The 72089-nt window shown below is 36.7% G+C and overlaps 1 protein-coding gene, 1 long non-coding RNA gene and 1 other non-coding gene across 8 annotated transcripts; 1 reads left to right on the top strand and 2 right to left on the bottom strand.

Annotated features, from left to right (window-relative positions):
* Nucleotides 1-9002: 9002 nt before the first annotated feature.
* On the bottom strand, nt 9003-33008 carry LOC150032236 (uncharacterized). Of its 6 annotated transcripts, none has more exons than XR_016525215.1 (5): nt 32510-33008; nt 30422-30561; nt 30185-30302; nt 23650-23840; nt 9003-9258 (listed from the first exon to the last, which is right to left on the bottom strand). It is a non-coding gene; the product is annotated as an uncharacterized LOC150032236 (long non-coding RNA). The 6 variants fall into 6 exon arrangements; XR_016525210.1 differs by having other exon boundaries at nt 32535-33007; XR_016525214.1 differs by lacking the exon at nt 9003-9258 and adding an exon at nt 9276-9572 and having other exon boundaries at nt 32535-33007.
* A 7375-nt stretch (nt 33009-40383) lies between these two features.
* LOC150032237 (uncharacterized) lies at nt 40384-40695 on the bottom strand. The gene has a single exon (XM_090308450.1). The coding sequence runs from the start codon at nt 40693-40695 to the stop codon at nt 40384-40386; it is 312 nt and encodes a 103-aa protein (XP_090164576.1).
* A 28195-nt stretch (nt 40696-68890) lies between these two features.
* On the top strand, nt 68891-68997 carry LOC120068600 (small nucleolar RNA R71). The gene has a single exon (XR_005479238.2). It is a non-coding gene; the product is annotated as a small nucleolar RNA R71 (small nucleolar RNA).
* The last annotated feature ends 3092 nt before the right edge of the window (nt 68998-72089 follow it).

Consider the following 72089-nt stretch of genomic DNA (forward strand, 5'->3'; position numbering starts at 1 on the left):
CCTTTCCTCCTTTCTTTATTATCTTTATTATTATTATCATTTATTTCATTTTTTTTTTTGGTAGCTGAAAGTAGGCGCAGTATTCAAAGAGTTATTAAGATGCTAAGTTAATGGATTAAAACGGAAGTGTCATGGGTTTAGTAATCAAATTAGCCCTACCCCTGTGGGATACAGAAGATGAAGATTGACATTGTAATTTTGAAAAAATAGAACACCTTTTACCCGTATAGATAAGATAGATTTCTCTTGGTATTGACAATAAAATATGAAAAATAATTCAAAATAATTCTTAGGCTTGGAAGTGCAGAAGAAACTTCAGAACATCATAATTCCTCCATTTAATTACATAAGACAAAAGACCGTATAGAAACTCCTCGACTCGTTGACACATCTAAGAATCAATTATTCTGATGTGTACCTGGCAGACAGCCCGTCTATGCATTCCATCAAGATGTATAGGCCATAGTCTGGACCGCTCTTGTTACATTAAAAGAAAAGCCACAAGCTATCTCTATATATCTTCCTCATCTATTGGAAATTCCAACTAACTCGGGAAGTATTTCAAGTACTATACAAGGTTATACTTCTGTCACACTCTTTTAAGAGTACAAGGGACTATACAAGACAATACTTCTGTGACACCCTTTTAAAAGTACGAGGGACCTGGGACCCACAAGTATTCAAAGAACATGAATATAGTATTTCTTATAGCACTAATCATTTTTCATTTTTAGAGAGAGTTATGATCATTAAGTTTATTATCTCGGTCGGACCTTGGTGGCTGAGATCATTTATATTTACCAATTAGGCATACTCTTTTGGATTAGTGCCTTCTTTTATAGTTATTTGATTCCCTTGTTGGGCTGTTTTTTCTCTGTCCTTATTTCACATCTCTCAATTAGAACTTTATTTTTTTTTTTATTTTGTTCGACCTCTCATATTGTATCCTTCTCACACAAAAATTCATAATTCATGCTTAATGCTTGGATAATACAATAAGGACAGTTCACCCTCTTAAATACAATACAACCAAAAAATAAAATCAAACTAATCAGATGGTTAGGTGAGAGAAGAGATTGAGTTACCTACTGCAACATTAGCAACAAATGTCAGGGAAAAGTCATGACTTAATAGCCCCCTCAAATGAGGCAATGGAGACAAACACAAGACAATACTTCTGTCACACCCTTTTAAAAGTACGAGGGACCCACAAGCATTCAAAAGAACATGAGTATAGTATTTCCTATAGCATTAAACATTTTTCATTTTTAAAGGGAGTTATGGTCATTGAGTTTATTATCTCGGTCGGGCCTTGGTGGCTCATTTATATTTACCAATTAGGCATGCTCTTTTAGATTAGAGCCTTCTTTTGTAGTTATTTGATTCTCTTGTTAGGCTGATTTCCTCTGTCCTTTCACATATCTCAATTAGAGCTTTATTTTTATTTTATTTTATTTTGTTCGAACTTTTAGATTGTACCATTCTCACACGAAAATTCATAATTTATAATTTTCGAGTAAAGACTCTCAACTGTCTTCTTTATCGCTTAATGCTTGAATAATACAATAAGGAGAGTTCATCATCTTAAATACGATACAACCAAAAAATAAAATCAAATTAATCAGATGGTTAGGTGAGAGAAGAGATTGAGTTACTAATGCAACATTAGCAGTGAAAAGTCATGTCTTAATAGTCCCCTCAAAGGAGGCAATGGAGAGTAATGAAGATTGAGTTTGTTGCGAAGGCCCTGAAACTGATAAGGTGGTAATTGTTTGGTTAGACAATCAACGATTTGATCGTGAAAACGAATATGACGAAGAACAAGTTGATGAGAAAGAACTTGATCACGTATAAAATGAGCATCAATTTCAATGTGTTTGGTGCAATCGTGAAAACAGGATTGCGGGCAAAAGTAGTAGCGGAGAGATTGTCACACAAAATAGTGGGTGAAGACGAAAGAGGAGCTTGTAGGTCTGCCAAAAAAGTGCAAAGCCACATTAATTCACAAGCCACGCGGGGGAGAGCACAATACTCAGATTCAGTACTCGAATGAGCGATGACCCTGTGCTTCTTAAAACTCCAGGATACAAGGGAGATGCCAAGAAAAAATGCAAATAACCGCCAACAGATTTGCGATTATTGGGGGAAGAAACCCATCGCAATAGCTCGAAAAGGTAGAAGTAGGATGAAGAGTACCTTATAGATACCGTAATGCACATTTGAGGGCACACTAACGAAGCTATAAAGGAAACCGAATTGGCTCAATTTATTGATGGCAAACGCAATGTTAAAAGAAATTGGGCTAAGGGGTTGCGTTGGGTTGGGCTGGGTTGGGGTGGGCTTAATATAGAAATAAAAAATGTGGGTTAGGTTGGGGATAAAAACATAAAATCGCACATATAAATAGACCCCTCTGTTCGGTTCGATTTTTAGAAACTTTTTAACCATGTGAACCGGGGACCGAACCGAAGTGATCGGTTTTATACCTTAGTGAATCGAGAGTTCCATTTTTAAAAAAAGAAATTAGATTGAACCACCCGGTTTGGTTCGTTAGTTTTGTCCAACTTTTGCACACCCCTATGTGTGAGATAAAGAAATCTAGTAGAGTGGCAGTAAAACCTATTAAGATAAAATCACCAATATAAATAAGTAAGAATAGAGTACCTTTAGAGGAGTGATGCATAAATAATGAGAGATCTGCCTTGGATTTAGTGAAATGACCACGAATAAGAAAGGACTTTAACTCTTTCATACCAAGCCCGAAAGGATTGCTTGAGGCTATAGAGAACCTTGCGAAGGGATGAGGGTACTTAGGATGAATATACCCTCGAGGTTGAGGCTGACATGTTATAATATGTATTTATATTGTAATCATAATTAGTTGTCCTTTATTGTAATTTTATATCTCCTAGATTAAGTTTTCTTAGTTGCCTATATATATATATATGTATCTTTAGCATGATTAATAGAATGAGATCATTATTCTCTCTAAAACTATTAAGAACATGGTATCAGAGCAGTCTAGGGTTTAGAATTTTCGTTCGACAGTTACATTAGGGTTTACACTTCTCACAAGGTTAGGGTTTGAGTGGTCGTTTGTCTATACCACCCATCCCAGGAGAAGCGTCGTCACTGTCCGATCAAGTCTGCCATCGTTAGTTGCCGGAAACGTTTACGCGTGAAGCTCATGCGCCACCACTTTGATTCTGCTTCGTCACCACATGCCAGCGTGTAGGACCACTTTTCCATGTTCCGCCAGTTGCCTTCTTCTCGGTTCATCTTTTCTGATTGTTCTGTACATTAGGTTCCATCGAAATCTACTTGGTTGTAAGTTATTTGAAAAAAAAAACACCCTTTTGTGCTTAGGACTTGTTGCTATTTTATTCAATTTGGAGTTGTTTTATTCTTTTGGTTCACCTTTGATTTCGATTTTGGTTTGTTCTTTCCGCTCTTGAGATCTACAAACTGCTTATTAGCTCATAATGGATGAAGTGAAGCATATGGTAGTATCTAAAGTAATTTTCCTAACATCGAAGATAACTTAACACAAGTTAAGTGGATCAATTACTATGATTGGCGTTGGACGATTCAATTTTATTTTCTTAATACAAATATGGATGATCATATGACTGAGGAGCCATCAAAAGATGAAAAGAAAAAGGCTTGGCTTTGTGATGATATTCATCTTCAGATTAAGAATTCTATTGAAAGTGAGGTTGTTGGTTTAGTAGATCATTGTGATTCTGTGAAAGAAATCTTAGAATTCTTAGAATTTCTATACTCTGGAAAAGAACACGTTCATAGAATGTTTGATGTGTACATGCAATTCTTTCAAACTAAATAGAAAGCAGAATCTGTTACAAGTTACTTTATGAGACTTAAGAAGACAGCTGTTGAACTTACTTTACTATTGTCGTTTAGTCTTGATATCAAAGTTCAACAAGCTTAGTGAGAAAAGATGGTTGTTACGATATTTTTTTAATGGACTTTTACCTGAGTTTGGAATGACTAAAACACAGATTTTTTCTGATTCTGAAATTCTATCATTAGAAGAACCTTTCAATCGTGTTCTTCGTATTGAGAGTTCTTAATCCAGTTCTCCTGTTTCTCAACCTAACAGTGCTCTTATGAGTAAGAATAATAATAACTCCCGCGGTACTTTAGGGATGACTAACAATTTTCAGAAGCCTAGTTATGATAATCGAAGATAAGATTCTCAAGTGATCATCTGTCACTATTGTCGTAAGCCAGGACATATAAAACGTGATTGTCGAAAGTTGTTGTATAAGACTCAACGATCTCAACATGCTTAAATAGCTTCCACCAATGATATGGTTGAGAAGCCTGTTACCATCTCTGCTGAGGACTTTACTAAATTTCAAGTATTCTAGGAATCCTTACAGGCTTCTTCTTCATTAAATCATATTATCACCATTGTCGAGACAAGTAATACGAAACGTCTTCTTATATCATCTACCAAATGGGTCATAGACTCTGGTGCCACCGTTCATATGACAGGTAATTTTAACTAATTTTCTATGCCTTTGTCTCCTTTCTCATCTCCGTTTGTCACTTTGACAGATGAATTAACCTCCTCTATTCTTGGATCCGACACCATCTCTCACTTCATCACTTTATTTGTCCTTTGTATTACATTTGCCTCAATTGTCTTTTAATTTAATTTCTATTAGCTACCTTACTCGTGACCTTAATTGTTTTGTCTTTTTTTCCTGGTCATTGCTTGTTTCAGGATTATATGACGAAGAAGGTTATTGGTAAAGGACATGAATCGGGGGTCTTTACATTTTTTTACCATAAGATATCGAAAGTTATGGCTTGCTCTGGAGTTACATCCCTGTTTGAAGTCCATTGTCGTTTGGGTCATCTATCGTTGTTGAAGAAACTTTATCCAAAATTCGTTCCTTATCGTCTTTGAATTGTGATTCGTGTCCATTTTCTAAATTTCATTGTCTTAGTTCTAGTCCCATAAATGAGCTAGTGCTCCTTTTGAGTTAGTCCATTCTGATATTTGGGATCCTTGTCCAGTTGTGTCCAAAACAAAAAAATCGTTCTGAATTATTGTCTCATTTTTTTTGCTTTTCATGTCGAGATTTGAAATCAATTTAATGTCTCTATCAAAACCTTGCAAACTGATAATACTAGTGAATATTTCTCTCACGTACTTGGATCTTACTTATATGGTCATGACATCATTCATCAATCCTCTTGCACAGACACCCCATCTCAAAATAGAGTTGTTGAAGGAAAGAATAGACACCTTCTTGAAATAGCCCGCGCCTAATCCTTTCAAATGCATGTTCCAAAGCAATTTTGGGTTGATGTTGTGTATATTGCTTGCTTCTTGATTAATAGAATGCCTTCCTCTATCCTCAATGGAGAAATTTCTTATCGTACTCTTTTTCCTACGAAATCTTTGTTTCCTGTTGCTCCTAAGATCTTTGGTTGTGTTTGTTTTATTCGGGATTTCGCCCAAATCGTACCTAATTAGATTTGAAATCTTTGAAATGCATTTTCTTAGGCTATTCTCGTGTTCAAAAGGGTTATCGTTGTTATTGTCCTACTCTGAACAAGTTTCTCGTATCTCTTGATGTTACATTTTTCGAAGATATACCCTTTAGTCCATCACCGTTAAGTCCGTGTCAGAGGGAGGATGAAGATCTTTTTATCTGTGAGATTACATCTTTTACATCATCCTTTCCTCCACCTTCCTCTGTGTCTCTTCCTTTTGACCCTTCGGTTACTCGAGTCTAGTCCAGACGTCCTCCACAGCCACCTTCAGACCCATGTTCTCCACCAGGCTTCTTCGACATCATCCTCTCCTCCACCTTCCTCTGTGTCTCTTCCTTCTGACCCTCTGGTTACTCGAGTCTAGTCTAGGTTTCCTCATAGCCACCTTTAGACCCATGTCCTTCACCATTGGCTTCTTCAACATCTGATCCTGGACCGAGTGATGATCTTCCCATTGCCCTTCGAAAAGGTAAACGCACTTGTACTTATCCTATTTTTTCGTTTGTTTCATATAACCAATTGTCTTCTCCCACTTATTCCTTTATTACTGGTAGCTTGTAGAGATACAAGCTATTATAACATTTTATTTAGAATTATGAGGGCTAATAAGCAGACTATACATCAATAATACCAAGAATTCATATGGAAAAGTGAGCTTGCGTCGACCAACACCGAAATCTTCACTAACTCTATATCATGCGTTATTATGCATCAAAGTGTCTATTTTTGCAGCTATTGCAGGAATTAATCGCATACGTTGGTCCTAGACCGCCGCAAGGCTGACTGCATGTGTTGATCGTCATGAAGACTAGTTCATCACATGGAATGTTGTGTCTACAGAATGATAATCGTGATAGAAGGCTGATCGCGAGGTGGGTGGAATGCGTTGACACTTCAGGAGAAACAAGCATGAACGTATACCTTGGGAGTATCAACAAGATAAGGTGATGTTGATATTTCCCATACCGTGACATAAGTAGCAGTGAGTCAGAATGGAGTATCAGAGCTGTTGGCATTTGAACTCTATAAATAGAGCCTTGGAGCTTAACTTCAATCCATCCGAGTTTCTGCCTTAGGCAGATCCTTGTGATCACAGCTGAGAGCATGAGCAAGACACTCTTTGAGGATTTTTCACCTCCACAACCCCTTCCGAGTGACGATTGGAGTTTCGCTGGAGATAGAACTCGAGAGAGACTTCTCCACCACCCATCCATGACACCACCAGTAGCCTTGACGCATTTCGGATGAAAAGCAAGAGATTGCTTACATCTAGCCCTCTACCTCTTCTCTTCTCTTTGTATTGTATTACATTTTGGCTTAAGACATTAACACATTTTGTAATCAATGCAATTCTCAATTCCTTCAGCACCATCTTCATCATCTTCTTCTTATCTTTCATTGTTTACATTCATTGTTTAGTCAAGTATCGAAGACTGCTAAAAACCATTATTCTTTTCTCTTATTAATCTTAGGAGGAAAGAGTTTCTTAAATAGAAGAAATATCCAATTACAAATAAGAAAATAATAAAATAATTACAAATAAGCAGCAAATATAATACAATAAGTACAATATAAAATATCACAATAAAGGAAATAATCAACACTCCCCCTCAAGCTGGTTTGAAGATATCATTCATAGCCAGCTTGTCAATCAACTTGCTGAATTGCCACTTTGGAAGACCTTTGGTTAACACATTTGTGATTTGCTCTGCTGTCGGGAGAAAGGAAATGCATATTATTCCTGCATCAATCTTTTCCTTTATGGAGTGTTTATCAACTTCAATATGTTTGGTCCTATCATGAAGAACTGGATTGTGGGCAATGGAAATTGTTGACTTAATCATAATAGATGCGTATGGGCATTGTCTGAGAGAAATTCAATTCTTCCAATAGTCTTCTTATCCATATGCCCTCACAAATACCATGGGCTAATGCCCTAAATTCTGCTTCAGTACTACTTCTTGCAACCACACTTTGTTTTTTACTTCGCCAAGTAACCAGATTTCCTCCAACAAAAGAGCAATACCTCGAAGTAGATCTTCTATCAGTCGTGCTTCCTGCCCAATCAGCATCAGTGTAAACCTCAATGTTTAGGTGGTCATGCTTCGTGAATAATATACCTTTTCGTGGAGTACCTTTCAAATATCTCAAAATTCTATAAACTGCTTCAAAGTGAACTGACCCGGGAGCATGGATGAACTAACTTACTACACTAACTGTGAAAGTAATGTCAAGACGTGTGTGAGAGAGGTATATGAGTCTCCCTACAAGTCTCCCTACAAGCCTCTGGTACTTTTCCTTTTCTTTTACTTCTTTTTTAGTTGCAGCAACCAATTTTAAATTTTGCTCAATAGGAGTTTTTGCTATCTTGCAACCAAGTAAACTTGTCTCATTCAATAGGTAGAATATACTTCCTATGGTTGACAAGAATGCCATTTTTAGATCTGGCAAACTCCATTCCTAGGAAATACTTTAAGGTTCCCAGGTCCTATTTGAAAATCAGTAGCAAGGTTTTTCTTCAAGATAAGATATTCAGTCATGTCTCATCATTACCTGTAAGAATGATATCATCAACATACACTACCAAAACGACCAACTTGCCACTTCCAGTATGTCTATAGAACATAGTATGATCAGCTTGACTTTGACTAATCCCGCCTTTCCAAATCGTTGAAACCATGCTCTGGGAGATTGTTTAAGCCCATATAATGATTTCTTTAACTTGCATACTTTGTTAATCCTGAGATCTACCTCAAAACTAGGTGGCAAGTCCATAAAAAACCTCTTCTTCAAGAGCTCCATTGAGAAAGACATTATTCACATTAAGTTGATAAAGAGGCCAATCAAAATTAACTGTTACAGACAACAAGATTCTAATAGAATTAATTTTAGCTACTAGAGCAAATGTTTCTTGATAATCAATGCTATAGGTCTGAATGAACCCCTTGGCAACCAATCTAGCCTTATACCTTTCAATACTACCATCAACTTTACATTTTACAGTGAACACCCATGTGCATCCCACCGTCTTCTTATCTTTTGGTAGTTCGACTATGTCCCATGTGCAATTTTATTTCAGTGCATTGAACTCTTCCATCACTGCTAAGTGTCTATTCTTTCGCTCAACAATGTCATTCTGCTGAGACGTGTCACGACACGTAGCTTGATGAAAAATGCCCTTTTCTTGCAAAAAATTGGTTAATTGTTCACTGACGTTATCAGAGTGAAGAATTCGAATTTTAGTTTGAAATTGAGTCTCTCATATTGTAAAACCAAACAAAAACCTCTTTTACCTCTGACTTTTTTGTTAATAAATAAAGCCAAGTTATACGAGTGTGGTCATCTATAAAGGTAACAAACCAACGCTTACCACTATGAGTTAAGACTTTAGACGGACCCCAAACATCAGTATGAATTAAGGAAAAAAGTGATGATGCCTTGTATGGTTTAGGCAAATAGGTGGATCGATGATGTTTGGCAAAAATGCAACTTTCACATTGAAAAACTGAACAATCAAATCCTTTAAATAAATCGGGAAACAGATGCTTTAAATAAAAGAAATTTGCATGCCCTAATCTATGATGCCAAAACATGATAACTTCTTTAACAGAAGGAGAACAAACACTACTCAAGCCCTGAACTTTTTTATGACTAGCAAAAATGTCATCAATGTAATAGAGACTATCAATCATCCTAGCACGTCCAATCGTCCCCTCCCGATTCCTGATCCTGAAAGATGCAATGAGTTTCACAAAAGATAATACGACAGTTAGCATCCTTAGAGAGTTCACTAACAGATAACAAGTTACAAGCTAATTTTGGAACATGAAGGACATAACATAATATAAGTTTTGTAGTCAAAGGAATAGTTCCTTTTCCTACAATAGAGGTGAAGTTGCCATCGGCAATGCGAATTTTTTCATTGCAATACACAGGAGAATATGATTCAAATAAACAAGAGGAACTGGTCATATGATCAGAAGCTTCAGAGTCTATAATCCATGGAGATGAATTACTGCATGAGAATGTCTTAGGATAATTACCTATTTAAGTCAAGGAAACACATGAATTATTAGATGACAAATTGGTAGGTAGCAATTTTAGGGTTTGATAAATTTGCTCTTGCAACATGGTAGTAATTAATAATGGAAAATAGTAAATCTACCAAACCAAGTAAGCCGAACCAAACCAGAATTGTTGAACCAACAATGAGTAGTGAACCGAATCAGTGACCACTCCCAAATAGTGAACCAAACCAAGTAATGAGCTGAACCAGCTAAGTCGACCAAGTTGGAAAAAAAATCAGACCAGACCGGTTGAAACAAAACCGAACCAGTTTACACTGATTTTATATGGCTTCTACGAACATGAAACAACAGAACTCCACGATGCAAACTCATGAAGAGGAACGTTGAACAAAGAAGAGGGGGTTAGTCGATTTCGTTGAGATTAAGAGGATTCCACCGATGGTTCCATTGGAACAATCACCATTCACCGGATCAATAAAGGTGTGGGAACTCTTCTGAGGTACGCAAGCTCTTCCTAAGGTGGGGTTGAAGCTGCAACACTTAAAAACAAAATCCAAAAGATAGCGACAATGTGATGGCGTCATGCAACTATGGCTTGCCTCGTCGATTTGTGCTTGTTCAAGCCAGATCAGAATTCCCAACTTGAGAAGACGACCTGCGATCGGAAGTAAGGTGTGCTATTTAAGACAGCAGCTAGGGTTTCGACAATGATAGGCTAGGATTCTGGCTATGGCGGCTAGGTTTTTAGGATTTTAGACATAACTATGATTTTCCAGCTTTGATACCATGCTAAAAAAACATTATTTTTTCTCTTATTAATCTTAGGAAAGAGAGTTTCTTAAATAGAAGAAATACCCAATTACAAATAAGGAAATAATAAAATAATTACAAATAAGGAAATACAGCAAATATAATACAATAAGTACAATATAAAATTTCACAATAAAGGAAATATTCAACAGATAGATTTTCTTTTGTTGCTAAATTAACTTCCATTTGACTATTTATATCGATGACTACTACTCACAATTAGCCTTTGTATTAAATCGACATTAAGAATGCTTTTTTTCATGGTGATCTTCAAGAGGAAGTCTAGATGGAGCAATCACCTGGGTTTGTTGCTCAGGGGGAGAATGATAAGGTGTGTCGCCTTCAAAAATCTTTGTATGGACTGAAACAAAGTCCTCGTGCATGGTTTGTTAAGTTTAGTCAAGCATTCGAATGTTTTGAAGAAAAGTACTTCCGATCATTTTGTTTTCTATCGATGATCTGACAATAGTATTACTTTGCTTGTTGTATATGTTGATGATATCGTTACCATTGGAAATGATGTATCAGGTATCCTCTCTCAAGGCTTTTCTCCAGGGTCAATTTCATACCAAAGATTTTGGGCCATTGAAGTATTTCTTGGGTATTGAAGTAATGAGAAGCAAAAAGGTATTTACCTGTCCCAACGAAAATACGTACTTGATTTGTTGTCTGAGACAGGTAAATTAGGAGTCAAACCATGCAGTACTCCGATGATACCAAATTTGCAACTTGCTAAGGAAGGAGAATTGTTTAAAGATCCTAAGAGATATAGAAGATTAGTTGGAAAGTTGAACTATTTAACAATGACATGACCTTACATTGCTTATTCTGTGAGTATTGTGAGTCAATTTATGTCTTCCCCAACTGTGGATCATTGGGCTGCAGTTGACCAAATCTATGTTATCTAAAAGTTGTACCTGGACATAGGATCTTATATAAAGATCATGGTCATATAAGGGTTGAATGTTTTTCAGATGCTGACTGGGCCGACGAGAAGATAGGAAATTGACCTTTGGATATTGTGTTTTGTAGGAGGAAACTTGGTGCCGTGGAAAAGTAAGAAACAAAATATAGTTTTCTATTCGAGTGCTGAGTCAGAATATAGATCTATGGCACAATCTGTATGTGAAATAGTGTGGATACATCAATTTTTGTCTGAGATTGGCTTGAGTGTTACTGTGCTAGCTAAACTATGGTGTGATAATCAAGTTGCTCTCCATATTGTATCCAACCTAGTATTTCATAAACGAATTAAATATATTGAAGTGGATTGTCATTTTATTCACGAGAAAATACAAGGTCGATATCTACAATATATGTGAAGAGTGGAGAACAATTGGGAGATATCCTTACTAAAACAGTAAACGGAGCAAGAATAAGCTATCTGTGCAACAAGAAGGGCATGATTAACATATTTGCTGGGGAGTGTTATAATATATATTTATATTGTAATTATAATTAGTTGTCCTTTATTGTAATTCTATATCTCCTAGATTAGGGTTTGCCTATATATACATACATACATACATGCCTACATGTATACGTACGTACTGTATCTTCAGCCTGATTAATAGAATAAGATCATTATTCTCTCTAAAACTATTGAGTACAAGACATACTTCTTCTTTGAGTGTGCCATGAAAGAAGGCATTGCTCACAGCAAGTTGATGAATTGGCCAATGCCAAGTGAGAGCCGAAGTAAGAACAACCCAAATGAAGGACAGTTTAATGACGAGACTATAAGTTTTACCTAGTCAATTCCAGGTGTTTGAAGATAGCCTTTGGCCACAAGGCGAGCCTTGGTGGATATGACCATTCGTATCATGCTTGATCTTATACACCCATTTAGTATCCACGACATGTTGAAAAGCAGCTGGAAGGACCAAGTCCCAAGTATGATTAAGTTGGAGAGTACGAAATTCAGGATCCATAGCTTGGCACCAGGTAGAAAGAGGCCATCATGAAACAGTGAGGGTTCAATATAAGCCTAATCAGTAGAAGGGGTAAGTTGGGTGAGGCATCCAAAAAAGTGAACGACGCTCAGTAACGCCCGACTTGGCCCAGGTAATCATAGTAGGTTGGTTAATAGGAGAAGGTGGGGAAGGGGAATTGGTGACTGGGGAGGGTGAAAGAGGCATGGATACATAGACGATTACCCCACATGGTCCTTTTTCCCCAATGCTGCCCCATGCGCAAGTCTGGATATGATACGCTAGTCGCCTATTCATTCATTGTCTCTTTGCTTATAGATTTTGGAAAGAAATCTTTTCATCATTTGGATGGTACACTACCTTCCCAAGGGACATAGACAGCGCCTTATCCTACACTCTCAATGGTCATCCCTTTACCAAAAACAAGAAGCTCATTTGGATGCATCTGATCTGTGCTTTCTTATGGATCACTTAAAAGGAGAGGGACAATCGTCTTTTCAATGACAAGGAAAGCTCTTTTGTTTTGTTTTGTTTTTTTTTTTTTTTAACTCATTATCTTCCATTGGTTTAAATGTTTATCTTCTTTTAAATCATACACCATTTCTTTCCTTTTGACCAATTGGAGATCTCTTATGTAACTCTTTTGGCTTGAGCTTCGACCTTTTTTTTTTTTTTTTTTTTTTTTTTTTTTTTTGTAAATTTCATACATCAATGAAATTTGTTTCTCACAAAAAAAAAAAAAAGAAAAAAGAAAACGAAAAAGGCATGGGTAAAAGGGTCATGATTGGCATGGGAGGAAGGGAAGACCTGATTGGTTCAGGAGTGGACATAATTGGCTCGAGAGTGGCCACGGAAGAAGAAGAAGGTTTCAAGTTGTAAAAGTGTGTTCAAGATGGGAAATGGAGGTGGAATAGGTAGTCAAGAGAGGATCGTGCCAGCTGCTGTGGAATTGGCATGAGTGTCTGTGGTAAATAAGGTAAGATAGGAAAATTCTTCCTCATTGAAGCAAACATGTTGGGAGATATAGATTCTTCCTTGGGAGCAAGACACCGATAGCCTTAATAATGATTACTGTAAGTGATGTAACTAGAAGGCTTACTTCTTTAATCAGCTATAGTTAGTTTGTTAGTTTTGAACAAACTTGTAATCTTTCTCTATAAATACAGCCATTCATTTTGAATACCCTTTAAACCAATTATTAATAAATAAAGTCATTCATTTTGAGTTTCTTTAATTGCTATTCAAGAAAGATCACAAGTTTGTTCAAAACTAACAAACGAACTATAGTTAAAGTCAAAACTAACAAACTAACTATAGCTAATTAAAGAAGTAAGCCATCTAGTTACATCAGTAAGCCCATAAACACACTTTTTAGTGTGAGTCAATTTTTTGTTGTTGAAAAGGTTTTAAGCAAGGATAGCAAGCCGCTCTAAGGTTCTAAGAAGTTTATAGTTCGGTTGATGTCCCTTGAGAATGCTATGGGGGTTGTGATGATCAATTACAGATGATGGCATGCAGTTAATAAGATAGGTATATATAATGCATCCTAACAGTAGTGTAAAGGCATATAAGCTTGAGCTAAGAGGGTAAGACCAGTTTCAACAATATGTCGATGCTTTCTTTCTATACAACCATTCTATGCTGATGTGTATGGACGCGATATTTGAATAGCAATTCCTTGGTTCTTGGCGAGCTGAATAATTGGTTTAAACTCTCCTCCTCCATCTCACATCTTATAGTTCTAATAGTGGAACTGTATAAATTTTCTACCAGATTTTTGAATTATAGAAAGATAGTGGTTTTTCCATTTTTGGTCTTGATAGGATAAATCCATGTAAACTTACTATGGTCATCCAATAAGGCAATGTGTTATTGTAAGTCATTGGTAGATTGGATCGGAGCTAACCCCCAAAGATCAATATGGATAAGGTTCAATGGTTTATCAACTCGAGATTCAAAGATCTTAAAGAAAAGTCGATGAGATTTGTCAAACTTAGATGCCTTCTAAAGATTGGTACTTTCATTACTCTTGACATTACAAGCATCTGAATTTGACTTAACATTCTAGGAGAGGAATGGCTAAGTCTTTGATGCCATACATGCTCTGTACAAGACAAAAATACATAATTTGTTCTAAAAGTCAAATTCTATTTGATGTGAGTTGTATGTTCTGAAAATAGTAGCTCAGGCCTTGTTCAAGCTTTCCTATAAGGTGTACCTCCTTGGACTTCCTTGCCTTAATAAAATAGAACACATCATGAAATTCAAGAACATCATTATCCTCAGTCAATTTAGAAATACTAATTGTTAAAAGAGAGGAAAAGAGAAAGAGAAGACACAAGGTTTACGTGGAAAACCCTAGAACAAGGAGAAAAAACCATGATAGAGAGTTTGTTTTATTAATTTTTCATCATGTGAGAGATACAAGACGATTCTTATTTATAGGCTCCAACAAGCCTAAATACAAAAAAGGAAAGAAAAAATAGGGTAGACTAAATAACTATAATACCCTCGAGACTATAAACAATCAACTAAGTCCCTTATTTCCAACACTCCCCCTCAAGTTGGGGTGTAGATATCAATCAGACCTAACTTGCTAACGCAAGATTTAAAATTTTGCTTGAGTAACCCTTTAGTGAGAACATCTGTAACTTGTTGATTTGATGGAATATATAGAATACAGATACTTGATGGAATATATAGAATACAGATAACTATCATTGTCCAGTTTCTCTTTTATAAAGTGTCTGTCAATCTCCACATGTTTTGTTTTATCATTTTGTACTGGATTATTGGTGATGCTTATAGTAACTTTATTATCACAATAGAGTTTTATAGGTAAGACATCATCTTGAAGAAGATCAGATAGTACTTTCTTCAACCAGATTTCTTCACAAATTCCCAAACTCATAACTCTGTATTCAGCCTCTGCACTACTTCTAGCAACTACACTTTGCTTCTTACTTCTCCAAGTAACCACGTTACTTCACGCAAAAGTATTGTACCCTGAGATAGATTTCTGTCATTCATCGACCCCAATCAAAGTCAATATAGGCCTCAATGCATTTCCTGTAAGTTTTTTTTTTTAATATTAGACCTTTACCAGGAGTGCTTTTCAAATATCTCATAATTCAATTCTCACAGCTTCCGTATGTTCTTCATAAGGTGCCTGTATAAACTGATTAACACTAACAGCATAGGAAATGTTTGGTCTAGTATGTGATAAGTAAATTAACTTTCCACTAGATGTTGATACCTTTCTTTATCAACTGGAACTTTATTAACAAAATCTCCCAATTTAGCATTGAATTCTATAGGAGTGTTAGCAGGTCTACATCTAGTCATACCTGTTTCCTTTAACAAGTTAAGAGTGTACTTTCGTTGTGAGACAGAGATTCCTTCCCTTGTTCTGGCCACCAAGGAAATACTTTAGATTCCCGAGGTCTTTGATTTCAAACTCGTCTACTATCTTATTTTTCAGTTTGGTGATCTCATCAATATCATCCACATACATGATTTGGATAGCGATTTTTCCAGATACTGACCTTTTTGTTAACAATGTATGGTCAAAGTGTCCCTGAGTGAACCCTTGGGACTTAACAAAGGTAGTAAACCTTTCAAACCAAGCTCTCAGGGACTGTTTTAGACCATACAAGGACTTCCTAAGTTTACACACTTGCCGATCTAACTGAGCTTCAAAGCTTGGAGGAGGGCTCATACACCTATTCTTCTAAATCACCATTTAGAAAGACATTTTTCATATCAAGTGTGAAGAGGCCAATCTTTATTTACTACAACATAGAGAACCCTAATCGTGTTTAACTTTGCTACAGGAGATAGTTTCTGAATAGTTTACCCTATAAGTCCGAGTAAGCCTTTTAGCTTCAAGTCTGGCCTTGTACCTATCTAAAGTACCATCAGATTCATACTTCAGAGTAAACACCTACTTGCATCCAACTGTTTTATGTCCTTTTGGGAGAGTAACAAGGTCCTCGTATTATTCTTTTCAAGAGCTTTCATTTCTTCCATAACGACAGCCTTCCACTCTGGAATCTCTATAGCCACATGTATGTTTTTTTCGTATTGTTGTTGTGTCAAGACTGGCAGTGAAAGCCCCGAACTTAGAAGACAGATTACTGTAAGATAGAAAACTATACATAGGATACTTAGTGCAAGACCTGGTGCCCTTTCTCAAGGCAATTGACATGTCAAGAGAAGCATAATAATCCCCAGGTTTGTTCGACTTTTCATCTGCTTTCCCACCTATAGTACGATTCTGATCACACGTTTCAGGTTGAGGTAGAATTTCACTCTCTTTATTTGTTATTTTTCTCCCATAAGAAATTTTTGTTTTTTTAAACAATCAGTAATAAGGGCTGCGATGGAGCTAAAATCCTTGATGAACTTCCTATAAAATGAGGCCAAGCCAAGAAAAGCTTGGATGTCTTTCACTGAAGAAGGAATTGGCCACTGCATTACAACTTTAGTTTTCTTTGGATTCACTTTTACTTGACTTTGGCCGATCAGGAAGCCAAGGAATGAGAATGTTGATTTTACTCTTCCCAACCCATTAGGAGTTTAGCAACTCATTATGGAGAAAAATGAACACATGGATGAATGGAAAATGATAGAGATCATGATTTATATTAAGAATAGGTGTAATCACAATGTCAATATCTTAAAACAAATACAAAAGAGAACAAAAGAATAGATGTTTAAGAAAGTAAGAATGTCGAGCTGCCAATCACAATCTCCTGCTTCCTTTGGCTTTTATAGTTGGTTGCTACATGTGAGCTGGTGAAATAGATGGTAGGGTTCTCCCTCTAATGAAGATGGCTGAGCTTTCACCCAACAATCTTCAAGAAGAGATGGAGCTTGAGAGGTTGAAAACGATGGATGTTTTTAATGGCTAACAAGAGTGTCGTGGAGAAGGGGAAGAGAGATTTCGTGTGAAATTTGAGCTATTTATAGGCTTCACTTGGTTGTGCTTCAACTCTCTTTCTAATATTTATCTGATACACTTTGTATTTACTTTCATGCTCTATTGCACCGCATTCTTTGCATCATAGGTTTATTGGTTACGTCGCATCTCTTCTCAAATCAGCTCCTAACTTGCGTTTTGATTAGACATGTCACGACCCATGCGCCTGTCATTCTCTTGCTACTTATTCTTCTCAACACATGGTTCTGCTTTCAACACAGGGTTAAGTTGGTTTGATCTTCTTGTGCGTTTACTATTGCAGTATCTACCTCCTTTGACATGTTCAGATTCTTTTGTATTTGTTGAAATACGTTGAATAAGCCCTAAGGGCATTTTTGTAATTTATGCTATATTTGCTAAATTAGGGTTTCACCTCATTCTATTTATATCTGAGGTTGGGTCTATTGTATGTATGACATTAAATAATAAGTCCTTTTCTATCATGGTTTTTCTTCCCTGAATTAGGGTTTTCCATGTAAACTCCTTGTGTCGTCTTCTTTTCTTCTATTTCAATATGGTATCAGAGCAAGGTGATGAAACCCTAGCCCCGATAGAAGAAACTCAGTCATCAAACTTGATAGGTGAAGGTACGCTAACTAATGAGGTTGTGATTCAAGCAGCAGTTGACCGCTATCTCCGAACCATCATCCCATGTGGCTCAGTCGAACAGATCCAGCCGGCAAGCCGAACAGCAGGTGGTGGGCTTGCTCCAGCCAGCGCGTCGATTAGCTTCCAGACTCAGCCGTTCCAGCCGATCACCATCGAGGAAGGTCATGCTCTCCAGCCGGCGCACGCAAGCGGTTCACAACCGATCGGACCCTCGACTTCGCACGCGACCGTCTCAGCTTCGCACATACCCCAGCCGACACATGCGATCGATTTACAACCGATCGGTACCTCGACCATCTCAGTTTCACACGTCCTCCAGCCGGCGCACGTGATCGATTTACAGCCGATCGATACCTTGGCATCGCACAGAACTGGATATGCACCAGACGGTCGTGGATTTGCTCCAGCTGTCGGGTCGGGTCAGATCGGCGCGATTTCTTCAACTTCGTAGCTGATCGTTGAGCCTTCTGTCCGTCACCCACTATCGCAGCCGTCTGGGAGCAGCGCCGATCACGGGTTGCCGAACTTTGCTGCCGGTGGACTTTCGGCAGTAGCTTCTTCACAGTACCATGGTGGACAGCTTCTTCCTCATGTGTATCCAGTTCAACCTCAGTTTCAAATGAGTGATTCCATTGAAGAAAATCCCATGGTTTTTAGATAGAAAAATTCCAGATCTAAATCTCATGGGAAACTCCAACAACAATTGGTTAGTCTTCAACAACAGATGGCCGCCCTTGGAGCCAAATTGAATGGCCATGATTCTTCCCCGATGTATTTAGAAAATCCTGTATCAATGTTTCCTACTTTTCCAACTTCTAATTTTTTATCTGGAACTATTGGAAATTCTGCAGGAATGATCATGGGAGAGAAGTTGAATGGGCAACATTACTTCTCTTGGTCCCAAACAATTAAAATGGTTCTTGAGGGACGCCATAAGTTTGGATATTTGACTGGAGAGATACCACGACTGAATCCTGGGGATCCTCAAGAGCGTGTCTAGAAGGCAGATGATTCTTTGCTCCGCTCAATGTTAATCAGTAGCATGGAACCACAAATCGGGAAACCTTTGCTCTATTCAGCCACTGCCCGAGATATTTGGGATGCAGTCTGACGGTTATATTCGAGGCGTCAGAACGCATCCCGCCTGTATACTCTACGTAAACAGGTTCACGAATGCAAACAAGGGAGCATGGATGTAACGTCATACTTTAGCAAGATGTCGTTGTTATGGCAAGAAATGGATCTATGTCGGGAGATCATCTGGAACTGCCCACAAGATGGAATCCAATACTCCAAGATAGAAGAGATTGAGCGTGTATATGATTTTCTTGTTGGGCTGCACCCTAAATTTGATACAGTTCGTAGTCGAATACTAGGGTATTCAGAGGTTAGATTGGAAGAAAATAGATCAAGTGCAATGAATGGGTCGGGTGTTAAAGTCGAATATTAGGGTATTCAGAGGTTAGATTGGAAGAAAATAGATCGAGTGCCACTGTAGAGTCAGCTGCCTTCGGGGTAAAGTCCGCTGGAGCTGATGATGACAAGCAGAATAGTAAAACACCCCCAGTATGTGAGCATTGCAAAAAACAGTGGCACACGAAGGATCAATGTTGGAAATTGCATGGTCGCCCTCTAAATGGTAAACGTTGACCTCCGAATGACAAGTCGAAATCTAGGCGTGCTCTAGTGGGTGAATCAGTTGAGGGGGCTGTACAACCTCAGACACAGCCTCCAGTGACTAATCCTGGTGATTCAGGTACCATAGGGATCAGAACAGTTGCTCAATCAGGTAACCCTCAATCTTTTAGTTTCCTTGTTGAAGGGAATGAGTTATGGATTCTAGATTCAGGAGCGACCGATCACTTGACTGGCTTATCCGACCAGTTTCTCTCATACTATCCAAGCGCTGGAAATGAGAGGATTCGAATTGCGGATGGGTCCTTCGCTCCTGTTGCTAGAAAAGGCAGGTTGTCACCATTTCAGGGATTAACTCTGCAAAATGTCTTACATGTGCCCAAAATTTCTTACAACTTATTATCAATAAGCAAAATAACAAAAGATTTGAACTGTAGAGTTGTCTTCTCACCAGATACTTCTTTGTTTCAGGACTTGAGCTCGGAGAAGACGATTGGCACTGCCCGATATGACAGAGGCCTATATTTCCTTTCTGCAGATGCTTCCTCCAGAAGCTTGTTTAGGACTAGTCTTTTATCTTCGTTTACTATGTCCGAAACAAATTATTTATTGTGGCATTTTCATCTTGGACATCCTATTTTTCAATATGATATTTATTTCCTCATTTATTCCATAATGTGAATGTTTCTTCATTATCTTGTGATATCTGTATACGTGCTAAACAACCTCGCGTGTCGTTTGTTTCTCAGCCCTATAAACCTACTTATCCTTTTCACCTAGTCCACAGTGATGTTTGAGGTCCCTCAAGCATCTCTACCCTGTCTGGTAAACGATGGTTTGTAACTTTCATCGATAACCATTCCCGACTTATATGGGTATATCTCCTTGCTAATAAGTCCGAGGTTTTATCTACCTTCAAACAGTTCTATACCACTGTATTAACACAGTTCAACACAAAGATTGTCATTCTTCAAAGTGACAATGGTCGTGAGTTTATCAACCACACCTTCCAGGAATTCCTAATGTCAAAAGGGATCATCCATCAAAACTCGTGCATATACTCCACAACAAAATGGGGTGGCTGAACAGAAAAATTGCCATCTCATTGAAGTTGCTCGTTCCTTGATAATTCCAGCGTCTCTCCCTTCGTACCTGTGGGGAGATGCGGTTCTTACCGCAGCTCATCTAATTAATAGAATACCTTCACGAGTTCTAAAGTTTCAAACCCCACTTGAGTGCTTCATAGAATCCTATCAGTCTACCCGTCTTATTCCTGAGGTTCCTCTTTGTGTTTGGATGTACAGCCTTTGTTCATACTCATGGTCCACACCGGACTAAGTTTGCTCCACGAGCTAAAAAATGTATGTTTGTCGGATATCCCCTTCATCAACGAGGCTAAAAATGCTTTCATCCATCTTCCAGAAAATATTTTGTCACTATGGATGTCACGTTCCTTGAAGATAAACTGTTCTTTCCCATTAGTCATCTTCAGGAGGAGACCACGAATGAAGAGACTAACAGTTCCACGTACTCCGTACCCATTAGCCTCAATCTTGAGCCTAGTCCTAATATTCCTGAACCTGAGCCTAGCCCCAATGTTCCTGGACCTAGTCTACCTAGTCTTGAACTTAATTCTGTTCCTGTTGTTCCCAGTCTACCTAGTCTTAAACCTAACTCTGCTCCTGTTGTTCTCGTGTCGGTTCTTCCTATTAGACAAGTGCCCTGAATAACATACCATAGGAAGAATCTCAGAAAGGAAATTCAGGAAACCTCTGGTGTTCCATCAGAAAGTGTCCAAGCATCGAAACCAGCTCAGGTTTAAGATCCCGTTGTTTCAAAGGAGAGTCTTGAAGAAAATTTTGGGAACATAGAAAATGATGAAATGAGCTCAGAGAAGGTTGAAACTTCAGGAGGTAATGAGGTGTTGAAAGATCCTCAAGAAGATGCAGAATTGTCTCAAAAGTCTGATACTGAAGAGGGACAGACGAAAATTGACAACTATGATACCACTCTGGATATGCCAATTGCTCTGAGAAAGGGAACCAGGTCATGTACAAAATACTCCCTGCATAGTTTTCTGACCTATAGTAACTTATCTCCTAGTTTTAAGGTTTTTACTACTCAGCTGGATGCTCTAGCAATACCTACCAGTGTATATGTGGCCATGGAAGTTCCCGAGTGGAAAACAACAATAATGGAGGAAATGAGAGCTCTTGAGACAAATAAGACTTGGGAATTAGTAGCTCTCCATAGAGGTCACAAAACAGTTGGTTGCAAATGGGTGTTCACAGTGAAGTATAAGTTTGACGAAACACTCGAGAGGTATAAAACTAGGTTAGTTGCTACAGGGTTCACTCAGACGTATGGGATTGATTATTCAGAAACTTTTTCCCCAGTGGCTAAGTTAAACATGATTCGTGTTCTTCTGTCTATCGCTGTAAATAAAGATTGACCCTTACATCAACTAGATGTAAAGAATGCATTCCTAAATGGTGAGTTGGAAGAGGAAGTTTATATGAGTCCACCTCCAGGTTTCGAAGCTAAGTTTGGGAATCATGTTTGCAAACTCAGGAAGTCTTTATATGGGTTGAAGCAGTCCTCTAGGGCATGGTTTGACAAGTTCACCGTGTTTGTTAAGTCCCAAGGGTTTGTTCAGGGGCATTCTGATCATACCTTGTTTACTAAAAAATCACCCTTAGGAAAGATTATTGTGTTGGTAGTGTATGTTGATGACATCATCCTATCAGGAGATGACACGACAGGAATTGCTAAGCTAAAACAAAGGATGGCAGGTGAATTTGAAATCAAGGATCTTGGTAGTTTAAGGTATTTTCTAGGGATGGAAGTGGCAAGATCAAAAGTAGGAATATCTGTATCTCAGCGGAAGTATACTCTGGACTTGTTAAAGGAAACATGAATGACTGGATGCAAACTATTGACACTCCTATTGAGGCCAATAGCAAACTGAAAAGTATTTCGGAAGGAGTTCCTGTAAATAAGGAGAGGTATCAACGATTAGTAGGAAAATTGATTTACTTGTCTCATACTAGGCCCGACATCTCCTATACTGTGAGTGTAGTAAGTCCATTCATGCAGAGTCCATATGAGGAGCACATGGAAGCTGTGACTCGAATTTTGAGATATCTAAAATCCACCCCTGGGAAGGGCTTGGTGTTCAGGAAACATGACACACGGAGCATCGAGGCATATACTGACTCAGATTGGGCCGGATCTGTGACTGATAGAAGGTCAACCTCAGGGTACTGTACCTTTGTATGGGGAAATTTGGTAACATGGCGGAGTAAAAAACAGGGTGTAGTGGCCAGAAGTAGTGCTGAGGAAGAGTATAGAGCTATGAATCTGGGAGTGTGTGAAGAAATCTGGTTGCAGAAAGTTTTATCTGATCTTCACGAGAATAGTCCGGGGCCCGTGAAGCTGTATTGTGATAATAAGGCTGCCATCAGTATTGCGAATAATCCCGTGCAACGTGATAAAACCAAACATGTGGAAATTGACAGGCACTTTATTAAAGAAAAGTTGGACCATGGAGCTATTTGTATTCCCTATGTACCTTCAGTCCAACAGATTGCAGATGTTTTTACGAAAGGGTTATCGAGGCAGACGTTTGAAGCTTGTATTAGCAAGTTGGGTCTTGTCGATATCTATGCTCCAACTTTAGAGGGAGTGTTGAAATACGTTGAATTAGCCCTAAAGGGATTTTTGTAATTTATGCTATATTTGCTAAATTAGGGTTTCACCTCATTCTATTTATATCTGAGGTTGGGTCTATTGTACGTATGACATTAAATAATAAGTCCTTTTCTACCATGATTTTTCTTCCCTGAATTAGGGTTTTCCATGTAAACTCCTTGTGTCGTCTTCTTCTCTTCTATTTCAATAGTATTAATACATTTATATAGGTTAGAATTACAATATTTCAGGACAACTAGTTTTGCAAGTGTTAAACGCAAAGGTCATCTTTTTACATGATTTCTTTCTCAAGTTACTGCATTTTCAACTGCATTTCCATGATTATTCAAATAAAAGCCACGGTATTCTATAAGTTATCAGTAGGTGATTTTCTTGATCTCTTTCTTAAACAGCTTCTTGTTACTTATGCACATACCTTGTTGTCCAACACCATGCTTGCCTCTCCTTCCCATTCTTGATTGAATGCTGGAACATTTTGGGCATTTTAAGGGCCTCTTGAAAGAGCTTCGATTCTTCTTGCCAAAGTTTCCATGTATTGCCAAAAAGTATATTTCATGTCTTATTTCTTTTAGAAAGAAAGACTTTCTTAAATAGAAGAAATATCCCCTACAAATAAGGAAAACATAAATACTACAAATATAACAAAATAAATACAATAGAGATATTAACAAACAAGGAAATGATCAACACTCCCCCTCAAACTGGTTTGAAGATATCATTCATTGCCAACTTGCCAATCAAATTGTTTAATTGCCACTTTAGGAGGTCTTTAGTTAACACATTTGCAATTTGTTCTGTTGTTGGAAGGTAGAGAATGCATATTACTCCTACATTAATCTTCTCTTTTATGAAGTATTTATCAACTTCAATATGTTTTGTCCTATCATGAAGGATCAAATTGTGGACGATGGAAATTGTTGTCTTATTATCACCGTAAATGTGCATGGACATTGTTTGAAAGAATTTCAATTCTTTCAATAGTCTTCTTATCCATATACCCTTACAAATACCATAGGCTAATGCCTAAATTTTGGTTCAACACTACTTCTTGCGACCACACTTATATTTTATTTTGTCTAGTAACTAGATTCCCTCCAACAAATGAGCAGTAACCAGAAGTGGATCTTCTATCAGTGATGCTACTTGCCCAATCAGCTTCAGTGTACACTTTAAGATTTAGGTGGTCATACTTTTTAAAAAGTATGACTTTTCCTGGAGTACTTTTTAAATATTTTAGGATCCTATAAGCTGCTTGAAAGTGAGTAGGATCAGGAGCATGCATGAACTGACTTACTATACTTGGGATTTCTGAGGACTTACAAGAGATTCATGGGAGAATTGTATTGGGTCAGGATGCAGGGAAATGCACCGTTTCCAACATAACAAAACCTTGACCACATCTTCGATGTGTCTGTTAGAGTTGTTGCCAATACTTGACTGAATTTGATAGACATTAGCATGGATTTTATCGAGGGACTTTTGAAATCAAATGTGGTTGGTAGTCTGAAGTACCATACTTTATTCCCCTAATTCACCCATTTATCACCAAAGGCGTGGTAATGCCTTTATCAAAGAGGTCGTCCAACTTCATAGATTTCAAGATTCCATAGTCTCTTACCATGATCGCATTTTTGGTAGAGCTTTTCTATTCCCAAGGCACACAGCTCCACCAAAGCACGATCTATCACCCTCAAACCAACGATCACATGTAAGTGGTTAATAGGTTTTAAGACCTATTTACAGTGCTTCTACAATGAAAAACCCAAGGGATGGGTTGAATGGTTGTATGGGCAAAATTTTGGTATAACACTACATACCATGTCTCTATTGGTATCACTCCTTTTCACGCCTTCTATGGTCGCTGCCTCCATCGTGATGTTCTACGTGTCTCAAAAGATTGCCAATGCTTCCTTAGATTAGCATTTAGTCGAAGGCAACTCTGCCCTGTTTAGTCTAAAGAGCCACTTGATAAAACTAGAAATCACATGAAAGTTTTAATCTTAAACATATTAAGATGGAATTCGTTGAGGGTGGTTGGGTGTATTTGAAGTTAAGGTCATGTCGTCAACATCTGATTGCCAAAAGTCGAAACGAAAAACCCTCCCACAAGTACTTTGGTCTTTATTGCATTATGTCTTGAGGTGGGCAATCATCTACATGTTGAAACTACCATCAACGGCTTCAATACACCTCATGTTCCATGTCTCCCAATCGAAGAAAATTGTGGCACATCCTAGACAGTCCAACATATGCCCCATATGTTGAATGATGAGGTCAAATGGATTACATAACCTAAAGAGGTCTATGGATATTAGAAGAATCTTGACTAAGATAAGATTGAGGTGTTGGTTGAATGGAGGAATTACCCACTCATGAAGTCACTTGGAATCTTGTGCCATTATACAACAATTTCCTACTTTTTACCTTGAGGATAAGGTGGCATTGTACCTAAGCATAATGTTAGCCCTCCTAGTTCACACGTATGCTAGAAGGGGTAGAAATGTAATTGCAACCTTGGTCAAGTTACTGTGGCTTTGTTTTTTGTGCTTAGTTCTCTTGGTTTATATTTGTTTTTTGCCTTGTCCATTAGATAGAAAGAACTTGTTTACAAGAGTCCCAATCTTCTCGAAAGGTAAGGGTAACTTGTAGGACACTTTTGTGAAAGAAATACATTGAAAGAAAGTAAGCTTACACACAAAACTTTCCAAAAAAGCTCCATCTAAGGCCATCAATCCTTAAAAAAGACATGAGGACGACAGGCAATGGTACATCTCTTCCCACTAATACTTGAGGAGCATTTTCTTCATGTCTATAATGGATAAAAGGTAATCTTTCCTTCTATAAGCGATTCACACGACAAGTCTTCAAAGTCTATAGGTCATCAGAACACATCTGGTGTCATGTTCATGTCAATGTCATATACCTTTTGGACAACACACGCTACAAAAATTAGCATGGACAGGCTAGGACACGCTGGAAGAGTAGTTTACTTGGAAGCCAACCGAATAGGCTTTAATTTTAATTCTACAAAGTAGCCTTTTCAATCCTACCTTCATGCAGATGCTCTTAGGGATCTGTGCACACAATTAATTATGTCCATTACTTTATTAGCATCAACTCTGTTATGCTCTTTCTTGGTTGTGATGCAGCTTACTGAATATTATTATGCGTTACCAAAGTCACCTTCAAGGGAGAAATGAAAGTCCAATTCACAATGACCTTCAAGGGACAAGTGAAAGTCTAATTGATAATGATGCAAAGGTGAATGAGGATTTACAATATCTAGTGAAGGTAATTAAAACATGTTTAACATGTCTTTTAAACTATTTATAGATTACTAAAAGTACTTTTTATAAGTGCACAAAAGAGAGAATTTTTTAAATGGTGTTTCATTACAATTTTAAAGAGATTTTAGAAACTATTTTTATCAGATAAAAAACACTTTAAAAAGATGAAAGAAGTTATAGCATAGTTTTTTAGCAAGTGCTACATTTTAAAACACAAGCACAGGAGACAGATATTAAATCACTAATTGACCCAAAAGTTTAAGCTAGTGGGTAAAGACAAATTTAATTATATATCACTGACAACAAATACTAACGAGGCCTAGTTCACCATTAGATTTTTTTTTTCTTGGGTGGAGAATATTTCGACTTCCTTATCCAGGGGGAACTCTTGCATCTCCTTTTTCTTTGAAATATAATCTTGCATCTTCTTTCTGCAGGACCATGAATCTGATGAGACATTCTTGGTTTCACTCGGAAAGCTCCTAAAAACTATTCAAAGGCAATTATCTATATTTTAACTAGAGTCATTTTTATGTATTAGAATTGCTCAAAGTTTGACTGGCATGTTCTCATGTCCAGTCAGGTTGAAGAACCAAATTTCAAGAAGCTTGATGTAAGTCAGATGATGCAATTGGAGAATCAACTTGAAGGCACACTTGACAAAATCAAATCTCAAAGAGTGAGTTTATTTATTTGCACCACATATTCATCTAAGAGGTTTCAACTTAACTAATCACTTCAAATGATTTCAAGTCCTCCACCAGTTACTCGTGTGTTACATAAACAAAATCAGTACATATTTTGCTGTGTTTGTCTTATATGCTGTCCTATACCTCTAGAAACTTTTCTAATTCCCCCTAGTGAGAGACCCTGGCTGCAAGTTATATGGTGGTTCCCCTTGGAAACGTCGGCTATGTTGCTTAGGATCAATTTAAGCAAATGTAACCCTTTCCTTAACTAATCTAACTAAAGGATTGAAGACACTTTTAGTATGTGAAAGCCTATTTTGGGACATGTGAAATTTGAAGATTCGTTAGGCATGTACAAATTTCGGAAGTAATTTAAATAGACTTCCATGATCAGAAGCACTATTATAGCATTGTTATCTTCTTTCAGAATAAGTTTTTTGGTGATACTTAAAAAATTATACTGAAATAAGAACGACTTGATCTTTTATTAGAAAGACTGTCAACACTTTACAACATGAACAATTGCAAGCTTAGAATAAAAGAACAAACATTGCAAGAAAAATCCCCTTAATTTACAAATATAGCTTGAAGTTGAGCAGCATAAAAATCTATTAGAAAAAGAGGATGACATGCTAATGAAGGCTTCGGATTCTGTCCGTGCTTAAAACAATTTAATCTTCTCTATATTACAATATCTCTAGAGTCAATAATTTTATATGAAAAACCACTAAACTCATTCAATTGCTGCAGTTACTCTTCAGATTTCTGTTGAATTTTATTTTGTGGAGGTACTCAAATTGGATCTGTTTCTAAGTTTTATCATAAACCTTATTGGTTAAGGTAAATCAATAGTTCAAACCACACTCAAAAGTAGGTCATTTTCCATTTTGTAGGAACTTTTGTAACATAAACAATGTTATCTCCAAGTATAACCCCTCTGGAATGTTGTGGAACCTATGTGTGCCTAGTTTATGAGAAAATGAGAAACTGCATAGGGAAGCAATAATAATATATGTAAATCAATTTAAGAAAACTGTTTATGTTAAGTTGTTCACTGCTGAAACTGGAAGATACTGTCAGCTACGATGGTAAAAAAAACACAATAAATTAACTGATAAGTGATTTGGTATTTCTGAAAATATGAAGGTCAAGCAAGCTAAGCATGGGCGAGATAACAGTTTTAGCGAGTGACTTGGTATGTCCAAAACTTCAGCCCAATGGCGGCTATTAGTACTAGGTAACCAAAAAGAGATATTCGCCCTGTTTCAATGGACCTTATCTCATAACTAAAAGAGTGAGACAAATGGCCCACCAAGTAGAGTTGCTGCTCACGAGCACCATTCATCCAGTATTCCATTTTCCTCCGTTGAGGCTGGCTAAGGGATCTAATTTTAAGCCTAGCTTGTAACTAGGTTGTTCGCATTATGCAGAGATGTGTTTATATCTTTATGCTGTCCTGAAACTATCACCAGCATTTAGTACTACCCCAAGGAAACTAGCATTTGATACTACCCCAAGGAAACTATCACCAGCATTTGATACTATCCCAAGGGAGCTGTTTGACTCGAATAAGTTATTAGGATAATTTGGTGGGTACGATTGAGCCTCTTGTGAAGGATTTATATTCTGCCATTTGGATGAAGAATTTTCCTAAGGAAATCAAAATTTTCTTATGGGAGCTTAGTCTTGGTGTTGTTAATACTCTTGACCGTCTTCAATGTCATATGCCCTACATTTCTATCTCTTCATCCTTGTGTCTTATGTGTTAAAGCAATTCAGAATCTCCTGCCCATCTATTTATACATTGTTCTTTTGCTTCTCGTTTTGAGCATAGTATTTTGGATGCTTTTGGTTGGTCAATGGCTTGTTAGTAAGTTCGACATTCTTGCATCTCTTTTGGTGGCACATCCTTTTCACAGGTCAAAGAAGGCGATTCGGTTGTCCATCATTCGAGTTTTCTTGGGGACATTATGGGGCAAGTGCAATAAACATCTTTTTAGATACTCTATTTCAGTTTTTTATAGTTTTTTGGGCTTGGTTTTCTACAGCTTTATTGGTGCAAAAATAGACACCCTTTTAAACACTTGAGTCTTTCTTACTTATTCACAAAGTTTTGTTTCTGTTTTAAGTTAGGTAAGTTTGGCTATGGTTCACTTGTTATTGAATCCAAAACAATACCTCAAACTGCCAAATCTTGCACACTACCTTCTTGTCAGAGTCCTGAAAGATGCTCGTGTACACTTGTATTGACAAAAACCACAAAATTAAGGCAAGCCAGAATTATTCCCAAGTTTGGAGAAGTTTTCTCATCTCTACCTATCAGATGCATGCTCTTGCTTTCCTCTTCATATAGGGAATCAAAAAGGCAAAGAGATTTAGCTTGGAATGTTGTACATTGACCATCCTATAATCCTCCACAAATTAGTGTGCATAAAGAAATAAAAAAGGAAAAGAAGGATAAAACTCGAGGACAAATTAAAGAATGATGCAAAAGAAAATATTTTCTTTTGTCCGTCTTTTGCCAAATCACAACATTGGTATACGGTGGTGGTTGTTAATGAGGAAGGGATGGGAACTAGAAACCACCTACAACTTTGTACAGAAGATGTGTATCCAAGGACTTCCTCAAATATATTTAAACAGCCTGTCAACTTGGAAAGGAGAACTAACTGCTTGATTCTCAAGTTTTAAATTGACTCACTCCAAAGGCTGCGACTTTCTGGAATGTGTGGACTCCAAGGGAATTCCAGCCATAGGCTCACATATAAACATTCTACAACTAACTACTTGTTCCCCAGGTGTGATTAAATTGACTTACAATTCAATAGCAATTAAAGACTTTTCCATTATAATCACAATTGCTATAAGAAATCGAAATTAGTTGGCATATGCTGTGTTATCTGATTGCTAAGAATTTTTTTTAAAGCTAATTTCAAGAAGTATATGTATGTCTAATTAAAGATAGAAACCTTACATGAATTAAAAATGTGTAGAGTGATTCCAACGAACTGCTTACTTCTGAGCACTCGTTCGGGGGGTCAACAAGATTTTGTATGAGAATATGCTTCTGCTTTTAGCACATTGCTCTGATTCTAGATGAACAGGAAACAAAATCTTGAAACTAGATACCAGTGAGGAATTTAAACGTTACAATGAATATTCTTTTTACTTGCAGATTGAAGCAATGCTAGAAAGTGACGGTTGGACATACAATATGGATATGGCTATGGGCGTGCTCAACAGCCCACCATTTAATTAGTGAAATACCACAAACAACACTATGGTTGTTGTTGTCCCAAATAAAATAAATAGAAGCTGCAGAACTGTATGAATTCCTAACATCCTGCTAACCTGCATAAGCAAATATGCTTAATACATTGAAGAAGTTGAAGAAATTGACACAAAAGAATGAGAGATTATCTCTAGAAAGAAACTTTTATTAAAAATGTACAAAGTACTTTTTCACTCTCTCAAGACACACTCACTCACTTTTCACTCTAAGTTTCTCTCTAAGTCTCTCGCTTTTCTTTTCCTCTCTTTGCTTGCTTAGTTGATTTACAAATGAGACACACTCACTCATTTGTATAGATGTGAAATCCTTGGAATCGTAGATATTTCTATGAGATCCTTGGAATCGTAGATATTTCTTAGATTATCCTTAGGAAGGAATTCTTGAACCTAAAGAAAACCTAGGATATTTCTAGATATTTTCTTTTGAGATATTTATTTTCCATACTCCAACGTAATTCTAAAAAAATCTAATCTTCATATTTATGTAACATGGTAGATAATTCAAGAACCTTCTAGAATAATTGCTGTGTTCTTCTACCTCAAGATAATATGTAACATCTGAGTATGACAATTCTAGCATAATTCAGGTTCTATGCTAAAGTGAAACCATGCAGCAAACACTTATTTGATGCTTTTTCTGAGCCTTGTTATTCCAAATTGAGAAAATTTTAGAGAGAGACACGTTTTTGGTACCTAAGTTTTGAGTACGGTACATTCATTTTTAGGTTTCAAAATGTTAATTTCCATTTGGTCTTTAGTCCCACTTTTTTCCTTAAGTTTTCACTCATGCTCACTTTGGGTCTTAGCGTTAACGTCCAGTTAAATTAATCGTAAAGAATTATGATGTAATTTTTTTAAAAAAATAATTTTTAAAATGGATGGAGAACTAATAGTACTCAGTAGGGATAATATTTTACTTTTGGATTTTATGCTAAGGTAAAGGTGTGAACATGGGGAGGTATGATGGGGCTCATGGCAGAGTTTTATTTTGCAGTTGCCTGCCAAGTTCTTGTGTTTCCATTTGTCTGACTTGGTGTTTAGTTTAGAGTGACCCTGGGAGTTTCTAACATCCATCATACTCTACAGATGATGGGTCAAGTAAAATTATGTTATCTACTCACTAGTTTGTTATATATATATATATATATAAAATATGTTTTCATGTAGTAAAAAAAAAAACTAATGGAAACGAATTTAGTTATCATTAATAGAGAATTAGAGTGAGCATTAGGAGACTTGGACCAAATGGGTACTTGAGTAAAAGTAATAGAAAATTAAAGTGAACATTAGGAAACTTGAACTAAATGGTACTTGAGTAAAAAGAAGACCCAACTGAAACTATACTCAAAATTCAAAACTCAAGGATAAAAAAGAATATTTTGCCCCGTATTTATTTTATTCATGTAATTTTTTCAATTTAAGGTGTCAGCTGATGGGTTTTATAAATGAAATAAGTAGCATTGATTGTAGTTTCCTGAAAAGAGCACAAAAAACCCATTTGAAAACCTTCTCTGCTGATATGGTCACAGGTCAGGGCTTGTTTGGATTTGGACATGACAATTGGAAGTGACCCTTAATCGGAGAATTCCTCTTTCTTGGTAGTGTGTAGATATATACCCACACACACATAATATATATTTAATAAATAAATAAATTATTAAAAAATGTGATTTCTTACTACCGAATTACTATGGTATGGGAAATTTAATTGATATATAGACAGGTAAAGAAAATATTCATATCCTATTAAATTACTTCTAAAAAAGTATTTTTGGAATTTGGCTACAATAATTTATGGATTATATTATTTGACCTTCAACTTTAACAACCCATGTATGCAACCTTTTTAAATTTTAATAATTTTTATATTTTGTTTCTTTTTTATCATCCTCTTATAAAATAAGAGTATATTATAATCAAAGTAAAGATCAATCATTTTCGAATCAGGCAACACATAACACGGCAGATAATCAAAGAAAGGGTAAAATAAAACAGTAATATTTTGTACTTGATTTCTGTCTTCCTTTCCGTACCTTCTTCCTCCTCCTCCTCCAGCGATTCACAAAGAAACCACGAAACTGAATTCAGCAAAAGAAATCCACAAAACTCGAGGATAATGATCATAAAAGAAACAGAAAAAAAAAAACAAATGAAATTAGATTATTTTTAAAAGAAAAAAACAATGAGATCTGTAGGGTAATCGGGAAATAAAGTGTGTATAATTAAAGGAGTGGAGAAAGAAAAGATGAATGGATGATAATACATAACCTGGGTGAAAGGAGATCCTCCAACGCATGCAGAAGGAGCAGAAATGAAGGGATGATAATGGTGTATTTGTTGAAGAAGAAGAAGAAGAAGAAGAAGAAATAAAGAAAGAAGAATTTATAATATATAATAACAACAAAAAGCACCGAAACCCTGCAACAATGCCAAGCGGGGGACAAAAACCGCAAATATCTCCCTTTCTGTTGCTTATTCTCGTTCTCATACTCACACACACACTAAATACTTATCTTTAGATATTTCTATATATATATATATATATATATGACAGTGCACAGCTTTTATATACTTTGGAAATTAATTATAATTTTAGGTTGCCACGGAAATACTTCATTCCTATTATGAAGGCGGATAAATATTTGTAAGAACAGGGTGCAAATAGGGTTATTTAATGGGAAATTGTTTTAAATTGAAAACCCCTTAAAATATTTTTAAATATATAATCTATTCATTATGAATGTTTATCCGTATTTGATGGACAATGACATTTTGTTATAATTTATGAAGCACAGACACAGATACGGCTAATAGTCTAAGGATGTGTCATTTTTTTTATATATATTCTAAAAAACGAAGATACTGATACGATATATTTTTTTCTTTAAAAAAATCTAGGATATAGATAAATTTAGCATACAAGTTAATAACAATAGCACAAAATAAAATACAAACACTGAAATACAATATAAAAAAAACAACATCTAAGATGTTAAAGTACAATAGTTAATAAAATGCAATAGAAAAGTTACTCATATTGCAAAGAAAAATAAGAATAATATTAGAGAGAGAAGTATGAAGATAAACGAATAACTTATTGTTGAAGATATTCAAATGATTTATATTTTGGTGGACTTTGTGGGGACTCAAACGTGAAAATGAAGATTAGATGATTCTATTTTAGTATCAATTTCTTTCTTTCTATTTTAAAATTGGGGTGGTCTAAGATCACATATTCGACTCAAATACATTTAGTGAATTGTAAAATAGGATTTATTGAAAAAAAATATAAGCACAAAATGAAGTGGTGAAGATTCTTTATTTATAAACCATCTTATACATATTTAATATGGATTAAAACTTTTTCATAAAATTAAACAATATTAATTTCATTCTATTCCAACCTTTTAGACACTAAAAATAGGGTTGTTTTTAAATATAAAAAAATAATCAAAATATTTAAATATATAATAAAATTTTATTGTCTATTTAAAATGATAGAGCCTATCGCAGGAAATCTTATCAAAAGGGAAGGGACATGGGGTTTAAATAGAATAGAGATTGGATTTTAATATAGCAATTGGACTTTATCAATTTTGGGGGAAAAAAATAGAAATGATTTTTTTAAAAACTGTACAAAAGAAGCAGCGGTGGTAACATTCGAAAACCACTCGCGGAACTGCACAAATCCCACGTACTGGCGCCCGGGAGAAGCCACGCCAATTGCGTGTACAACACGCGCTCAAAGCGTTGAGCAACAGAAATAACCTTTTTCTAAGAACATTTTAAATTTCGAATCTTTTTTAAACGAGAGGTTGCGACGCGTCACTTTATATTGATTCGCTAGATATTATCTCAGTCATGTGAACGCTCATCAGCAGGCTTGACACGTGTCATTCACGGATTAGTTTAAGCAACACTACATCACATTTGACCCTTGTATCATTAAATGATTTATTAATTTATTATTTATTGATTATTTATACCTCACATACTTTAGAAATGTTTTGTGGTAAGCAATGAATACTATAATACTAAAATTTACCAAAATTTGATGATAGGGAAAAAAAAAGTTACTATTTTTTTTATGGCAAATATCAATTTATACCTCTCAATTTGAGGAATTTATCAATTTAAATCAAACCAATAATTGCATCAATTTAAACATAAAACTTTCGTAAGTATATCAATTTAAATTTTTTATTATGGTTTATTTAGATAAAGTTCATGTGAGACTTGTAATTTTATCAATTAAATCTTTAGACTTAGCGAATCAACTTAAACTTTGAGTTAAAATTTATTTGAAAATCATCCATTCAAATTATAATTATCAATTTTGTTGAATCGACATTTATATAAGTCTATACATGTATAAGATCTTATGCATTGACGATTTTCAAATATAATTCTAATAAAATTATAGATTGATGCACTTATAACGATTTACAAGTTTAGTTGAAAAAGTTAATACTCCTTTGATAACCATTTGTTTTTTTAGTTTTATATATATTTTTTAATCAAGCCTATTTTCTCTCCATTTCTTATAATGGTTTGCATGTCTATTGAGTAAAATGTTGCATTCTTAGCTAAAATCCAAAAATATAACTTTAGTTAATTAATTAGGCTCAAGTTAAGTTGTTAAGATTGATTAGAGGTTTATGGATGCTTATAGAAGTAAGAAATAAAAGGATTGGAATTTCCCACAACGGAAGTAATTGGATGTCATTGTTTCCGATTTTATTTTACAAAACAATAATAATTCAAAGACGACGGAAACTTCGATGAACATATCGATTAAGCATGCTTACTACTGGGAAATATAGAGAGAAGAAGAGGGATTAAACAATAAATCAAATTTAATTTATCAAAATAAATCAAATAATTTTTAATTAAACAAACTAATTAATAATAATTAAATATCTTAATTAAATGTGTATTAGAATCATATTCTAATACATCTCTCTCTGATAACCTATAGTTTTAATTCAATTAATTTAATTAAATAAAATAAAATAAAATTTAATTTAATTTGTAATTAATTAATTCTCCAATTAATTAATCATTAAATTAAATATCACATATTTAATTTAACCATATAATTAAATCATAATCAATTATTTTTCTCTCATATTACCTATAGTCTTAATGATATCTAATGCGCAGTAATTTTAACCTATAGTTTTAATATGAATTCTATTCATATTAAATTTAATATTTGAACTCCTTCAAATATTTAATTCTTCCATAAATTAATTTTGAATCAAATTCAAAATAAATTTATATTATAAAGTTTAATTAATTATAGTATATCACCATACATTATATTCTTTCCCTTAGTAAATTTGAACATTTCAAATTATTTTAATTACCTCAATACCCTTTATGAATTACCAGTGGGACCTAATGGACTTACAGATTAGAAGTTCTAACGATATGAGAGTAATTGGCTAATTCCATCTAGTGAAATTATGTTCCCAGCTCCCCACTCGGTATTGTCCCCAAAATGGTAGACTTATTGAGTAGACGAGCTAACCACTTCCACCCATACAAATCAAAGGACATTCCCTTATGAATAGGAGTCCATAATCCACTCAGGAATGAGACTAAGTTGCCTAGGTCATCCTAGTGAAATAGAAACCTAACTGATCAACGAAGTTACATCTAGAGGTTACTATTTTGTAGTCTGATCTTATTCAAACTTATCGCATAGGATACCCCCACTTGCATGTCCCCTACACGGATGTGTTGGATTATTGTATTTATATCAAATACAAACTGGGTCGTATCCGTAGTATCACTAGGATAAGGTATCCAACCTTATCTAAATAAGGTACCCAACCTTATTTATATACTATAGCCCCTTTAGGTTGTATCTTGAACATTGACTCCCGTATGTCTCCACATATAGTTCAAGACTCATACATCAGTCTAGGCTGTTAGTTTATTAGATCAAAGTTATTTAGGCAAGATAAATGCAATATAAGCAAAAACTATTCATTGTAATAAACATTAATAACACTTTATTAATGATCAGTCAAATGTTACATTTACTATCTAAGAGTTTTGGGGCATATAATGCAACAAACTCCCACTTGAACTAAAACTCTAGTTAGTGGGATGTATATACAATAAATAATCTAAACCTGGAACTCAAATATATAATGTACATTTCATGAAAAGAAAATATACAAATACAATAAACTAGGGCATCCTTATACCCATTATGCATCTTCCACTTGCCCTAGATTATACTATATACATGTCTCGTAGGCCTAGGCTCTCTAGATGACTCTTGAACACTTTAGTCAAGGGAGCCTTCGTAAATGTATCAACGATGTTGTGCTCCGAAGTAATCTTGGTGACGATCACATCACCTCCTTACACAATCTCCCGTATTAAGTGATGCTTCCTCTTTATGTGTTTTCTTCGTTTGTGGCTACGAGATTCTTTTAAGTTGGCTAATGCCTCATTGTTGTCACAATACAATGTAACAGACAAGTCCATATTTGGAACAACTTCCAAATTTGTAAGAAACTTCTTGAGCCAAATTGCTTCCTTACTCAACTTCCATAGTGGAGTCTGCTATGCATCCTTGCTTGATGCTTCTCCAAACTATAGCTCACCCGTTAAGGGTGAACACTGACCTTGGCATAGATTTTCTAGAACCCTTGTTAGTTTGGAAATCATAGTCGGTGTACCTTGTAAGAATCAAATCCTTAGCCCTATACACCAGCATGTAATCCCTCGTTTTTCGAAGATACTTGAGAATGTTCTTAACTATCGTCCAATGGTCTAATCCTGGATTGGACTAGTACCTACTAACTATTCCCACTGCATAACATATGTTAGGCCTATTACAGAACATATCATACATTAAACTGCTCACAGTTGAGGGGTAGGGAATACGTCTCATATCCTCAACTTCTTGAGGTGTCTTAGGACACTGTTCCTTAGACAAGTGAACCCCATGTCTGAGCCAACATTTTATCGATATACATTACTTGAGACAGTGTCAATGCATTTTTTTACGATCCCTAATGATTTTGATCTCAAGAACATACTGCACCTTTCCCAAATCTTTCATTTGGAATTAGGCCGCTAGCTAGTTTTTCACTTTAGTAAGGTACCCTACATCATTCTCAATGAGTAGAATATTATCCATATAAAGTACTAGAAAAGCTACTTTATTCTTGTTGATCTTCTTGTATACACAAGGCTCATTAATATTTTGGTCAAAACCAAAAGATTTGATCGCAGTATCAAATCTAATGTTCCAAAATCTGGATGCTTGTTTCAACCCATAAATGGATTGATTCAACTTGTAAACCTTTTGTTCCTGATCCTGGACTATGAACCCTTCGGGCTGAGACATAAAGATATTCTCTTCAAGATTACCATTCAAAAAAAGAGTCTTGATGTTCATTTGCCATATTCTATAGTCATAATATGTGGCTATGGACAAGAGAATACTTGTAAACTTTAACATAGCAACAAGAGAAAAAACTTCCTCATAGTCAATCCCTTCTCTCTGGGTATAACCCTTTGCTATGAGTCTAATTTAAAGATCGATACATTCCTATTGCATCTCTCTTTCTCTTAAAGATCTACTTGTACCTAGGGTTTTACCTTTTCATTTAAATCTATAAGTTCCCATACTAAATTGGAGTACATTAACTCCATTTCAAGGTCCATTACTTTGATTCGTTGGTCCTTATCTATGTCATGCATTGCCTATCGATAGGACAATGGATCCTCAATACCATTATCAGGTATGAAAACCTGAGTTTCAATTAAATCCAAGTAGCGGTCAGGTCATGATACAATCCTCTCACTGCATCGAGGCATCCTCAACGATTGAGAAGGACAAGACGAACTTGAAAAACTAGTTTCTTCATCAACTCTTGTTGAAGGGCCAACTTCATCAACAACTCTTATTGACTTTTCATTAGCTTCTCCTAATACTAACTTACTATGTGGTTTGTGATCCCTCATGGGGTCTTCCTCTAAGTAAGTAGCATTTGTCAATACAAACACCTTATTTTCTCGAGGATCATAGAAAAGACCACCTCTCGTTTCTTTTGGGTAACCAAAAAATTGGCACAACCTTGAATGAGGTTCCAGTTTCTTAGAATTTTTCATAAGCACATGTGTTGGACAACCCCAAATCCTAAAATAGCGCAAACTAGGTTTACGCCCTTTTCATAACTCAAAAGGTGTTTCAAAAACACTCTTCGAGGGAACATTGTTCAGGATGTAAGTTGTAGTCTCTACTGCATATCCCAAAAAATAGCTAGGCAACTGAGCATAGCTCATCATCGAAGGAACCATGTCTAACAAGGTTCTATTTCTTCTTTCTGATACATCGTTTTATTGAGGTGTACCAGAGTTGAGAGTTGAGACTAGATTCCATGTTCTGTCATATAATCTTGGAATTTTTTTATCCATATACTCTCCATCTCGATCAGATTGAAGTGTTTTAATAGTTTTACCTAATAGGTTTTCAACCCCAGCTTTAAATTTCATGAATTTTTCAATAGCTTTAGACTTATGCCCTATTAGGTATAAGTAACCATACCTTGAATAATATCTATTAAAGAGATGAAATATTCGTATCCTCCTCGAGCTTTTACATTCATTGGACCACAAAGATCCAAATATATTAATTCTAAGGGTTCTTCGGCCCTATAACCTTTTCCACTAAAAGATCTTTTGGTCATTTTTTCCTCAAGACACGATTTACATGGTGGTAATGAATCATCTTCTAACTCATTTAGAAGTCCATTATTTACCAAATGCCTGATCCTATCGAAGTTTATGTGACGTAGTCTTAAGTGCCAAAGATAGGTGTTGCTACGTTTAGGAGAGATGTGTTGCCTTTTACTTTGAGTTTCAGCAGTTTCAAACATCTCATGATTTAAGATTGCTTTTACTTCAATTGGTCTTAATACATATAAATTATCTTTTAATCTAGTTGAACATATAAGGACATCATTCTTGAAAATGAATGCTTCATTACTTTCAAAATTTACAGTGTAAGATTGTTCAAGTAGACAAGAGATGGAAATTATATTTCTCTTAATTCTTTGTACAATGTATAAATCCTTGAGAAAAACAAATTTATCTTTAAAAAATAACTTTGCAGCTCCCATTGCACTGCCTGAAACGACATTTCCTGTTCCGACCTTGAGCATCATTTCACCTTCTTCTAGTTGCTGAAAAGAATTATTTTCCTGTAAAGAAGAACAAACATGATTAGTTGCTCTCGAATCAAGTATCCAAGCAAACTTATCATGTTGTACAAGACATGTTTCTAAAACAAGTAAATCGTATTTACCATCTTTTCCCTTTTTTTTTTCACAGCACTTAGGCCAGTTCCTCTTCTAGTGTCCATCCACGTTGCAGTGAAAAAACTTGCCCTTGTTGGCCAACTTGACCTTTCCCTTACTTTTTACAGCATCGGCAAAAGCCTTTCCCTTATCTCCCTTCTTCTTCTAAATCTTCTTTGAAGCAAAATATTGAAGAACAAACTTAGTTCTAGAGGATAAAACCTTCTGGAACTTCCTTTTGGAATGTGTAACGTTTGCTTCTCTTTCAATTGGTCCCTTATTTTTCATAAGAGACCGATAAGTCTGTAGCTCGTTAAGGAGATTGATCAAGTTATATTGGTTTTTTTTCATCATCATATTGTTGTGAAATTGTAGGAAACTCTTTGGACGAGATTCCATGATGAACACAACCTAACTGCACCTCATTTATGACCACTCCATTTCCTTTTTCCATGTTAAATTGGACCATCATATCGAGGACATGTTCCGAAACAGACGTGCCCTTTTTCATACGACAGTTGTAAATGAGGGCATCATGGTGGAGCTGATAGGACGGTTATCCAAACATCTCCTGGAGAGATTCCATAATCTCCCATGCAGTTTCCATGACCTTATGGTTCTTGGACAAGACTTTAGATAAGCTTGCCAAAATGTAGATGTGGGCCTTTTCGTTGGCCTTTATCCACCGGTCATAAGCATCCTTCCTAGCCTGAGATGCATCACGAGCAAGGGACAAAGGGCAATCCTTCGATAAGAAAAATCGTAGATCGTCAACAACAAGAATCATATTCAAGTTGGACTTCCATGTAGAGTAATTATCATCGATAAGTTTTTCATTTTTAAGCAATGCAATTATTGAGGAAGACATTGCTGAAAATAAAAAAAAACATTGATCGTATTAGTTATCTTTGCCTTAATCCATCACACAAGCAAACAATTGCAAACTATCCAATCAATTTAGCAAAAACAAGCAATCATAGAACCCTAATAAACTATTGATTTAGTTTTTGCAATGATGCTTTAGGGGTTTAAAGCAACAACCATTGAAGGGTGATCAGCCACTCCTCTTTTGAAATGAGACAGCTCTCAGCTAATTCTAATATCAGAATAACTCGTATTCCTGTAGATATTAGCCACCATTGTTCGATTAAGGATTCAATAACTCTTAATCATCCCCGTAAATGTAACTCTCCCATTTTCAGATCCCAGAGGTATGCACCAACAGACTACCGTTAGGAAAGACAACTATTGGTAATTAATCTAAGTGACCCTATCTTTTTCAAGAGTTCACTGTGTCATGAATCCTATGATCCGACCCTTCGAAGGGACGATTGCTCAAGGACAAAACACATGCGGATCATAAGAATCTCATGGTGTGATCTAGGGGTGGAGACCGAAGGATACGTTGACACATGTCCCACTCCCACTTACTATAGACACTTTCCCCATTCACCTTGTTATTGACCCTACAAACACTTTCTGAAGGAAAGTCGCGCTCAAGGCGACATGAAGCTGAGCATGGATCTCATGTTATGAACATACAAAGACATAAGAGCAAAACTTGATATGAATATCTTATTTTGTACTTTTCCTTCCACTAAAGTGTCCTACCATATTTTAGGGTAAGTCCTACCGTATTTTAGGGTATAACTTAGATAAATCTGGCTAAGTCAATCTATCTAAGTTTATGCTTATTATAACTCTTATAAAAAGGTCTTTACACTATTTTCTAGGGTAATTAAAAACCTAGTGATTGTATACAACATTAAACTATGATTAATTCAACTTAAGTTCCAGGTAAGAGATGTTCCATAACTTAAATACCTCTAGCCTAGACATAACCTAACCGGTAGGGTTCCGTTGTAATCATAGTAATATTTTTCCTACTTAGTTAATTAAAACTATTTTAAAACTAAGTAAGAAATAATTTCAATCCTATTAAAATTAAAATGATCTTAGGTCTAATTAATTTTAAACAATATAAAATTAATTAATTTATCCTATGATCCTATGTTTGTAAGCAATTCTTGATTATAAATTGTCGGTTCCTAATCATAATTTTTTTAAAAACAACAAATTTTAATGATTACCCTATAATCTTGCTCTCTATGGTTTAATTTAATTAACAATCATAATAATTAAACCATAAAAAATGCATTGCATGGATATAATATAACAATTATATTATTATTACGGATGTGTCATACTCAGTGCATCTTGATTTTCATATTTAATTAACATAACTCCTTATATTAAGCTAAACATGAAAATCAGACAAGCATGCTCTACACATTGCATTAAATATAACTGTTTATATTTAACCTATGTAATTATGTACTCCATGCTTTATTAATTTCATCAAATTAACATAACCACTGTATTAAATAAATTATGAGATTAAATAATCATACATTATCCCATACATTATAACTATTATAATATATAAAAATGCATAAGCATGCTTAACCTAAGGTGAGATTATATCTAAATGACATCCAAAAATCATTTAAAAAAGTATATGAACAGGTTAATTGGCCCCTAGGATAAAATTAAAGAATAAAATTATATTAAATTTATAAATTTTATCCTAAAAAGTCTTCAGCTACTCTAGAACCGAATCAAAACTACTTGAACTAGCCAAAAACCACTCGAACTGGGCCAATACTACCCGAACTAGACGAAAATCACTCGAACCGACCAAAAAACACTCAAATCGGTAAAAAAATCGCTTGAATTGGTAAAAAAATCGTTGGCCCAGTCAACGAACAAGTCAAACCAATCTACGAACCGCTGGATCAATCAACTAACCGCACGCCAGACACTGAATGAGACTGTTGATGAACCGACCAGACCGCTAAACTAGGCCTGATGTCAGGATATTCTGTGTCACGCTTGTGTCAGACAACGATATAAGATTAGTTGGCTAAACTCATTAATCAAGTTAATCAATATTCGTTAATTGTGGGTACACTCCACTATAGACCCATAGTTGCACTTTTCTCACTACAAATATATTTCTGTGTCCACAAATCAATTGTTCAGTAGTGGATCAGTGGAGACTTAAGAGCAAGATGTATTACAAGGGTAAAACACTAATTTTGATCCGACTGTAAATACGAACAACCTAGGAAGGATCGACTTACTAATTATGGTTAAATCAAGTGGATGGAAATTATCTACAATGAGGAGAGTGTAATTGTTGAGCTTTAGTGGAATGTCCCGATAGTTAATAATTTGTTTAATTAAATATTTATTTATTATTAATTTTATGCGAAACTGAATTTATGAAATTAAAAATATAACATATAAGATTATTTTGAATTAATTTGATTTTTATTTAATTAAATTAATTTAAAATAAAATAAATAAATCAAGAAAATGGAAAGTGGGATTATCCCACATTTTCCATTTTCTCCACACCTAATTATTTTTAATCAATGGACAATTAAGTGTCAAATTTTTGTGATTCATTTTTGCATGATACATTCATATAAAAGAGAAGTGTTGATTGAAATTATCACTTCACGCTAATTTTGAAAAATCCGGAAAAAAATTGAAAAAAATATATGTTTTTCTGCACTCCCTCTCCATCACAAAAATCCATCAAATTTTCTCTCAATTTGGGTCCCACCACCCAATCTAAGGCCAAGAAAATAGTAGAGAAGCTCTTATGGTTGTCTATGCCAAGGTTTAAGAAATTCGCAGTGGATTGAAGTAATTAAGAGAATTCTTCAAAGGTTGTATATACTAACCTTAATTTCTGGAAAACTGATATTTCATGCTAATTCACTAAAATTGATGTAGTTAGAGTGCTTAGGATCTAAATTGCTTCCATATATTGAATGTCAACTCTAACAATTAGTATCAGAACATGTTTTAAGCACTCAATTTAAGTTAATTTTAGCTTGGTGGGTGTTTTTTCATAAGTTGTATAAAATGGGTGTCGATATGGATATATTATAGTTTTGGCATTAGATTTCTCTTCAATTATGTTGTAATTGACTCCTTGTTTATGGGCCTTAATGTGTGATTAAAAGTCTGTAAATTTGTTCGAGTCAATAGAGTTAAAACTAGGTTGTAATTGAAGAAGAATTGAAGCATGCACAGTAGGAAAAATGTGCAGCTGAAGCTACTGCCTTGCAATGTTGCGATGTTTTTCATGTAGCATCGCAACGCTGTTCTTCGTCTAGCCCAGAATGCGCGCGCGCTAGCCAGCGGTCTAGATGGTTTTGGTTCAATCGGTTTGGGTCATTTTGGACCGGTTAAACCCTTTTCAAGCCTTGAAGGTCCGGTTCGGGTGGTTTGGAGCCGGTTCGGTTTGGTTCAGGTGGTCTAGTGGCGGTTCAAGACTAGTTTGATTTTTTTTTTTTGTAATAATTTAACTTGTTTGCTTGGTTAGAATGCCAAAACTAGTCCATATCATTGTGTTTAATTATTTATGCATTGGGGAATGTATGTTATAATTAAATAATTCTTGTATGTGCATATAGTATGCCATCTAGATTTTAAATCTCACCATAAAAAGCATGTATCATGCATTGAAAGTGTGTTATAATTTGTTATAATATATAGTATGCATGATTTAGGGTTTCATGTATTTAATATAATTTGTTATATTAAGTTATGAAATGCTTGGTGTATGTTATGGATGGAAAAACATGTCTACAGTTTTATAAAGTGTTATAAAATGAATTACACTTTTAAAATCTATAACAAAGATAAGATGCATGCTCATGTAAGTTTAACACACAATAACTTGTTTTAATTAGTTAAAATTGGTCGTTATCTTGTAAAACTATGGTTACAAACTCACTAGGGCTAAATATTGTCTAAGATTAGAGGTACTTAAGTTGACGATTTACGGGACACCAGCTACTTGAGGAATTTAGTCAGTTTTTTTAGTGTTGTTAACCCGGCTTTATGAGCATGCATGAGAGATGTGAGGTAATAAATTGATTATCTCTTAGATATCATAGGTTAAGTCCAAATATAAATATTGTACTTGGATAATCACCTAGACTTAAGTTGTTTTTAGTCGAAATATACCTGAGTAAACATTTACTCAAAACAAAAGGAAACCTAACTAGTCAACGAAGTTACATCTAGAGGTTACTATTTCGTGGTCTGATCTTATGAAAACTCATTGCATAGGATATCTGTTACATTCAATTCAGTTAACACAAACTATTAAAGAATTACTATACGCTAAACTAACTATGTGCCAAGTTGTAGTTAATCATGCACTGATCACAAGTTTTCTTATAGTTTGCCAAGTATAAACAAGTACAAGTTTCTCGGTGTGAGCAGACGTTAAACTCAGGGATTTGTAACTACGAATGTTTAGAAAGTAATGTGTATGCAGAAAGGACTAAACTAATTGTAATAGAATAAAAAATCATGCGATTAAAGAAACTATGCGATGAAATTATCTAAATAGGAAATTATCACTTCGAGTTTAAATCTAAGAAAACTTACAAAGACAACAACTTTAATGTGTGTAAAAAACATGTATGGAGAAGCAGGGTTTATGAGAAGTCTATGCCTAGTTCCTAAGTTTAGCTTCCAGGATAATCCAGGCTCGCAACATTCGTTCATCGCATACCTCTTGGCGGCCAACCACATTTGTCATATCCTTATGACGCATGAAGGATGTTGCGTTGAGCATAAGGTTGTTTCTATCTCTAGAAATAGTTTTTATTTTGCTTAATGAGATCCACTACTTACCTTCTCGGGTAGTTGGTTATAGCTATTTGACTCAATGAGTAATCATAGGCAAGCATTTAAATAGTCATACACTAAGCAAATAGGATAAACCCTTAAAGACTCAACTTAGCTCATAGCATTCAACCTCCCCCTTATCCTGTTAAGATTAGTTACTCATGGTAAATGCAAAAGTGATGAAAAAGATAGAAGAGATAATAGGAGTAGACATGATGATATAGATCGAAATAGAACTGTTGTTTACAAAATGATTAATTTCTTAAGTACACAATGTAACACAATAGTAAGATAAGAAGGAAATGATGATAGGTCAGTTCTCAGCAATCTCTTGGTCAAACAGATGGAATGTCAAGGCTGCTGGTGACAAAATGGTGGTATGGAGTGGATAAGGCCCACTCAAGCTTTTTCTCTAGCAAAGTTTTGGTGGTAGTTAGATGTGGTTTTTGGGTGTAAAGGATTCTCATAGGAATGCTCGATTGTGCTATTGCTGAGGATCAAAGAACTAGCAAACAAAAATCTGTATTCTTTGACATTGGTGTCAAGGCTCTATTTATAGAGGCATCTGCTGATGACTTCAGGGATCACACAATGATTAGTCACTATCCCTTATCAGGTAGGTGAGAATGTCAGCGTTGCTATCATGGTCATCATTGTGAGTTATTGTAGAATATCTATTGGGATTACGTCAGATATCCTAAAGCATGTAATCAACCGTTTTTTCCTTAGGTGTGAGCTCGAAACATGCGGATAGTTTCTGCGATCAACTACGAAATATAGCACTTCAGCACAGATTAACTTATGATATGCAGTCAATAGGGATTTGAAACGTACTTTTGCTTAAATATATTTTTAAGCATGAATTCCTAGAATTCTTAGCGCATATTTTGCTTATCTAACCTCATTATTCTAAGAAAAATGTTATAATAACTTGTATTTCTACAAGTTATCACACCCCTAAATTTAGAATAATGCTTGTCCTCATACTAAGGAAATTCAAACTTATTCTATACCTCTAAGCTGCGCTGACTAGCTTCTCATCATGCTTCTCACTTGCACTCTTTTCTCAAGCCACACTATTCTTTTGGGCCCGGTCACTTCTTTAAAGAATTATTTTCTTATTTTCAATCTGACAAATATACGTTAAAAAACCTTTTTCTCATTTCAAACATTTTCTACTTACATTGCGGTGATCCTAGTTACCTACTTAAGTTTAACTTTTGCCAGACATTGGAGTTATGTTTATTAAATGCTACTTACATTGCGGTGATCCTAGTTACCTACTTTCGTTTTGACTTACCTGCATGAGTGTCATGCGAAGTATCCAACTATGAGCAAGCTCCTTTCACAACTTAACTCTTATCAGGTTGGATTTTTCCCTTACATTGACATTGGAGTTCATTGTTGGTATTTTTCTTATTTTTGTATTTTTAAGTAAAATGATGTATGTAATCATAATAAGAAAGTTAAACACATTTGCTCTGACTGCTCCCACCCCTAATTTTTTTTAAAGTAGCAAGATCATCATTGTTAAAAAATTGAAAACAAAATTATTCAAAAATTTTAAAAAAGAAGTTTGAGTAGAGGCTTGCGAGCATAAAAATTGGGACTGTCAAATAATGAAGTGAGAGAGTTGACATTCAACATGAAGAAGAGATTTGGATCTTAAATACTCTAATTACATTAATTTTAGTGGATTAGCATGTAAGTTCATAAAATAACAGAAATAGGATTTTAAACATACAACTTTTGATGAATCCTCCAAATTGCTTTAAATCTCCTTGAGTTTCTTCTTCAATCTTTGGAGTAGACTACCACAAGAGTCTTCTCTACTAATCTCAGGCCTTATATTGGAAAGTGGAACCCAAATTGAGAGATAATTTTGGGTAAAATTTGGAGAGGTTTTGAGAGAAAAATGACAGAATTTTTCCTTCAATATTCAATTTTGCATGAACCCATTTTCTGGACAATAAACTCATATATATATAGAATTGAATCATGCAAATTGATTTAATGAGAAACTGACACTCAATTTTTTCCTATTAATCATTTGGCTAAGTGTAAAGCTAATAGATTAAGTAGGATAATCCCATTATCCAATTTCCAATTTCCAATTTAACTATATTTAATTTAAGTTTAAAAGGAAAATTTCTTTTTATTAATTAATTAATTAATTTAATCAAATTAAATTAATTATCTATTTTGAATTTCATAAATTCAGATTTTAAATAAATAAATAAATAATTAATTAATTAATTAAACAATTTAATCAATTAATTAATTTAATATCAAATATTAAATTAAAACACCTAATTCATACATGAATCCTTATTTATGAAATTGATATTTAAATCATATTTAAATATACAAAATCATTTAATTTGTTAATTAAACGTTAATTATATCAAATATAATAATCCAAACCCTAAACCGAATTTGAACATTTCAAATTCTCTCAACACGTTATTCTAAGATTTAATCCTTTTATGAGCTATTAGAGGGACTTAATGGACTTGCATATCATGAGCTCCAACGATTTGAGATTAATTGGTTAAACTCTTTAAACTGAATTAATCAATATTCATTAACTACCAAGACACTCCACTATAGCTCAGTAGTTGCATTCTTTTCACTGTAGATATATTTGTATTCACTTGATTTACCATAATTAGTAAGTCAATCCTTCATAGGTTGTTCGTATTTACAACTACGTAAAAAATTATCGTTTTACCCCTATAATACATCTTGCTCCTTAGTCTCTACTGATCTTCTAATGGACAATTGGTTTATGGTCCTATCAATAAACCGAGTCCCTCTCAGCCATAGAAAGGGTGGGGCCCCTTTGTTCAAGACTAGGAGTCATACTTAAGGAAACGACCTATCTGCCAACTCTAAAATAGGTTGGAGTGAATTTCATCTTGTAGGACTATGTTTCTAGCTTTCTATCCGGACTTACCCCTAAAATGGGAGGCTTATCGTGTGGCGATGTTGAGCCACTCTCACCTATGCAGATTAAAGGATAATCCTGAATAAACAAAAGTTCATAGCTAGCTCAAGATTGAGATCGAGTCACCTTAGGTCATCGAATTTAAATAGTCAGTTTTAACAGTAAACGGTTGTTATAAAGAAAAGTGACTATTTTGTGGTCTAATCTTATGCAAACATCTTTTTCATAGGATGCCTCCACTCGCATGTCTCCACATGAATGACTTTGGAATCACATTGTTTGTATCAATATACAAAGCGGGCCGCATCCATAGGACCCTAAGATAAGGTACCAACTCTTATTCATATACTTATAGACTATATGCTAAAACTTGATCTACTCTTATTCATAAAGTTCATGTTATACCCAAGGGTTCATTAGTTTATTAGTTTTATGAATCTATGAATGCAATTTATATATTAAATAAAAACTTTATTGAAATACTCTCAATAACATCTTTATTGTAAATATAATATGTTTAATGATTACAAATTGTGAGTTTTATGACATATAATCCAACATGAAGAAGCTATTAAAGCCAAGAAAGGGAAGTGACTTTTAATGAGTGGACCTAGTGAATCGACATAGATATCATCACAATTGCTAATTTGTCAATGCACAAAAAGACATAAGAAAAAAAAAGAATTTCAAAAAAATAAGATATGAAAAATAACAACGCAAGATCAGATAAAAGCATAATAATGAGTGCAAATAATCAAAAAAAATTGAAGCAAGAGAAATAAAAGATAAGGAGAATCCATTTCCAAAACAACACCCCCAAATTTACTGTTGTGATGGTGGGTCATCATTCCTGCGTTTAGGAGCAAGATCTGGGTCATCATAGAAGCGTAAGGGGTGACGAAGATGAGGAAAGACAGCGGGACCATGGAGATAGGTAGTTAAGAAATTGAAGTACTCATGGTTTTGTTGGCTTTGAAGGGACAGATGTTGGCGCATGATAGAGACATCTCACTGCAGGGAACTAATAGACTGTCACAGAGGCCACGATTGGTAATTGAGCTTTATGCGAATGAAGTCCTTTAACTCTTCAAGGTTGATGATTGGGGCGAGTGTATGTGGTGAGGGAATAGGTCAAGGGGATTGGTGCGGCGAGATGTCCATATCCTCACCAGCTTCAGTTGGTGCTGGTTAGATGGGCCAATGCCCAAATCAAGTGGGTCATCAAATCTGTCCATGAGAGGCGACGGGGGATATTTTTCTTTAGGGTCGGCAGAGGGAGACTTCTGCGGTGAAGGGGAGTTCTTTTATGGCTCAGTAGATGGTTGATCATTTGGATCAGTGGGAGAGGGAAGCAAGCTAAAAGTTGTGGGAAAGAGGATAGGAAAAGCAAAGGATCTTTAGCGATGATGGAGAGTGGCATGGTTTTTCAAGATTAACGCACTCAGGGCCGGTTCCAACCATTTCCTCAACTCTGGCCTTGGACCTTTGGTGTTTAGCTAGCGGTGGTTGAGGGGCTTTTAGGTCAATGAGGGCTAGGTGCTTGGGGGCTTTGGCAGACTCAGGGTAGTGAGGGGAGTTCTTTAATAATCAATGCAAGATCTGATTTGTGAGGACTTTATTTACTTCTGCCAAGGGCTCTTCTTCTACGCCGAAGCCAATGCAGAGGCATAGGCTAGTGGTTGTCCAGGGAAGAAGAGGTGGCCTTGAGGTTTTCCAAATATTCCCCTGATTTGCAGTACGATTAGGCGGCCAACATCCATGGGGATTCCTCTAGTGATGCAGTAGGCAGCCATTAGGCAATCCCTTGATATTGTTTTGTCATGTGTTATGGGGATCGGTCTTTTCTTGACCAGATAAACCTATAGCCTCGCCTCTAGACGTAATTGATTGGAAGCCAAAGTCCAGATGTCTATGGGGGAAATCTTCCAGTCGGATCTAGGCTTCGCCAGTACTTTCAACGCATCAACCATGTGCTCATTGCTCGACGCCTCAATAAACCTGTTGTCAGGTGCATCCAAATTGTCTTTTAGCTTGAATAGTTTGTTGATGTTCTGGGCGCAGAATGACACATAGCAGCTCGAAACAGTCACAACATCCTCATAAGTATGCAAGTGGCCATGGTAGAAATCATGCACCATTTTCGGAATGACTATGGATGGGCTTTGACAAAAGTCCTCCCATCTTAGCCTTGTGATGATGCTAGTGATGTAATAGGGTAGTAGTGATTGCACCGGGAAGAACTCCATTTCTAGTAACATGTCATCATTTTCCTTCTTCCCCATCCTTGTGACTTCTTTGGTGGGGGAAGTCTTCATCACCTTTTTCTTTGCCCTTTTCCTGGGCTTTTACACCCTTTGGATGCTCAACAACTATGAGCCCAATTCTTTGTTTCTTCATCTCCTCTTATTTTTCTCTTTCTCCCACTGTTCTTTTTCTATTCTCTCCTCATTCTTCTGGTGCAAAATTATATCCTTCCTTCATGCCTATTTTTCTTCTCTTCCTCTTCTCTCTTATTCCTTCTCTTCCCCCATCTCTCGGTTCAACGTCTCAGCTATAACCTCGATGTGCTTATATTCCTCCTGCTTCTTCTTCTATCGTCGAATTTTCGCTGTAGACCTCTTCTTAATGAAGCCTCATAGCCAAATCACCAGTGGCAAGAATCTGGCTGGATTTCTCCATTAGCTCAGTGTTTCTCTTCTTCTCCAACTCATTATGCCCAGCTAGTTGTGCATGAGCTTGGTCCATAGCGGACATGGTTGTGATGACCTCAGGACTAGTCACCTGCTCTTTTACCTTAGGCTCAATAGCCACTTTTTCTTCTTCAATTCTTTTTGACTGTCGGATGAAAGGCTCATGCACATCATCTTCATCTTCCTCATCCATCCGAATGTGGCTCCAGATGCGGCCACCCTTGCGCTTTGGAGCTCAATGTTCATGTGCTTGATTGGCCCAATAGACTTCTTCGCCAATAATTCTTCCAATCTTGCAGTGGTGGATTGCTTCTCTACCGTCTGATGCTCAGCTTTGCATCAACGTTTCTTCTCTTTCTTCTTTCTCCTCTCTTCATTTTTCTTCTTCTTTTCCTACTTTTCTTTTTCTTCCTTTCCCTTCTCTTCCTTTGTCTTTTTCTCATTTTCTTTCTTAGCCTTGATGGGTCCATCATCAAAGTCCACTGGTGCTTTCCCTTTAGGATCCTTGGCCGCATGATAGCTTGCATAAATACAAACTATTGCAACCTTTTACTTAGAATGAGGGTTGATGAGTAGAACATACGTTGATATTGCTAAGAATTCATGTGAAATAATGAACTTGCATTGATCTATACTAAAAATCCCTGTTAACCCTATATCAGGCGTTTTCTTACGTCAAAATGACTATTTTGTAGTTGTCGCAGGAGTTGATCGCATGCATTGATCTCAATGAAGCAAAGTTGGTCACATGCACTGCCGCAACTACAAAGTGATAGCCATAATAGAAGTATGATCGCAAGGAGTGGGTGAAATGCGTTGATCCTGCAAAAGAAACAAATATGAAGGCATACCTCGGGATGTCTGAGCTACTCAATAGACCTTTTGAAAAGCAGTTAGACCATGATGCAGTACTAACATTCTTACCTACCGCGTCAGTAATGGTGGTGATTCGGAGCGGGATTATCAAAGTTGCCAGCATTTGGCTCTATAAATAGAGCCTTGGAGCCCAAGTTCAAGCGTCCGGGAAATTCTTCCTTGGGTAGATTCCTATGATCACAGATGAAAGCATGACCAAGATTTTCTCTAAGAGTTCTTTGTTTCCATAACCCTTTCTGATTGACAATTGAAGCTTTGTCGGAGATATTGCTCGAGAGAACTTACTCCACTGCCCATCCATTGCACCACCGACAGTCTTGACATACATTTGATGGAAGCGTACATCTAGCCTTCCACCTCTCTTTTCTTACATTTATATTGTATTACATTTTGGCTTAAGACATTAATACACTTTGTAATCAATGCATCTCTTTAGTTCTTTCATTAGCTAAGTGTAGACTACAAGAGTTATCACATACTCAGTCATGCGTTATAGAGATATGATGCATGTAGTGAACCACCGAGAGGTGTGCGTCGCACGAGTATAGTGAGTCGACCTTGTTTGCTTAGTACGAGGCTATCGCAATGCTTGTCTATGACCACTCATAAAAACAAGTGGCTATAACCAACTGCCTGAGAAGGTAAATAGTTGTGGAACTCACAAAGTAAAGTAAGAAGTGTTCCTAGAGATAGGAAAAACCTTATGGTCAATGCAAGATGAATCATGCATTAAAGAGATATAGCGCATGTGGCTGACCATCGAGAGGTGTGTGATGCGCAAGTGTGGTGAGCTGGAATTACCCTTTGCGACTAAACTTAGGGACTTGGCGATGTCTCCTCCCCAACCCTGCTTCTCTATGCATCTTATCATGTGTTAATAGCTGCCGCATCTCTAACGATTCTCATAGTTAAACTTCAATTGTTCAGTCTGTTTAGTTTGGAGTAGGAGTAATGCTTGTTAATTAGCTTCTTTCTTTTTATTTTTATTCTCCACCTCAAACACATTAATTTACATTCATTTTTTGGGTTGCAAGTCCCTGTTTTCGACCTCAAATCACCCCGAGAAACTTGCGATCTCATTATACTTGGTGAGAGAGTGAGAAAACTTGTGACAGGAACGCTTGATCATCGCATATACACTTGACGCATCACATGATCATCGCATGACAACTAACACATATCAACAAACTAATTTATCCTCAACAAGTCTTTGGCACTGTTGCTGGGGACTTGGCATCTAATAGTTTGTTTAAGTTTTGTGTTTTCGTAGGCCCCCTTTAAATCTTAGGCGTATTGTAGCTTATACGACCAAGTTACAAACAGTATTTGAGTGAAGGTGTTGCGCCTGAATTCAATATTGACCCTAAGATCGAAAGGCTTTTTGTTGCATGATCTGGAAGCAGTCTTAGAAGCATGGTAACCATCATGTGGCCGATGATTGCTGGAGGCTCTGGTGGTCAGGACAATGAATCCCTTGACCTAAGTAGGCAAGTTCAATCCCCTATGTTGAAAAGTCTTTGCGGTGGCTTCACTCCAAATTCCTTTAGGAATGCCTTCTACTCTATCTTTACTTTGCTTTCCAGGTTAACTTCTTTAGTTGATTTATTTGATTATTGTCATTTTGGATTTACGGCTGCTTTTCTTGGATGTGGTGTGTTGCACTCACTCCGTTTTGTTGCGATAATAATTTACTCTCAGTGTGTTGTTTCGAAAGAAGAATTCTCTCCCTTATTTAACGCATGACGATTTCTTCCGCATGAATTCTAAGTATTGACGCGATCATCATTCTGCCCGCATATTTCTTTTCTTGTTATCTTTCATGTGTTATCCTTTTGAAATTCTCATTTGCTTGTTTGACTTCTTTTGCGTTGCTAAATTAGCATCCATGATGATACTTATGTAAGTTCATTAAATCCATTTGCTAAAAGTTGCATGGCTCACTTTGCTTTAGTAGCTTCTCACTAGTTTGACAGTTTAATTTTTATTGCATGCAAACCTCTGCTCAAACATCTTTAACCGTATCTCTGAACAATTTTGTCTTTAACTTTTTCGCAAGGACCTTTGCCACTCTCTAAATTTGGGGGTGGGATCAGTCTGAGCAGATGGTTTCAACGTAAATATTGCGATAAAAAAATGATCATAATAAAACTTCGCTGTCAGCACAAAGGGGAAAGCCCAAGCTAATAAGAGTTTAGTTATGTAAGGTACCTATCCGTGTTGGATACTTCACATGACACCCGTGCAGGTAAGCCAAAACGAAAGTAGGTGACCAGAATCAACGCATGATAATAACTCCTCTGTCTGGCACAAATTAAATTTAGCTAAGATAAGAGTTGAATTGAATATGGCACGCAACCGAAGTTGGATGCCCGCATGACACCCATGGGGGTAAGCCAAAACGAAGAGCGTAACCAAGTTCAATGTCGTGCCTACAATCTAATAATAAGTCGCGAGCTCTGAATCATTTTGAACGATCGCATTGTAAAAAGCTAAAAACAAAGTTGTTTTTTATGAGTAAAAAGTTTTGAGTGGAGGCTTGCTGGAATTAAACTTAGAAAATATTTCTTAGAATAAGTGGCTAAGTTAAGAAGAGTGTTGCTGCCTCGGCTAGAAGCTCGGATGAAGGTTGGAATAAAGAATGATGAGCGAAATGGATTGGGTCTTTTATAGTAGTGAGGATCGGGAATCGCAATCGTTGAGGTCATTTTGGTCATTTCAGGATGTTTCATTAAATGTGGGTCAAACGAAAGGACATTTCGTCAGACGGCGTACTCAATTTCCCTTGGGAATTGATCCCACCTAAACCCCTACGCATTGCATGTGTCGAGTTTGCTAGATTTTAAATCGTTGTATAGTGTTCAATATAAACGCATAAATCAAACAATCGCATCATTCATACTTCATCACATCACACAAGAATTCAATTTCAAAACAAGAATCAAAAATAAAAAATCTTCCTTACAAATCCTGTTGTCATGCCACCACTTAGTCTGTTCCTTGTAAAGTTTAGCGTTCTCGTATGCGGTGAATCACTACGTTGTCAGTTTGCTCAATTGAAGTTTTCGAGCCTTTCTTGAACTTGGTAAATTCATATTCAACTTTTTCAGGTCCCACTGAGCCTTATGCTCTAGTTCCAATGGGAGATGGCACGCCTTCCCAAATACTAGCGCATAGGGAGACATGTTGATGGGTGTCTTGTACGCGGTTCTGTAGGTCCAGAGAGCCTCACCCAATCTCTGCGTCAAATCCTTTCGAGAGGTGTTGATGCGTTGTAAATGAGATGAAATAATGGTATGAGATTACGGTGATGAATTATGCGTTGCAATGCAAGTTTTCCTAGTAAAACCCAAGTATAAATCTCACTAGGTTTCCTAGTAAGTCCAGGGTTGAACACATGGACTACCGAGTTACTATGCGACAGTAAATTTTGATTCCTTTGCGGTAGTAAAAACAAATAAGTTGGTTGGTATTTTGTTTAAGTATAAATCCTATGCGTCGAGTTCGAGTGAAGAGTTGATGAAATCGAGAATTACAATGAGTATGCGATGAACGGGTTGAGAAGGGATTTAGCTAACACTCCCTAAGATTTCATTCATGTTATGCGATCATGCTATACACACACAACAACATGTCATCTTTCAATGCAAATGCCATAGTTCCTATTTTTAGGACGCATGCGATGTATACGATAATGTCGATAGGACTTATGTCTAAGCCTCTATTCTTGACTATGCGATGATGAATGATACACACATACACAGGGTGACCGTATACTATCATATCCTATTTCTAGGGTGCATACGTTGCATAATAGCAAACAGAACTTATGTCTAAGTTTCTATCTCTTGCTTATGCGGCTCTAATCTAACTCTTTCAAGCCTAGATTCTAATCTGACTCTCTCAAGTCTAGATTCTTTCTTTAGACTACTCTCTCAAGTATCTCTAAAAGGTGAATGACGCATACATAAGAGAAGATGATCGCATAAAGTGAAGATCTTAGGTCATGCTAGCTAAGTACTTCTCAACCCATTTGGAATTTAGCTACTCATGCAAAATGTGGAGAGATTGAACAGATGTTGAGATGAGAATTCCATTTACTATGAATAAAGTGCAAAACACAAAACAACAATGGAAAGTAGGGATAAGAAGCCCGATAGCAATGTCTTACTTCCCGTGGCCTTTACACTGTCTTTTTACTCTACTCTGCCCAGAAGAATATCCTTGCTTCTGCAAGTGTCAGCCTTCTCTCCTTTTATAGTGCTTCCCGGAAGTCTTTTGAGCTATCCAGGAATGTTCTCTCGGCGTCTTCTTCTCTTCGCTCGCCTCCGCCTTCTACGTATAAAAATAACTACTATAGACTAGCGGCTATCTAATTTGTATTTGACCTATCTTCTGTATATGGCCAACTCTTTATCAATGGTGGCCTTCATTATTTATAGAGCTTAAAGTGAAGAAGCTTTTCCCTCTAATGATTGCAATGATAGGAGGTCTTTAAATCTTCTGTCTGATGCGCTGATTAATGGTCACCGAAAAGTTGAATGTACTTGCTACAGTGTGTCGTTAACGGCTTGTCAACTAAATTCAAATCTGACCGTCATCAGCTTTCCGTCCCTTCATGATTTATTAAGCTTTCACCTTGATGCGCCGTCTTTATGCGGTCACCTTCTTAAACAATTTCTCATGAGTGCATACGATCGCATGACTTTGCGATCGCATTTTTGCAATGCGCGCGGATGCCGAATTTCTTAGATAGCAATTTTACTTGTGCCAACGCATTTTTCTTGCACAAAATAAGTAAATTAGTTGCTTTTATGCAATGGGCAGATGCGATCAAAATATTCTCAGTTTAACGCTTTTGGACATGATTTTGTATATTTTTACTCGCATTCCTTCATTGTTTTACTTATTTGTGCTGTAATGACATGCATTTCTACCTGTTATCACACCCCCAAATTTAAAACAATGCTTGTCCTCAAGCATAAACTAAAGATTTTCTTTAAAGAATCAACCGCCTTTTCCTTACCTAGATTTCTCGAGGTGCCTTATTCAAATCTTATGAAACAAAATCTTCTTAATTTCTATCCCAGTCTCTTCCTAAAATATTTCTAATACTTAGGGACCGCAAGTTTAACCTTTAAAAAGGACTTTACTTATTTCCAAGGGACATCGCATGATTTATTTCAGAACTTTTTCCAACCGGGGTGTTTCCAAATGACTTTTATCCTTACGTAGTTTAGATATTCTTTTTGTGACCTTGCACTGATCCAAGTGCCTTGTCTTCATTTTGGCTTGCCTTCACGGGTGTCATGCGAGTATCTAACTACGAACAAGGCGCTCTTTCTCAGTCTAAACTCATGCCTATTTGGCAGCGAAGTTGGGATCACTTTGATTTATGTGTTGATCACGATTCCTACCTTCGTTTTGGCTTGCCCCTATAGGTGTTATGCGAACATCCAACTATGAGTAGGATCCGATCTCAACGTTATGATTTTTATTTCAAATGTCTAAAAGTAGCAAGGTTGAAAATAAATACCAGCACCCCATAATTTAAACGCAACAATATCCTCATTGCTGATAGACTGAAATGATTCATGCGATGCACTTAGGAAGTTTCATAGAGATCATTTTGAAAGAAAGTTGGTGGACCACTAACTTCTAAAAATATTTCATGAATTGACTGCCCTGAAATTAAGTTGATTCTAGTACATGCAATGGGAAATAAAGGCATGCGTTTCATCATTGAAATCATGATTGGTACGGGAAAAAATTGCAGTGACTAAGTAAAGTAATCTAAATTCAATGATTGAACCAACTAAAGATGATGCGATGATAAAATTAGCAATGTTAAAATGAGATGTGAGAGTGCAAAATTTGGAATAAGGAAGTCAAAGAAAGATACAACCCCCAAATTTGCTTTGTTGCCCGCATCATTTGTGATCGCATCATTCTTTGCAGCAGGTTGATTTCTCGATTGCGATGGCCTGAATGAACTGGCCGCATTTTTTGATTATCGCGTATCTCCACCGCAATCGTTTACCACGATCGTTGCTAAAAAATCAAGAGGGTAAAAAATATGAAAGATAGAGTTGATAATTTAGAGTAAGTTCATGAAATAAAGATATAACAAAGGATACTTCAAAAAATGTGTCCTTGATGAGTTTGTATCACGTATTATCGCAGGGACTGCTCATTTCTTCTTCCGTTAGGAATTCCTCAGGTCCACGAGATTTTCTCACGATGCAAGTCTTCTCCGTGATACATTTTATCTATTTTCCCGTTGACCTTGAATGCATTGGTTCCTTCTTTATTGGTTAACTCGACCGCACCACGCGGGAATACCTCTTTGATTATAAATGGTCCGAACCAACGTGACTTTAATTTTTCGGGAAAAAGTCATAGCCAAGATTGTATAACAAGACCTTCTGTCCAACCTGGAGATTCTTTTCGCATAGTCGTTCGTCATGCCAACATTTTGTGCGTTCCTTTTAGTCTTGGCATTTTCATATGCTTGGATTCTCCATTCGTTTAGCTCAAGCAACTGGAGTTTTCTTGCTTCCCCTGTAATCTTCAAATCAAAATTGAGCTTCTTCACTGCCCACAGTGCTTTGTGCTCCAATTGAAGCAGTAAGTGGCATGCCTTCCCAAATACCAGCACATACAGGGACATGCCTATAGGGTTTTTATAGGCGGTCCTGTATGCCCACAAGGCATCGTCCAATTTCATGGCCCAATCTTTGCGTGAAGGATTTACCACCTTCTCTAGGATCAGTTTGATTTCTCTATTGGACACCTTGGCTTGGCCGTCTATTTGTGGATGGTATGCGGTGGCGACCTTTTGGTGGATATTATACTTGAGCAGTAATTTGTTAATGACGCCAATGACAAAGTGGGAGCCTTCATCACTTATTATGGCACGTGGGGTGCCAAAACGAGTGAAGATATTTTTTCGCAAGAATTTGGACACTATCTTCGCATCGCTTGTGATGCATGATATCACTTCAACCCATTTGGAAACATAATTGATGGTCAACAGAATGTACTTGTGAACATTTGATGGTGGAAATGGCCCCATGAAGTCTATGCCCCATACATCGAATAGCTCCAATTCTAAGATAATATTCCTTTGCATCGCATTCTTCCATGAAATGTTTCCCGTGCGTTGGCACTTGTCGCATCTTATAGAGTAGTCTCTTGCATCCTTGAATAGAGTCAGCCAAAAATACTCACTTTGTAACACTTTTGCTGTTGTGCGTTGACCTTCAAAATGTCCACCATATGGTGAGTCATGGCATTGGGATAGTATATGCTTGGTGAACAGTCTCTGGTACACATAGATGCAAGATCTGGTCTGACCCCCTCTTGTAAAGATTTGGCTCGTCCCAATAATAGGATTTACATTCGTGCATAAGCCGCCTCTTTTGGTGGGCTGTGTAATTCTCCGAAAATTGTTCACAGACTAGATAATTGACAATATCTGCGTACCATGGTAATTCGTCAAGTCTGAACAGCTGCTCATCTGGAAAGGTTGCATTCACATTCGACTGGTTGCGATCTACTTCTGGATTTTCTAATCTTGATAGGTGGTCCACAACCTGGTTCTCCATCCCCTTACGGTCAATGATTTCCATGTTGAATTCTTGGAGGAGGAGAATCCATCAAATTAACCTCGACTTTACATCTTTCTTGGTCATTAAATATTTGATTGCCGAGTGGTCAGTGTGAACGATCACTTTGGATCCCAGCAAGTAAGCTCTAAATTTCTCCAGTGCAAAGATCATCACAAGAAGTTCTTTTTCAGTGGTAGTATAATTCACTTGGGCAGGGTTCAAGATTCTACTCGTATATGTGATGGGGTATAGCATTGTTTTTTTCTTTCGTGTTAGCACTGCCCCCATCGCATAACCGCTAGCATCGCACATCTGCTCAAGTGGTTATGTCTAGTCAGGTGCGATCAACACAGGTGTGGTTATCAATGTGTTCTTCAGGATTTTGAATGCATTGAGGCACTATGTATCAAGATCAAACATTCTATCGGCCTCTATCAATGCACTCAATGGTTGAGCAATCTTCAAAAAGTCCTTCACAAAACGACGATAAAATCTTGCATGTCCCAGGAAACTCTTGACAATCTTCACATTTGCTGAAGGTGAGAGCTTTTCAATGGCCTTAATCATTGCCTTATCCACCTTCAGCCCTTCCTTGGAAACTTTGTGCCCGAGCATAATACCTTCATTCACCATGAAGTGGCACTTCTCCCAGTTCAGCACAAGATTTGTCTCTTCACATCTCCTTAGTATCTCTCCAAATTGTTTAGACAGATTTCATACATTTGCTGTAAACCGAGAAGTCATCCACAAAAATTTCCACCGAATCTTCAAGATACTCAGAGAAGATGGCCATCATGCACCTTTGGAACGTGCTCGGCACATTGCATAATCCGAACGGCATGCAACGAAAAGCAAACATTCCATAGGGGCAGGTGAATGTGGTTTTCTCTTGGTCTTCAGGAGAAATCATTATTTGGTTGTAGCCCGCATACCCGTCCAGAAAATAGAAGTAATCATTTCCTGCTAGGCGGTCTAGCATCTGGTCAATAAAAGGCAAGGGGAAATGATCCTTCTTCGTCACGCATTGAGTTTGCAGTAATCCATGCAGATCCGCTAGCCAGTGACGGTCCTCATTGGTATTAATTCATTGTTTGCATTTGGGACTACCATCATTCCTCCCTTCTTGGGCACACAACCCCATACTATTGGCGATTAGATATATGATGCTTGCGTCCAACCATTTGATTATCTCCTTTTTCATAACCTTCTTCATCGCAGGGTTTAGTTTTTGTTGAGATTCAATCGAACCTTTTTGGTTTTCTTTGAGACGTATCCTGTGCATGCAATATGCGGGGTTGATTCCTCTTATGTCTGCTAGCGTCCATTCTATTGCTTTTATGTACTTCTTTAGGATGCTAAGCAGCGTATTTTCTTGTTCTTCTTGTAGCACAGAGGAAATTATCACTGGCAGAGTTTCATTTTGCCCCAAGAAAACATACTTCAGATGGCTTGGGAGAGTTTTTAATTCCACGGTAGGTGGTTATTCCAAGGATGGTTTTTGAGCTTTTCTCTCTTCATTCAACGTCAATTTTTCTTCTTTGTTTGTCGTTTCCATGATCTCATTGCAGGTTTCTATGGATGCAGTCGCATCCACTCTTTCATCTTCATCTTCGGACTCTTCTTTTTCATTACAATTGGGTTCATTGTTGAAATCGGGAGGTCTTCATCTTCCAGATACTTCATTGTTTTAATAATGTCATACCTAAGCTTCTTCCCATTTACACTCAACGTGATCTCTCCCTTGTACACATCAATTTGAGCACGACCAGTGGATAAAAATGGTCGTCCCAATATGATGGGTACATCTTTGTCCGCTTCGTAGTCGAGAATGATGATGTCTTTCGGTAGAATAAATTTGTTAATTGAGACTAGGACATCCTTCAACTTTCCTTCTGGGTGAACTAAGAACCTGTCCGCCAGCTGAAGAGTCACCATCGTGGGTGCCAACTGCCCCAAGATTGCAAAGCGCTTAACCTATATATATCCTGCCAATTGAGCAGGGTATCGACTTCCGGGGACGCGCATCTTCAGTGGAATTATGGTGTTTGAATTTTGTGTTAACGCCACCGTTGCGAACTTCCTTGTGCTTCTTTTCTTTGTCACCATGTCCTTAAAAAACTTAGCACATTTCGACATTTGTTCAATCGCTTCCGTGAATAGGATGTTGATGTGTAATTGTTTTAACATGTCCATGAAGCGATGGTACTGCACTTCATCATTTTGCTTCTTCTTAAGTTTCTGAGGGAACAATGGCAGCTGTACCTTCATGGTTCCCTGTTCCACAGGCTTAGAAGTAGACGCATGTTGACATAATAATTGATGCTTCTATTTTAAGCACACGCAGTACAATATATGATGCCTGATATAGGTCCATGTTCCCGTCACCAGTTCCCTAGCAACGACGCCATAAACTTGTTGACATAAAATTAGTCCATAAACTTGTAACGTATAAAATTTATTCATCTTATGTCATTCAACGTATGGATGATTGCGATGATATGTGATACTACTTCTAGATGTATGCGTTATTAACGATATGCTTGTAGTATGCTATACGTTGTCACAAGTTTCATTGCATTGAAATCAAGTATAATTTCACCGCAAGTTTCTCGGAGTGATCTGTGGTCGAACACAGGGATTGTTTAAGGTTGATTGTGTTACGTTTGTGATATATACGACCGGAGGTTTTTCAATTTAATAAAAGTGTGGTTTGTACATGCGATAAAGTAAATTATGCAGTAAAGTAAAGATAAGCGATATAAATACAATAATAAAGTACATTGCGATAAAATAAACCTAAGCTATGATGATACAAGATACAGGTTACATGATACGAGATACCGAGGTTGAGACTGGCTGTGAATATTATGCAAAGGTCGTATTATGCGGTGGTAAGGCTTATGTGCGAAGCAGAAAGAGAAAGGATAATTAATATAAACAACGCAAGTTTCTTAATTGCGTTAAAGATATAAGTACGGTTCCGCTTTTCCTTGGCGTACACCTCTCGGTGATTCCGCGTTTTCCACATCTCTGTGGTGAAACAGGGACGAACGTAATGAACGCAAGGTTGCTTCCATCTCTGGAAATACTTCTTGCTTTAGTTAACGCATTCTTCTAACCTTCTCTCGATAGATTAGAATGGCATTTTCACTTCTGCTCTCGCAGATGAAGATGCCGTCTAGCATGCTTTAGCTAAATATCTTTATTTCTTTAGCATAAATTAAGTTACTTGTTTAATTCATATTAATCACCATGGGATTAAGAAAACATCGTGGAGAAAACGATTAATGAAGGAACGAAAATAGACAGAAATGTGGAAATGAAAGTGATCATGACATTTAATTATAAAATCAAGCGTCTGATACATGGTTGTGAATGATGTAGACTAAGAAGATGAAATACAATTGATGAATAAGAATTAGAAACAGAAACAAAAGAGTGCTAACATCTTGACACCGATTTGGATGGAGAGATTGCTTGCTGGCGTAGATGGAGTGAATGGAAGGATGAGCTTCCCTCTCAAGCTTGTTCAACCGGTAGAGTTGATCTAGGTACAGAGCTTCACGACGAGGATTTGGAATGATTCGCTTTGAGACTCACCTCTTGGCCTTGTCTCTTTTCTTCTCGGATCTTCTCCGATCAGCAACTCAGATCAGCCTCTCTCAATAGCCTCATATCAATTATCCACTGTATCATATCATTCAGTGAATTCTTTGAAGGTATTTATAGATGAATGCTCTAACTCTCTGCCATGTGGTCCCCACTTTATTGTTATGGAAATTTCGAGAATGGTGGAATAAATATTCCTTCTGTTATGTAATCAATCCATAAAAAATGCACAACGGTTAGTTGTACACATGTCAAAATCCTCCATGATTGCGTTGCTCATTTGCATCTTCGATTGTTTGTCCGCATGCGGTGTTGTTTTTTATTACCGCATGTGATTGAAGTTACGTTGATCGCAAAGCTCTTGATCGATTGTCTCATGCGCTGTCATTGTGTTGATCGTCTATTCATTCCTGAATGATGGGCACAATGCGACGTAGATGCGTTAATCTTTTTCTTTTGAGCCATGATCGCATAAGGTGACTTGATTTCCTGCAAAACAGACTTGAAATATTCTTTTCTACCATCGCAATGGTGTCAATGGGTGTATTGACGACAACTTATAATTCTTGCATTCCTTAGCCCATTTCCATACAACTGACGCAACTTTCCTCCCTTTTAACTGCAATATCTAAATAAAGCAGTATAAATAACTTGTATTTCTACAAATTATCACCCCCCTTCCAAATTTAGATATATGCTTGTCCTCAAGCATATCTTCTACTAAGGCACTAATGCTTAATTGCTATCCTAAATTTTGCGTTGATTGGTTGCTCCGAATGCTCCACTTAGGCACATTACTTAACAACGAAATTTCCTTCTATCCTTGCTAATTCATATCGAAGCCCTACTTTATTCTTCTATACTACAAATTTCTGCTCAAAAATACTTTTCTAGTTTTAAAAAGAATGTTTATCTCTTCTTGTCAAAACAACTTGATGTGTCTATATGCGATGGTCAAATTTTGCGTCATTTATTAGAGTCTGTTGATCATGGTTACACTCTTCGTTTTCATTTGTTCTCATGGGTGTCATGCAAACATCCAACTACAGTTGTCTGTCAATCTCAACTTTAACTCATAAATTTCAGAGGAGTTATCTCTTGTCTTTTTTATTTTTCTTTTGCATTTTTCTCTTTTCATATTGCATTGTTCTTGGAAACCCACCTTCGTTTTGGCTTGCTCCCACGGGTGTCATGCGAACATCCAACTACTAGCAGCTCCTTTCACAACTAACTCTTTTTAGGTTGGGAATGTTTTTGGAGTTTTTCCCTTGCGCTGACATTGGAGTTTATATGAAAATTTATAATTTTTTTTTGGAGATGAAAAATGAACGCATTTTTCTTAATGACTGCATACTCTTGATCTCATTTACTCAGACCTTCCCCACCCCCAAATTTAGAGATGCGCAAGGTCCTCATTGCATTGTTTGGACAGAATAGACAAATACTTAGACAAAATTTCAAAAAGAAGGTTTGAGCAGAATTTTGAAGGGTAAAAGGTAAAGCATTGCTAAGCTACGAATTACCTAAGTGTTAGGCAGAAATTACAAAGTGTGGGAAATGTTTCTAAGTGAATGCATATTATATATCATGGCAACGCAATGAATAATGCAAAAAGAAAGATTAAGAATATCGCAAAGTTGACAACGGATGATAAAGAAGAGGCACAGTCACAAAGAGAGAATTGCTACTTAGTTGTATTGAAAATTCATGAAGTATTCAAATAATTACAAATAACACAATACAAAATTTTTTTCCTATACAAAGAATCAAAGAATTTAATTAAAGAATGACAAATAATGAATTGAAATTATCTTTGAGTTTGATTCAATGGGTGCACGAATAAAAATTAACACCGCACTTCCATTAATGCAAATACATTTTTGTTGAAGACGGGCGACACGTATGTACCCTTGCAACACACCCCTTAACTAAACGCATTCTGGAGGACGGGCGTACGGTATTTCTACTAGCGCAACACTACCTCAACATAGTTCATCTTTGCTAACGACAGGCAAAGAACACATACGAGCGCACACACCCCTCAATGCAATGCATTTGGGTGTAATGGACGCAAAGTGTATCTGTTGTCATGGAATACACCCATCATTGCGTTATATACCAATTTTTTATTTTTCTTTTTACTTCATCAATAACGCCAATCGAAAAGACTTAGCGGTGTTCAACTTTTCATTCAGTTATTCACAAAAAATTTTAAGAACATCGCTACTAATGCATACGAATTAAAGAAATTAATTATGAGATGGAAATACGCAAATGAATTAAATTAAAGGTAAATACAGAAAGCATTAAAGGCTAATTCTAATAAGCAGTAAATAATACAATTTAAAAAGCAGTAAATGAAAGTTGTAAAGAAAGCAATTAAACATAGATATGGGGATGCTAATTGAAAGAGTTTTTCAGAGTTACCGCAATAGCATTCCCTGCAGGTAGTCAAGCTTGCCTGCGCAATGTCATCAAGGACATTGTTCACCTCCTTGCCTCATCCCGCAATGTATGCGGGGAGAGATATGATCTACTTCCTTTAGGAATCACACTAGGTATGGAGAATGCATTGCACATTTCTCAAACCTTGCATTCTCCGCAACCATAGGTCTTGAAGTTTCGGTGCTTAATCTGGTTCTGATGTGCTCTTGTGTGAAAAATACACCTGATCTCTGGGTCAGCTTAGAATTTCTAGATCACTCTAGTACTCATAAGCCATTAGATTGCTCTCCACGATAAACAACCAGTACAAAGAGATCTATCTTACACATACTACAAAAGTACTCAACAATAACTGTTAGCAATCCCCGACAACGGTGCCATAAATTTGTTGACATAAAATTAGTCCATAAACTTGTAACACATAAAATTGATTCTTCTCATGTCATACAATCCATGGATGATTGCGATGATATGCGATACTGCTTCTAGATGTATGCATTATTAATGATATACTTGTAGTATGCTATGCGTTGTCACAAGTTTTCTTGCGTTGAAACCAAGTATAATTTCACTGCAAGTTTCTCAGAGTGATCCAAGGTTGAACACAGGGATTATTTTAGGTTGATTGTGTTACGTTCGTGATATATGCAATCAGAGATTTTTCAATTTAATAAAAGTATGGTTTGTACATACGATAAAGTAAATTATGCAGTAAAGTAAAGATAAGCGATAAAAATGTGATAATAAAGTAAATTGCAATAACAATAAAGTGCGATAAAATAAACCTAAGCCAAGATACAGGTTACATGATACGAGAAACCGAGGTTGAGACTAACTGTGAAGATTATACAAAGGTCATGTTATGCGGTGGCAAGGCTTATGTGCGAAGCAGAAAGAGAAAGGATAATTAATATAAACAGCGCAAGTTTCTTAATTGCGTTAAAGATATAAGTACGGTTCCACTTTCCCTTGTCGTACACCTCTAGGTGATTGGCCGCGTTTCCCACATCTCTGTGGTGAAATAGGGACGAACATAGTGAACACAAGGTTGCTTCCATCTCTGGAAATACTTCTTGCTTTAGTTAACGCATTCTTCTAACCTTCTCTCGATAGATCAAAATGACATCTTCATTTCTACTCTCGCAGGTGAAGATGTCGTTTAGCATGCTTTAGCTAAACATCTTTATTTCTTTAACACTGATTAAGTTACTTGTTTAATTCATATTAATCACCCCGGGACTAAGAAAACATCATGGAGAAAGTGATTAATGAAGGAATGGAAATAGACAGAAATGTGGAAATGAAAGTGATCATGACATTTAATTATAAAATCAAGCATCTGATACATGGTTGTGAATGATTTAGACTAAGAAGTTGAAATACAATTGATGAATAAGAGTTAGAAACAGATACAGAAGAGTGCCAACGTCTTGACACCGATCTAGATGGAGAGACGGCGTAGGTGGAGTCAATGGAAGGATGAGCTTCCCTTTCAGGCTTGCTCAACCGGTAGATTTGGTCTAGGTACAGAGCTTCACGACGGGGATTTGGAATGATTCGCCCTGAGACTCACCTCTTGGCCTTGTCTCTTTTCTTCGCGGATCTTCTCCGATCAGCACTCAGATCAACCTCTCTCTCAATAGCCTCGTATCAATTATCCCCCGTATCAAGTATATCTTTCAGTGAATTTTCTGAAGGTATTTATAGATGAATGCTCTAACTCTCTGCCATGTGGTCCCCACTTTATTGTTATGGAAATTTCGAGAATGGTGGAATAAATATTCCTTCTGTTATGTAATCAATCAGTCAAAAATGCACAACGGTTAGTTGTACACGTGTCAAAATCCTCCGTGATTGCGTTGCTCATTTTCATCTTCGATCGTTTGTCCGCATGCGGTGTTGTTTTTTATTACCGCGTACGATTGAAGTTACGTTGATCGCAAAGCTCTTGATCGATTGTCGCATACGCCGTCATTGCATTGATCGTCTATTCATTCCTGAATGATGGGTGCAATTCAAAATAGATGTGTTAATCTTTTTCTCTTGAGCCATGAGCGCATACGGTGACTTGATTTCCTACAAAACAGACTTGAAATATTCTTTTCTACCCTCGCAATGGTGTCAGTAGGTGTATTGATGACAACTTATAATTCTTGCATTTCTTAGCCCATTTTCATATAATTGACGCAACTTTCCTCTCTTTTAACCGTAATATCTAAATAAAGCAGTACAAATAACTTGTATTTCTACAAGTTATCAACGCAACTTCTGGTTCCATCATCTCATTTTCTTCTGGTTCATCCTTTGTCAACGGTGTCTTGGATTCCATCGCAACTGAAGTAGTCCTACTAGGCTCCATCTTTTCTTCCGCAATTGTCTTTCCACTTCCCAAAGTCACGACTTGACATTACTCCTTTCCTGTATTCCTCAGGTTGTGAGGGAGCTCAGTTGAACTCGGTAACGCCCCTTGCGGTCTATTCTTCAGTTTGCCCACAATCTGTCCTCTTTGGATTTCTAGATTGCGGATTGAAGTCACTTGATTCTGGATTACTGTTTCATTCTTCTCAATATATTGCTTTAATAGGCTCTCTAAGGAAGAAGATGGCGGCGCTTGTGAGCTGCTAGCTTAATTTTGCGATTGACTGTTTGTTTGCGAGAAAAATCCTGGCGGCCCTTCTTTTTGCGCCATGGGTTGATAGCTTTGTTGATTATTTTTCCACGTGAAATTGGGGTGGTTTCTCCACTCGGGGTTTAAGTGTTAGAGAAAGGATTGTTCTTTACGAAGCATATAGATTGCGGGTTCCTCAGACATACTTCCATCGGATGTGCTTCTCCACAAGAGGCACAACTTGTTCTCATCTGATCAATTGTGTTGACCTGCCCTCTTTGCGTTCCTGGGCTATTGATTGCAATGCCCTGTATCAGATTCATCATCGCATTCATTTGATTTTGTACGGATGCGATGGCCCCATTGCTTGCGTCACCTTCTCGAATTTTTAAGTTGTTGATCGCTTTCCCTCCAATCTTCGTGATTTTTTTATATGCGATTAAGAATTTTTAGCCTCATCATACGTTTTGTCAAGCAGACCTCCAGCTGCTCCCGTATTGGCAGCTGTCTGTGATGCAGGGTTCAAACCGTGATAAAATATTTCCATTTGGAGACAGTAAGGTAAGCCATTGTGCGGACAATCTCGCACCAGTCTCTTAAACCTCGCCCAGGCATCACTGAACGATTCGTTAATTTCTTGTTCAAAATTTGTAATCAACTTCCTTCGTCTTGTGTTTTCAGTAGGGGGAAGTATTTCTTCATGAACTTCTCTACTACTTCTTCCCACGAGATTATCTCCCCTGGTTCGAGAGAATAGACCCATTTCCTTGCTTGGTCACATGGCGAAAATGGGAATAACCTTAGTCGAACTTCTTCAGCTGAGATGTTTGGGAACACAAAAGTATTGCAGATTTTGATGAAACTCTGGAGATGGGCGTGTGGATCCTCACCATGCCTTCCACCAAACTATCGGTCGTCTGAATCATCTACAACATAACCGGCTTCATCTTAAACCTCGATCCGTCCAGAGCTGGCCTCATGATTCCTAAGGTGAAATCATAGAGGTTGGATGCTGCATAATCCCGGATGGGCTATTGATGTCATTCGCCAGGAGAATGTGGTTTGCCATGATGTTTTTCGCATTCGCTGCTCTATTTTCCGATTGTTCCGCCATGCTAGGATTTCTCTCTTGTTGTTGTCGGCAGTTGTCTCTTTGTCTTCTTCTGAAAGTTCTTTCAATCTCTGGGTCGTAATTGATCTCAGGAACTTGTCCTTCACTCATAAGACACTTGCTTCCTCCCTTACCACAGGAACGGCAGTGCACAGAGGTCGAAAGCTACAAAGAAAATAAAAAAGTTACTGTTAGCGCAATATGTACTGCCGTAGTCCCCGACAATGGCGCCAAAAACTTGATGCGTTGTAAATGAGATGAAATAATGGTATGAGATTACAGTGATGAATTATGCGTTGCACATGCAAGTTTTCCTAGTAAAACCCAAGTATAAATCTCATTAGATTTCCTGGTAAGTCCAGGGTTGAACACAAGGACTACAGAATTACTATGCGACAGTAAATTTTGATTCCTTTGCGGTGGCGAAAACAAATAAGTTGGTTGGTATTTTGTTTAAGTATAAATCCTATGCGGCGAGTTCGAGTGAAGAGTTGATGAAATTGAGAATTATAATGAGTATGCGATGAACGAGTTGAGAAGGGATTTAGCTAACACTCCCTAAGGTTGCGTTCAAGTTATGTGATCATGCTATACACACACAACATCATGTCATCTCTCAATACAAACCCCATAGTTTCTCTTTCTAGGACACATACGATATATATGATATACACACACACAGGGTGACCGCATACTATCATATCCTTCTAGGGTGCATGCGATGTATAATAGCAAACAGAACTTATGTTTAAGTTTCTATCTCTTGCATATGCGACTCTAGTCTAACTCTCTCAAGCCTAGATTCTAATCTGACTTTCTTAAGTCTAGATTCTTTCTTTAGACTACTCTATCAAGTATCTCTAAAGGGTGAATGACGCATACATAAGACAAGATGATCACATAAAATGAAGATCTTAGGTCATGCTAGCGAAGTACTTCCCAACCCATTCGAAAATTTAGCTACTCATACAAAATGTGGAGAGGTTTAACAGATGTTGATATGAGAATTCCATTTACTATGAATAAGTGCAGAATACAAAACCACAATGGAAAGTAGGGATAAGAAGCTTGGTAGCAATGTCTTGCTTCCCGTGGCTTTTACACTGTCTTTTTACTCTACTCTGCCCAAAAGAATATCCTTGCGTCCACAAGTGTCGGCCATCTCTCCTTTTATAGCGCTTTCCAGCAGTCTTTCGAGCTATCCAGGAATGTCCTCTCGGTGTCTTCTTCTCTTCGCTCGCCTCCGCCTTCTAAGTATAAGAATAACTATTACAGACTAGCGACTAATTTGTATATGACCTATCTTCTATATATGGCCAACTCTTTATCGATGGTGGCCTTCGTTATTTATAGAGCTCAAGGTGAAGAAGATTTTCCCTCTAATGATTGCAATGATTGGAGGTCATTAAATCTTCTGTCTGATGCGTCGATTAATGGTCACTGAAAATTTGAATGTACTTGCTACAATGTGTCGTTAACGGCTTGTCAACTAAATTCGGATTCGACCGTCATCAACTTTCTGTCCCATCATGATTTATTAAGCTTTCACCTTGATGCACCGTCTTTATGCGGCCACCTTCTTGAGAAACTTCTCACGAGTGCATACGATCGCATGACTTTGTGATCACATTCTTGCAATGCAAGCGGATGCCGAATTTCTTGGATCGCAATTTTACTTGTGCCAACGTATTTTTCCTGCACAAAATAAGTAAATTAGTTGCTTTTATGCGATGGGCGCATGCGATCACAATATTCTCAGTTTAATGCTTTTGGACATGATTTTGTATATTTTACCGTCGTATTCCCTCATTGTTTTACTTATTTGGACTATAATAACGTGCATTTCTACCCGTTATCAGGTGTTTACCACCTTCTTCAATATGGACTTTATCTTTTTGTTGGAAACTTCCTCCTAACCATTTGTCTGTGGATGGTATGTGGTTGCAATCCTGTGTTTCACATTAAATTTTGTTAGTAGATTAGAAATAATGAGTACTTTCGTCACTAATCAACGAATGGGGCATCCCAAAGCGGGAAAAGATATTCTTTTTCAGAAACTTGGCCACCGTGGCCACATCATTCTTAGAATAGAAAATGGCCTCCACCCACTTGAAGACGTAGTCGACTACTACCAAGATGTATTTATGTCTAAAAGAAGTGGGGAAAGGACCCATAAAATCAATGCCCCACACATCAAACAACTCTACTTCCAAAATTGAAGTTAGTGGCATTTGATTTTTGTTTGATATATTGCCAATTCGCTGACACCGATCATAGTTTACTGCATGGGCACGGGCATCTTTGAATCGAGTGGGCCAGAAGTAGCCACACTGAAGGACCTTAGTAATGGTCCTTTGCCCTCCGAAGTGTCCACCATATGAGGACTCATGACATTGCTTAAGGATGCACTAAACATCCGATTCTGGTATGCATCGTCGTAAAATATGATCAGGTCCTAATCAGTAGAGAAACGGGTCATCCCAACAATAAAACTTGGTTTCATGAATAAACTTCTTCTTTTGTTGAAAATTATATTCTTTTGACATTTGAGCGCAAACTAAATAGTTGACCATATCCGCATACCAAGGTTCTTTCTCACTCAAGCTCATCAATTTTTCATCCGAAAAACAGTCTTCTATCTCTTTTTCTTT

This window comes from Benincasa hispida, chromosome 12 (genome assembly GCF_027475165.1).
Source record: "Benincasa hispida cultivar pf3 chromosome 12, pf3_genome.v1.1, whole genome shotgun sequence".
NCBI lineage: Eukaryota > Viridiplantae > Streptophyta > Magnoliopsida > Cucurbitales > Cucurbitaceae > Benincasa > Benincasa hispida.

Bases quoted from the DNA above. Each gene is read 5' to 3' on its own strand.
- LOC150032237 (XM_090308450.1), bottom strand. From the start codon at position 40,695: ATGTCTTCCTCAATAATTGCATTGCTTAAAAATGAAAAACTTATCGAT.